The sequence below is a fragment of the Melozone crissalis genome, unplaced genomic scaffold, assembly GCF_028551555.1.
Source record: "Melozone crissalis strain CALT ecotype California unplaced genomic scaffold, PUWL_Pcris_2 ptg000042l_1, whole genome shotgun sequence".
Classification (NCBI taxonomy): Eukaryota; Metazoa; Chordata; class Aves; order Passeriformes; family Passerellidae; genus Melozone; species Melozone crissalis.
Genome location: NW_026535820.1, coordinates 30,292,414 through 30,364,502, shown reverse-complemented (window position 1 = coordinate 30,364,502; position 72,089 = coordinate 30,292,414). Strand labels below are relative to the sequence as shown.

General features: G+C 38.1%; 1 protein-coding gene across 1 annotated transcript; it reads right to left on the bottom strand.

The window, feature by feature from the left end:
• Nucleotides 1–58,049: 58,049 nt before the first annotated feature.
• Nucleotides 58,050–68,533, bottom strand: GALR1 (galanin receptor 1). Its single transcript, XM_054285163.1, has 3 exons — nucleotides 67,832–68,533; nucleotides 61,951–62,016; nucleotides 58,050–58,546 (listed from the first exon to the last, which is right to left on the bottom strand). Exons 1-3 carry the CDS (start codon nucleotides 68,531–68,533, stop codon nucleotides 58,229–58,231), a joined length of 1,086 nt encoding a protein of 361 aa, XP_054141138.1. The 3' UTR covers nucleotides 58,050–58,228.
• Nucleotides 68,534–72,089: the final 3,556 nt, after the last annotated feature.

The window sequence follows — 72,089 nt, the reverse complement described above, 5'->3', positions numbered from 1 at the left end:
CTCCTAGATAATATTAAACCTTTGTGTCCAAATCACATCAAAATTTAGTGCCTGTAGGCAGCTGTGAGTGGATTCTGGCATAGCAGCTCAGCCTGTAAGAGGGCTGAGTCAGAGAGAAGAGGGTCCTGGTGACACATCCAACAAGACAGAAGTTCACTGATGGCTGGAACATCAGCCATGCAGGAACATCCTGTCCAGCCAGACACCTTATGATCTTTCAGATTTTTAGAATTAGGTCATGTGAAGCTTTCTACTATTTTCAGATCTCCGTGCCTAAAATTCCTCTGTCACGATGTTTCGAATTGCAGCACATAATATTTTGTCTAAATAGCCCCTTGCTAAGTAAAGTTGTGAGATGTGGTCCAGTGCTTTTAGCAATCAGGTTTTATATTAAATTGCTCTTACATGAACTGTTTAGTGTTTGCCTGTACATTAACTCTTGTGGTGAATGGCCTGAGGCCACTAACAAGAGAGGGCATGTCTGTACCATCAGAGAGAGTGCATGGAGGGGCTGTTGGTTCAGAAGTCATTAACAGGGCACTGTTCAGAGCTGCAGACTGCACCTAGTTAAGAATATCCCTAAAATAGGGCATTATTTACATTTCTGAGAGAACAGAACCTCCTGAAGGGATTCTTTTAGGCCACAAAGGCAATCTAGAGCCCAATCATACAGTCACTGTTGTGCTAATTAAAAAAACCCAACCAAACCACTACCATTGATATAAATCTAAGTTATTTAAAGAAACAAATAATCACAAACTGAACTCCTAGCTTTGAGCTGCACATTTCCCAAAAGAATCCTCAGGTATTAGCAGATCTTCAGCTGGGATGGATTATCTTGGAGGCATGTATTTTTGGGTCAGGATTTTCCTTGCTTTCTGGGAAATGAGAAAGATACTCTTATACTTTTGTAGATAAACAATGCTGAAACAGTGATAATTCTTGCCACCTGTGAGGGAAGGAGTTGCAGAGGTGAAGTTTGAGCAAAGAGGCTTTGTTTCTTTGCAGCAAAATTAGATGAGAATGGAAAACCTTGCTGGTTTGTTAGGAGAGAGAAGTTAGAGCAAAACCAGCTTCAGTCCAAGCCCTGATTTAATATGGATGGGCTTTGGAAAGCTTTGGTCTGAATATTTGCTCATAGCATCTTCCTCATAACCATCTTCCTCATTTCTTCCTCACTATATATTTTTTTAACAAATAATAAAACTTGCAAGTGACAATACAGTATTTTCCCACTGATATCAGAAACATCTGCTCTGGAATCTCTGAAATCCCTGATGAGAATCCCACGTGCCAACAAGCAATATGAAAACCAGGAGGCAATTTCTAAGCCTAGTGACATTTTGCCTGATTGGCTGATCCCTGCATAAACCCATGCAAATGTAACATCACAGCTGGCCCGAATCCTTCTGACAAAACTATGAAAGGATCAATTAAATGAAAATCACAGGCAGTTGCCTCTCCAGACTGAGCAACTCTAAGCCAACCACTCTCAACATTCACTCTTTGACAAGCAATGAACACTGCCTGTGTGTAAAAATGAGATTGAACAAAGTGACACATTTTATTTTTTATAGCTGTGAATTACCTAACATAATCCTGCAAGTTAAAAAATCTTACAGAAATAGAAATAGGAATAGTTACAGCAAAATCAGTTCAGATAAGAAGTTACTATCCCAAACTTAAGTCCCTTCTCTTCATTTCCCACAAGACTGTTTGCAGTTTATAGGGTTGGGCTTTTTTTCCTTCAGAGGCATCCCTCTCCTCTTGGTTTTGACTTGGACAGAAGCCTCAAAATATTCTTCTAGGTGCAACCAATCCCTCAGAGTCTTCCCACTCTACAGGAGTTTTATACAGAATGGCAATGGGAAGAATCAAACTTGTAGACAAAAATAGAATCATAGAATCACAGAGTGGTTTGGGTTGGAAAAGGACATTTAAGGGTCATTAAGTCCAACCCCCCCACAATGGCAGAAATATCTTTGAGTAGATCAGGTTGCTCAGAGCCACATTACATGCGACCTTGAATGTTTCCAGTGAAATGCACACAAGGAAAGGGATTTTTACCTTTTCTTCACAGACCTTCGATCACAGTGTGTCAGAATGATTTCCTTCTGTGCAATGTCCGATCTTTGGCAAAACTAATAGTAGGCAGAATGATAAATGCTGCAAGAAATTTTATTGTCAAAATTTCATGTTGGAGAATTATGTAATGCATTTATACAAATATTCTGAGTACAGGTTATCAGAAAACCTACCCCATTCATCAGCATACACAGAATCCTGTGGGTATTTCTACAAATATATGTACACATGTGCATGTCCAGAGTGTGTCTGTTCAGTTTAGAGTGTCACATTAAGCTGCATTAAGAGCATGTGAATCTCTCCTGTTCTTTTCATCTTAACTTTATGGTCTGGATGTTTCACAGCTTTCTGGTTTGACTTGGCTCCAAAACATCAAACCATTCAGCGCTCCTGAATCTTAAATTTATGTTTCACACACACCTTCTTTCTGCCTTGGCAGGACCAATGGAGTCTGTAAATCAGAATCTGTATTGGAGACTGATTACAACTGAAGTTATTAAATCAAGATCATGACTTTATTACACCAGTAATGGTTTACAGCTGATTTATAGTTCATTATTATTGTTCCTGTTAGTAAAGCACTGTGAAGAAAAGAAGCATTAGATCAATGTGTATTTGCCAGAATATTGAGAAAATAAAAACTAATTTAAAAAATCATATGTAACCATATATAAAATTATAGTGAATAAATCCACATGCATTCAAGACATTTGTTATTTTGTGATTTCTTTTGCAGGGTTTGACTGGTTATCCCTTTATATTTCAATTAATGCCACTTTGAATAATAAAATACTCCAAACATAATCATATTTTTCTGCATTTCCAATTAGATAAATAAAGTCAGTGATGAAATGTTTCTCTGAAAAGCATAAAATCTATTCTGTAGGTGGTGCTTGGTAACAGCAAAGTAGTGTAATTTATGTTGCATGTTAAATTGCATGAAAGCACATCACATTCCATGTTATAAGGCAAATTTGGAGTTGGCTGGTGCCTGTTTCGTGACTCCATTTGATTGGAGTAGATGATCAGTTAACACTAAGAGCATTAAAAATTATTGATCTATTTTATTCTAATAAGGCATGACCAAATACACATAGTTTGAAGTCCAAATTTGCCTGCCTGATTTGTTTTTACGTTTCTAAAGATGCAGGACTGATGAGAGATAAATACAGCTCATCTGACCAGAAATCCTGTTTAGAAATCCCAGCTCTATGTTTCTCCTTGTATCTTAATTCCCCAAATGATTCTCAAGTGCATTCAAACTTCCAGTCTTTAATATCTTCACAGAATTTTCCCACATTTATTCTGTGAACTGTTTTCTCACCTCCCAATAAGTACATGTCACTGGAAAAGTCATTACCCTCAAGGGCACATCTTGGATCAAAGATAATTTTTTTTGTAAATGAATGAATGTAGGAATTCTCATCCTATCTCCGGGTGATGCCCCATTCTTTTCACCTACAGTGACTCCAGTACAATGTGAAAACATAGCTAGACCTTGCCTTCCTATGAAATTCCAGCTGAATCACTCAAATGATAAAGGCCTGTTATTTAAGGCAAAAAAAAAAAAAAAAGATAAATACATCCTAAAATGACCTAAAATGAGGCTTCTTATTTTTCAGAGAGTCTTCTTAGTGGAGAAAAATATATAAGAGGTGATAAAACTAAGTGGTATAACTTTGATTGTCACATCTTCTAGGCTACTCTGTTTCCTATGAAAGGCAATGTTCATTTTGCAACATCTGGTGTATTATTTTGGAAAAAAAATAATGATTGATGTAATAATAATATTTTAAAATATTATATAAGACATGCCATTGTAAAAATCAATATTTAACTTCAAAAAAGATTACCTCAGTTTAGCATAAATGATTACATTTCAAAAAATCAATAAGGATCAATTAGTTATTAGATTTAAAGATGCACACAGCTATGATGCTGGATTGAAATATAATGGTATTACAGTATTCATTTCACCTCTTTGTGAAAATAAAAAGCATCATAAATCAAATGCCATGTCTCAGTGAATTCATTTTTAGTGATGTCAGAGTGGGAAAAGATGGAAGTACTAAAGTGCAATAGAATGATTTACAGAAGGCCGATATGGATTAATTTTATCACTGCTTCCTTTAGTTCCTGCCTTTATGTGTTCCCTAGCCTGTGAAGCTGTGCTTCACAGCAAGCCTCATCTGCTCAGGTTAACAGAAATCAAGAGAATACAATCACCCCTTCTTCATTTTTCTGCTGGCACTCTGGTTTCAGATGCAGCATAAAGAGAAATTTGAATGTCTTCCAGTTGTGATCTTTCTTCTGGGGGAAATGAATGTCTAGGAAAATTTAAACTCCATTCTTTTAATCAGTGCTGGAGTTTTTGCTTTTCTCTTTTCTGTTGCCAGACTGTGGTTGGTGACACACCAGACCTCACCATCTTTTTTGAGCAGGATTAAAGCTAGGCAGAGCATTCATCTGAGCTGCTGCCACCCTTGTCCCATCCCTTATCTCTTGTGGGAGCAGATAAAGCAGCATGGCTCTTTCCTGTGACCTCGTGGGAGTCTGCCCCAGGAGCCCAGGCCTGGGAGGGGACTCTGGGTCATGATGGTGGCAGGGCAACACTGAGGGGTTATTGGCTCCATGGCTGGGTCCTCTCCCACACCTTGAGAGGGTCTCTGACAGCTCCTGCCCCACCACCGCTCCCAGCCGAGGCCAGCTGTGACAACGCACCTGCCACCACACTCAGCCAACACCTGCATGGAGAACAGCCCACAGGCTGAGACCACAGGCTGCCTTAGATTCGTGACAGATCTCTGCTAAAAGGCAAAATATTGGGAAATGTTTCTAAACCTCGTCTGGTTTGGACAATACTTTATTATATGATACATGAGCTTATAGGGACAGACATTATTAATTTTAAAGCTTGAAGGTGCAGGTGGATTTATAGCAAAGTTTTCTCAACTGCTCTAATAGATTGTACTGCTTCTATGAAATGGAGAATCTGCTTCAACACCTGGGAAACACCAGTAAGGCTTTGCCTGCTTTTAGGTACATAAACCACTCTAGGCACAAGGGGTACTGTGGGGAAATAGAAAATGCTTATAAAAGCATGACAGATACACAAATAACTTTTTGAGTGGATAAAAGAGAGTGATGAAAGAAGATCACTCAATTATTTCCTACCAATTCACAGTCCATCAGTGTCAGATTGGATCATCTCTTGATGACAATCCTCATAAGTGTTTTTCTTCTTTATTTTGAAGAACAATATTGAATGGTGTTAATTTCATTTTATACTAAGTTACTATTTAATCTTTTTGTTGTAATTGTCGTTAAATGCCCACAAATTTCTGCAGGCATTCATGGTCCACAATATACATACCAAAGTTCTCATAAACATAGTTGCTAGTTTGTATTTTTGTACACCTAACAATGAATGCACAAGAAAAGAAATTTAATGGTGAATATATAACACATGAAAGCAGGAAATAGAATGTTTTTTTTTTTTAACAATCTATCCCTTACAAGTTTTAGTAAGGAAATTAATTTTTATCTTGTGTTCAGCACAACATTTTCCCAGGAAAACTTATGAGTTGGTAGGGAGCATAATCAATGTATATAATCAATATCTTTGCCTTACAAGAAGTCAATATATTCTTTATTTACTATGACATAGTGAGAAGTAAGAGACATGTTAGTTTTAAAACATTAGAGAAAAAACTCAATGGGCAGCAAACATTCATTGATTCCAAAGGCAAGGACCGGCATGGAAATTAATTTTCTTCTTCCAAGTTTTCTTTTTCAGCTACAAGGAAAAAAAATTAATTATGTTGACATTTTTATTGCTTCTCTTAAAAAAAAAATCAAGAAATAGAAACAAATAATCAGCTCAAAAATCCTTCAGCTTGTTTTCTCTTATATATAACACCACTAGCTATATAAATCATCAGAGTGCTGTTGTGGCACTTATGTCCCAAGGTGTATATATATGCTAAATGTATATATATATGCTAAATGTAGTTGGAATACTTCTCAAATTTTCTTTGAGATGAATGGGGGAGGGAGAGATAAAAAGTCATCTAATTTTCTATGGCAGGACATGAATTTGCATAAAATTAATTTTGTGAGCTGGAACTTCATCATTCCTTTTTACTACTTAAGGCCACTGAAAAGAACTAACTTGCATACACAGATTTAATTGGGTTGGTTTCACTCTGCTTAAAAATTCAGAACTAAAAGTTCTGAAACTTTCCATTTATAGTTTGCAAAATTTCTCCACTGTATGCATGTAGAGAAAAAATTAAAGCAATGAACTAAGTGTTTAACACTAAGAGTGAATTTTGCAATGTAGTAACAGTACAGAAATGGTTAAAGAAGTAAAAAAACACCAGGGGGTACAGAAGGAAAAACTTACACTTCTGAATACAGAATTCCTTTTATCTAGATTAATATACCTTAATTTAGAGTACCCTTTATAGAGTGAAGAAAAGTATTTTAGACACTGAAATATCATTGGGTAAGTCTGGCCTGCGCAGAGAGAAGAGCCACATTCTGATGGAACTCTGAGCAATTGCCCTTTCCATGGATGTCACATTGTTACCAATACCAGACCATTTCAAAGGGAAAGAAAAAACTCATTATCTTTTCTGTCACTACACAAGCTCCTAGTGACTCCACAAGTTAAAAATAAAACATAATCTATTTAATAAATCATAATCTATTTAACCTCTGCTTGTGCATTCAAATTATGGTTTTGCTGTTAAACTGATAAAAAAATGTCATATTCTACTGAATTGGATGTAGGAGATGGTTGCTTAGATAGTTCTGCACAAAATTATTTTTATTGTATTTCACTGAAAGAGTTCTCTTGCCAAATGATCATTACTCATGATTCCAGACCTAAAAGCATTTCCAGACTACATGGGTTCAATCATGTTGTTAGGAGGGAAAAAACTTAGGGACCAGATTAGCATGAGCACAATGCTTGTCTCAGAACCTGCTATAACATAATCCTTTGTGATTGGAGCTAATAAAGTAGTTCTATAGCAAAGAGCTTGGCTTACACTTCCAGCAAGGCATAAAGAGCAATATGATGCCAGCTAAACATGAATACACATCCTTTGAAAAGAACCACCCTGCTCTAACACTCTCATGTAAGTTTCAAAAAGGTTGAATTTGAAGAAAAATCTTCATATTAAGCTCTTGGCTTTTAACCAAGGATCTTTGAAACAAAACATAGGAATCTCTACAACTGGACCCAAAGGGACTGTGTTGAAAGAAATGTGTGGAACTCTACGTCAAGTGGGTTGTGCACACATAGCCACAGAAATCTTGCTGAGGATATTTAAAAACTCAAAAAAGATAGCTTTTAAAAGATTTTGTGCACTGCTTAGAGCCAGATGCTGTCGTGGTTTAACCCCTGCCAGCAACTACAGACCACACAGCTCACTGCTCCACCAGTGGGATCAGGGAGAGAATCAGGGGAAGAGCTGGAAAAATACTCAAGGACCAATAAAATGACAATTTAACAGGAAAAGAAAAAGCCACACGTGCAGAATGAAACAAGGAATTAATTTGCTGCTTCAGGTAGGCAGGCAGGTATTCGGACACCTGCAGGAGAAGAAAATTAATTCTTCTCCAGCCAAAACCAGAACTGATGCTTGGCTTTGTCAACAGTATTTATTGTTGCTTAATTGTTTCCCTTATCATGTTTATAATTTCCTTGTCCTTCATCTCCTGGCCTTTGAAAACAGAGTTATGGGACATCAGCTTTGGTATCTGCATTCAGAAAAGGTCTCTGACAAGTCTTAACACCATCATTTTAGACATTTTAGTGAGAGAGGACCTAGCAACTAAATATTGTTGTCATTATAAGAAATTATAGTAATTACAGAAGTGCTCAAATATCTTGAAGAAAAGCATCAGAAAATTTAAATCTGAAAGAGAACTAGCCCTCTTCTGGGGAAAATGCCATTCAGTATTCCATAAAGCAATAAGTAGTCAGAAGCCCTCTAAAAATCCTCCTTTCTGCCTGCAACACCAATGGTATGATTGCCAAATTTTTAAGCATCGATTGAAAGGTAAAGGAGAAAAACATCCCTGCTGGAACAATGTACCACAAGAGGAAGGACAGAAATTAAGTGCAGTGCTGCTGGAACAAACCTGTGTTCTGTGTAAGCTGTCAGGATCATGCACAGGAAAGGGATCATCTGCTTTTGGCATGGCATCTGTCTGTACCTTTGACACGAGATTCTGGAGACTCAAACTCCTCTGGACATTGTCAGGTGGACAAGGAACAGCAAGGAAGAAGAACAATGCTCCAACAAATGAAATCACATACAAAGTAAGTCCTTTAAGAGAATGTGAGAAACGTAAACTGAAGCATTTTCTTTTCCATCAATGGGACAAGGCAAGGACAAAATTTGACAGACTTTTTTTTTTTTTCTGTCTCCACTGATTCCTGTTTTAGTCCATACTTTCAAACATTGCAGTTACAAATTAGATACTGGTTGTTACTGTGAGGGCATGTATCTCCCTCAAAGAATCTCCACTCTGGTTTAATCCAAGATAATTTATGTACTGTGGAAGACAGAAGTTTATTTAAATTTTACCATTTGGGGTTTCCAGAACATATTTAAATTTACTTCCAGATTTTATCTTTGGACAAGGAAAGTCAAACTTTCAAAACAACATTTATTCTGTAAAACAGTAAAAAAAAAAAAGAAGATGTGATCTTCCATATTTACATATGGAACTAGGAAAGTATTGAGTTAGGTAAAAGATGGTACTTAGAGGACTCTTCAGATATTGCCATTGGTTTGGTTTAAAAGAAATACTTCCCTCTGTTGAAGTTCACGTTTGCACACTCTTTAAAGGAGGATATCCTTTGCACAGATTTTGGTTGCTCTAGTCTAAAAGAGCATTTTATTCTTTATAATTGTGTAATATTTTCCAAATGTTCATGTTAGATATAATGTTTGGAAATTACATATTTCAGTAAGGTATTCACATAATTACAATATGCAATACTACAGCACCACTTGTCCTGCAAAATTATTGACAAATACTGTTTGCCACACCTAAATGTGTTTAACCCAAATACCAAGCTGATTATTTACACTGATTGCTTTCTGGGAAAAATCAGGTTGCTTCTTCCATCCTGTACCTGACTGAAAGCACAGGATTTATTTTTGATCCTGGGCTGCATCTGTGGGGACATTGCTAGCAGAGAGGTAGAAATCTGATTTTCCAATTCTACATAAAGCTTGTCAGGCCACATCTGTAGTACTGCATCCAGCCCTGGTCCCAAAATTCAAAACTGACCATGGACTGATGGGAGGGATCCAAAGGAGGGCCATGAAGATAAAACAAAAGGCTGTAGAACCTGCCCTGTGAGGAAAGATGGGAGGAGTTAAGTCTTTTAATCTGAGAAAAGATGTCTCACAGGGGATCTCAGAACTGTATTCCAGTATTTAAAGTGTCACTATAAAGAGGATGAAGATCCACATGGCAAAGTCAGGGAGCAACATGTAAAGTTGTGCCAGGAGTGGTTTCACCTTGACATAAGAAATAATGTTTTTATGGTGAGTAAAACCATTCACTGGAACAACCTCCTCTCCTCTTCATTGCTGAGGGTTTTCCAGATGCAGTGGGACAGGGTGCTAGATGATCTTCCAGAGGCTCCCATTCCTGTGCAAGTTTGGACCAGATCTCTTTCAATCTGTGCTGTCCTGTGACTGTATAACCATAACTTACACAGATTCATCTGATGAAATTGGTACAGGCTATGCTAGGAGACTTCCCCACATAGTAAATCATAAGAAAAGTCACAGCTGACAAGTTTCAGATCTTTTATAGGTAACAGAAAACAGAAAATTGGGAAAATTCCTGGAGTGAGTGGGATTTACACATTGGCTGCAGAATTGCAAAAACACCAGAGAGCAAAAACAGGATAAAATCCTTTAATCTTGCAAACAAACAGCTCGAGGACTTAATTAGCAAAACACCCTTGGTCATTTTGTTTTAGGCAGAAGTTTCATCCCACAAAATATGAACTCTGTTTTGACACAATATGAGTGCTTCAGGGGAGAAGAGTAGAGGTCTGAGTTGTTAGTTAAGCTGGGAAATCACAAATTCTCAGAAGAAAAAATTAAAATTAGTGTTGGCCTATACATACAGTACAAAAAAGAACTCTGAATGTGAAAGCCAGGAAAATAGACCAAACAAATATACTGGATGCAAGTGGTGAAGTCTGATTCCAGCTGGCTCCAAGGAGGCCAGTGCAGGAGCTGAGGGAAGCTGGTGCTGTCTCTGCAGATGAACTTCTCAAGTACTTCAATATTTGTCATCTTTCTTTCTCAGTACCCAAATCAGTAATTAAATTTATAGGCAAGGAATTAAGTTAAATTTCCCAAGTTCAGTCTGTTTTGACCCCAACAGTAGATAAAGTGAATTTTGTTTAAAGATCAGTTATTTGAATTATGTTGGCATGAAAAATAGAATAGATTTGAAACTCATTTTTGCCTTCAATGGGAATTTGTCCTTAAATATGAGCAGTCTAGGACTGTCAACTTTATTAATAATATCTTGCACTTTTGTAGAGCTTTTCATACTGAAATATCCCAAAATATTTTATAAATTACAGCCTACTGGTCATCCAGCTTTCTGCCATTTAGAGCATCTCCAGCAAAAAAGGATAATGAATAACTTTGGCTATGGAAATGACAACCATATTTCATTTAATACAATTTTTTGAACTTGTTTTGGAATCAAAAGCCCCACACTGTCTGCCTCCCAGGACTAAGAATTCATCACTGGAAAATTACCCCTAATACATTGCAAAAAAAAGAACATTTTGTGGGCTCCATCTAGAGCTGGTAGCAGCAGCTATTTAGCCTGTGCCTCATGAGTTTCTGCCATGAGGAAGGAGTTTGTGTGGCAGCTCAGGCTTGGACTCTGCGTAAGGAAAATCTCTGCCAGATGCTGCAATGCTGAGAAAGGACTGAGGAGTCGAGGAGCTCAAATAAGTTCCCCACCAGTGAGAAGCCACCTCAGATGATCCATGTGCGCTGTGAAGAACATGGAAGGCCAGGGAAGAACAGATTTCCATGTGGACAGCTGGGATAATTTCCCATGTAAACAAGACAACAAATTTATTTTTGCCTTGCAATAGATTAACACATCAATTTCTAATAGCTTTCTGAACAAATAGTTATATGAACACACAGCTTTTCTAACCTTTGACAGAATGTTTTCTTCATCCTCAAGGCAGCAGCAAGCCTTTTTCCCCTTTTTTTAACTTCAGGCCAATAGAAGAAAAAGAACAAGATTTGCTACTTCTGGGAGAAACATAGTTCAGCCTAACATATTTAGGATTAGATATACCTTTCTGAGGAAGTATCAGTATTTGCATTTTTGGTCTCCATTCAGAAGTGTATGACACAGTTTCTAGTCACACTCTGTCATGCAAGGCAGAGCTTTCCATGGTAACTGGTTAATATAAATAAGTACATAAAATTTATTGTCTTTCACTGAAGCCGCATATGAAAGAAAATGTTTCAAACTTTGCACTGTGTCCTTCAGCATTTTGGGAATGCTTATATATCTTATATAATTACCTGCAGAGAAAAATAATATTTAAAAAATTTCTAGTATGTCAGAATGAAGGGTAAACAGTTAACTCTTAATTAAGGAGTAAAAACCTTATAGTACACAAATTTCTTTTCCTGGTTGGTGTTTAAAAGATCTGGTTTTCTATATTGTTTAGCCTGTGTCAAACAAAACAATATATTCTGTTTCTTCTTCAAATTCTTGACAAGTAAAGACCTAAGAGTAAAACTTTTAGGCAATAGCACATGCAAATTTCAACCTTTGCCTATAGACAATGAAATAAAAGAGAGGATTGTAGACAGAACATATTTTTCCTTTTGTCACTCCCTGTCTATTTAAAAGTAGCAAAAAAAATGCAAAACCATTGCATGAATAATTCATATCAAAGCAGATTTTTTGTTCTCTTCATGCTCTGAATTGAAGCATAAATGCCCTGTGTCTGTGTACACCAGCTAAGTATCTACTTGCTTCCAGAATCTTCCCTGTCTACTTAAAATTTCAGAATCTAACGGTTAAAAACAGAGTGATGTACAGCTCTAAGCTAAAAGGTAATAATCATGTGAATAATAGAGAAGATATTTGGAGGAATAAAGGAAAAAACTTGTTCCCATTCTGTGCTTTGAACATGTAAGTGCAGTGAGATCTCCTAGTCATAACCACATGTAATTATTATCTCTTTCTCCTCTGCAGCAGTTCGTCCCCAGTTTTCAGGATATTTCTAAAAAAGTTATTTTTGTGAGCTTAGAATCATAAGCTGGGAATTTGCAGGAAAGGAATTCTTCCCACCCCTATTTGATTTCCCCAGAGCATTTGCTACAGATGACTGATAGAGCTTACTGATTTGGGCTACATTATTTTTCTCATATCTGCTGCTGATCTATCCTGATATTGGAATAAATTATTAGCTAGTGCATGGTACTGTAAATGCATTTCAAACACTTAATGCATTCCATCTACTGTTTTAAAATTATTTGTTTCCATTATCTGTTGATACACAATTGTAGGAGGTAGGGAAGTTCTTTCTTTGTCAAATACAACACTGAATATTTTCTTCTTTGATGATGTAATGGAATGAGGGAATAATGACTTTTGCTGAAGGAATAGTGAATAACATTCTTTTAGCCCTGTAGACATCCATATTAACCCCTCTTTTTTTTTTTTTTCTTTTTTTTTTTCAGTTCAGGTATTTTTACTACTGTTTCAGAGTATCCTGCTAGATTAATTGTAATTTTCACCACATAACCACAGCAGATCACAGCTACCATACTCCTATACACCTTTCTAACCACTTGGCTGGCTTTCCCTGCTCACTCTGCCAAAAGATCCTCACTCCACAGGAGCTGACGCTACTTCCACTGCTGTTAATTTTTAGTTGTTACACAGTGCCAGATTTTAAAATCTCACCGCAAACACAAATGGATTCAGAAGCTCTTTACACAGATAGCACCCAACAAAGGCCAGTGGTTATGCCTGGGATTTATTTATGCCAAGTTTCCTAGTCTTTTTCTAAGTCCCTTTTTTCTCTCTTGAGTTGGCTGGTGCTCTGCACCAGAACGAGAGCAGAGGACACAACTGACTCGCTCAACATGAGACAGCAGTGCTCACTCACATCCCAGAAAACCACCTGTGTCCTGGGCTGCATGGAAAGAAAGGTGACCAGAAGGTGGAGGGAGGGGATTCTGCTCCTCTGCTCTGCTCCTGTCAGACCCCACCTGGAACACTGGGCACAGTTCAGGTGCTTCCAGCATAGGAAGGACATGGAACTGTTGGAACAAGTCCAGAGGAGGGCCACAAAGTTGATAAGATGGTAAAGTCCCTACCCATGAAGAGAGGCTGAGAAAGTTGGGTCTGTTCAGCCTGGAGAGGAGAAGGTTGCCTGAATACCTCACAGCAGCCTTACAGTACCTGAAGGGGACCTGCAGGGAAGCTGGAGAGGGACTCTCCATCAGGAGCTGTAGTGATAGGGCAAGGAGTAATGAGTTCAAACTGAAAGAGGGGAAATTTAGATACATGAAACAAATTCTTTAGTGTGATGGTGGTGAGAGACTGCAGAGAAGTTGTGAATATCCCATTCCTGGCAGTGTTCAAGGCCAGGTTAGATGGGGCATTGGACAGCCCGGTCTGGTGGAAGGTGTCCCTGTCCATTGTAGGGAGTTGGACATAAAAGATTTTAAGGTTCCTTCCAACCCAAACCCTTCTATGATTCTAATTAAAGCAAAATTATTCTCAAAAAATGTATTTAATATAGAACAGCCTGCATCATTTAAAGGATGCCACTGAGAAGACAGTGGAAAAGTCCATGTAAGTACACAGAACTAACTCACCAGAGAAGATGAAGCAATAAGCCATTAAAGTTTTTTCAAAGGTTTACAGCTAGCAGTATGTGAGAGGGGTAATTGGAGCAGCTAAAGTTAGTTTAGTTACATTTATCTTCCAAATTCCATTAAATTAAATGAAAACAAGATAAGACCAGAGGGTCTTAGCAACAATTGACCGATCTTAAAATTTGTTTTGCAAAGTAATTTAGCTTGGAAAGAGCTCAGGAAAGAAAATCAACTCAAATGTTCAAAGTCTGCCAAAATCACAAATCTCTTACAGGGGAGAGTTATTGCCAGCCTTAAAAATAAGTGTTTCCATTCGCCAGTAATGATACAAAAGCTACAGAAGGCAAAATACTTCACAAATCCATTGCTACTTCTTCAATGTATTTAAAAATGTTTTTAGGTTCTTTGACACTAAAAGTGAAATCTGGCAGTTGTTTTAGGTTTTTACTTTTCACTCTTCCTGAAAGACAATATTTAGCATTCTGCAGGGTTTTTTACGTAATTCAAGATCTCTTTATTCACCTGAAGTGTTATATTAGAAAATCTCTCATATCATCACTAGTGAAATAGCAGTTGAATATTTCACAAGATAACTTTTGGTGCAATTTATCATATAACTAAATTAAAGAAGGCTGCAAAAAAGGACAGGTGGTGTACCTTATGTTTTCCTCAATTTACAAGATTGCGGATAAACCCTTATGGTACAGCAGCTGCTTACTGTCATACTTTTCTATTAGTAATCAGTTTATGTACCACAGTTTTGCTCACATCAGCTTCAGATAATACCTTCTAAATAGCTCAGCAGGTCAGATTTCAATCTTCTGTGATGTGATAATTCCATTAGATCATCATCCTTGCATTATTTCCTCTGTTCCTTTCGCTACTGACATATTTTGTTTATCCTACCAATCAATTCCTTTTTCAAGAGTCATCCTTCCACATGACTAAGCTTTTCCAGTTTTCAAATGTTTTCTCTGATGTATTCCCTAATGTTCCTACATTTATTTTCTGAAACATCCTATAAAACTCACCTTCATCCGAAGGGGATAATTAAACTGTTCTTTGTCTCCTGTGAATTATAACTCAGACAAACTATATTGTTCTCTTATCTTTCACTCTCCAGACATTTCTTTCAGCTTGATAATGAAGTTTGTATTGGGTTTGCATGGCAAGGATTTGGCAGAGGGGAGGCTGCCAGGGTGGCTTTTGTGAGAAGCTGCCAGAAGGTTCCCCATGTCCAAGAGAGCCAATGTCAGCCGGTTCCAAGCTGGACCCACTGCTGCCCACGGCTGAGCCCAGCAGTGGCACTGGTAGGGCCTGTGGGATTACGTAGCTAAAAAGAAGGAAGTCTACTGCACACCACAACTGCAGATGGAGAGAGGTGTGAGAATATGTGAGAGAAATGTCTCTACAGACACCAATGTCAGTGGAGAAGGTGGGGCAGGAGGTGCTGCAGGTGCTGGAGCAGAGATTCCCCTGCAGCCCATGTGCAGAGCATGGAGAGGCAGCTGTGCCCTTGCAACCCATGGATATCCTCAGTGGAGCAGAGATCCACCTGCAGCCCGGGGAGGAGACCCATGCCAGAGCAGGTGGATGTCCAGAGGGAAGGAGGCTGTGGTCCCATGGGTGGCCAACATTGGAACAGATTCCTGGCAGGACCTGTGGACCCATGGAGAGAGGAGCCCACACTGGAACAGGATTGCTCACTGGACCTCTGGACCCGTGGACAACCCATGCTGGAGCAGCCTGTTCCTGATGGACTGCACCCATGCACACCCGGGGCAGTGCATGGAGTGCTGTCTCCAACAGGAGGGACTCCACGCTGTAGCAGGGTTAGAATGTGAGGAGTCCTCCTTCTGGGAAGGAAGGGGGACAGAGATAACATATGCTGAACTGACCTACTCTGATTTCTTTTGCAATAAATTCAACTCATTTCCCCAAATCCAGTCTGGTTTTCAGTGACAGGAACTGGTGAGGGATCTCTCCCAGCTCTTGCCTCTAACCAGGAGCCCTTCATTATATTTTCCCTGTCCAGCTGAAGAAGGGAGTGATAGAACAGCTTTGGTGGTCACCTGACCCCCAGCCAACATCAACCCACTGGACACTTTCCCTTCTGCTTTCTGACATGTCTTTCATGTCAACAAACATCTTTATTTAGGAGTTAATTGGACTTCAGGTATTTGACTTTTTGCTGTAAAATCCCTGTCTGTAATTATCTTTCTATCTTTTCTCTTATAGCTATATTACAGATATGTTTGTACCCTAAGTCTCTACTGGTGATTTTTCCTGCAGTAAGCTTGATGACATTATGTATAGTTGACATTTATTCCAGTATCTTCTCCTTTCCTTGCAACTGCATTCAAGCATCTCCTCTTTGAATGTCTGCCATCAGTGATCTTTTCATTGCCCTGATTAAAGACAAATATTTCATCAGATACCCTCTGTGGCCTGCTTGATAACATCTCAGGCTCACGCAAATGAGCAATGCGCTTCCTGTTTGGCTGCAGAAGCTCTGGCCACATAAAGCAAAGGCAGTTCTCTTTATAGAAAGCTTCATTTGCAGGTTTAATTATCTCCCTGAGGTAATGCTAGTCCCCTCTGCTTTGCCTTTGACATGTTCTCTCACCAGGGTCAGCAGGAAGGACCTTGGATCCAGAACGTCAGGTGAAGAAACAAAGGATCAGCCACCCACACGAAGTTTTTGATCTCCTCTCTTCTAAAACATATTTGTCCCTAAACAATGGTGTTTTGTTCCCATTTTACTTCATTTTTACAGGGTACTTTTATCTGGTCTGCTTTAATGAGACCTCCCTCTGTTTTTGCCTGTAGCAGTTCCCACAGTGCAGTTGAAATTTTCTTTACATTTTATTTATTTAATACTTTTATCATAGCCTTTGAACATGATTTGCTTATATGATACAATGTAACTTGAATTTAATGAACTGTAAATAAATTTTGTTTAATATTTGACATGGTTTTTTCAAGATCTAATAAAGCCTTTTCATTTGACAGGAGACAAGGAAAGTGAGACTGATATTTGCAGCCTCTCTTCTTAGATGTAATTCACAGGTGTAACAGTAAAAAGAAGTAAATTAGAGATGCAAAAGGAGAAAAATGCTGATGGCATGAACAAGAACTCTACTTGTTTCAGACTTTGCAGTAGATACGGAATCAAAAAAAGTGCATCTGTTTTTCTAAAATCTTGCCTGTTTTCATAAATTATTTACCATTGCTAGTGTATTGAATTACATGCCCAAATTGGCCTTCCCTGTCTGTGTACAGAACCTCCCCAGGCAGACAAGCAGCATGCCCAGACTCCAGAGGGAGGAACATATGAGCCCTGGGTGAGTTATGTAGGATTGAGGAGATGCACAGTGTCTCACTGCCCAACACAGGAAAGATATTTTCTGCACAGTATACTGCAGGAAGACAAAACCAAACATATTTAATGACTGTCTCTCAGCACTCTGAAGAAGGATTTATTAAGCCTGAGACAGTTCTCAGCTTTGTGATTTTTTGGGACAGTGCTGAAATGGAGCAATGGAGAATGTGCTTTCTCAAAGCCATAACTGATTTTGGAAGTAGTTTATGTGATTTGATAACTCTTGCTCCTTCAGGAATGTTTTCCTTGGATGACATAGGATAGAACAGCTTGTTTCAAAGAGAAAAAATAGTCAATTACTAAGCCAGAGAAATACCACATTGAAATTCAGTAAATCTCTCAAATGTTTAATAAGGAATTTTACAGAAGCATTACATCACTTAGAATGAGAAGAAAGGAAAGTGGGACTTTTTGGTTATTAAGTGTGCAGGCACAATGGTCTAATATTAAATGCTGGGATTGTGAGGGGCTTCATTTACAACTGAGCATCCTACTTTCAGTTCCAGCTGCTCAATATTATGACCAAATACTGATATAACGAAATATGAAGAATAATTCAGTTCACCGTATTACTCAAATGAAGTATCTCTGGCAGTCAATAATAAGTATAAAAATACCCCCAAACTAATGCTAATAAAAATCCCATTAAATTTGTTTATTACAGAGAAGACAGATATTATAATTTGTTTTATTCCTTCTACATAGCTTTTTACTTCATGCTTTATAGAGATAAGACATCATGACAATATTAAATATGAAGCATATGCCATATAGGTACTTCAGTTTATCCAATAACCCATAAACATTGTTTGGTTTTCCATGGTTACTCAGGGGATGCTAGCACTTTCCTTCAACACCATTGGTTTCCAAGAATACAACAAATCCTTAAAAAACACAGCAGTTTCAAATCCAGATTGCAAGGGTGTAGTCTTCCTTTCAGAAATTGCATGTAGTAAATCTCATTTGATGCAGCATTTGAATCCAGAATGTATCCTCAGCAGCATTCTTCTTTGGATTAACCAAGCTACTAAGATTGAAATAAGTGAAAATAGTAGAATCACTTACTCATAGAATGGTTTGGGTTGAAGGGACCTTAGAAATCATCCAGTTCCAACCTCTCTGCCATGAGCATGGACAAATTTCAATTAGAGGCTTCTCAAAGCCCCATCCAGCCTAGCCCTGAACAGTTGCAGGGGTGGGGCACCCACAGCTTCTCTGGGCTACTTGTTTCAGTGCCTGACCATCATCAACATAAAAAAATAAAATTCTCCCTAATATCTAATCTAAACCCATCCTCTTTCAGGTTAAAGCTATTCCCCCTCCTCCTATCGCTGCATGTTCTGGTGAAAAGTCCCTCTCCAGATCTCTCACCCCTTTAGATGTTGGCAGGCCTCTATAACTGGACTGTGCTCTGAAATAGAAACCTTTAAGGATCTGTATCAGATTATATGCAAAAAATATACACCAATTACTTCTGATTTTTCACTTCAATGTATTAAAAAATAAAATCCTGTCTTTTCATTAGAACAAATGATGCCTAAAATCTAATTTTTAAACTAATTTAGAAGTGAAATAAGAGACTAGCTTTACTTTTTACACACATGTAATGCAATAGAACTTGCCAAACAAACAGCTTGCTGAAATATTTTCATATTATGTAAAGGCGGAACAATTTCTGCAATGTGCTATAACACATAATACAGATCTAGTACCTAAAATATCTATTTTTTAAAAGACAAAGGAAAATATGGTTAGAGACTACACACTTAATGAGCAGGAACATAAATGCCATTGTTGCCCAAAACAACCGATCACATTTCCCAGGCATAATAAAACTTGGGTTACCTCCCATGAAAGAAAATCTTTTCTTTTAATGAAATGTCACACTTTTGCCTTCATAAAGAGTTCTAGAAATACTGAATATCAAGTATCTAATGCAAAATCCTGAGCTGCTTTTGTTCTGGCTGGAGTTTTTTTGGACTGTGCTTGTCAGTGGATATCTCTTTATCGCCTTTATAAGACAGCTTATTTAAATCTCAGTTCACATTTTCAGTTCATTAGTCAGTTTAAAATGCCAGTAGCCAGCTGATTAAAGAACTGCATGAAAAGATTTGCAAATTTCTAGTCACAATACTTCATCTAGGACTGAATTTATTTTCAGTTGAAATATAGGCATTAGCAATATTCCATTAACTGTAGTTGGGGACTGGCTTCTTAAGCTACCAGTGCAGCCTTTAGCCTAAGGCATTAAAACATCTGGAATTCATTAGACAATTGCAATATTTATGCTGGACTTGGTCCCCAGCAGAGCATGAGCCAAGAAGAAAATGTTCTGGTAACCCTATGGTGTTAATATAGAGGATAGAGGTAAATCTTTGCTGTCTCTAAGGCTGCCCAGGACCTGAAAAACAAATCTGCATGTTTAACTGTGTTAGGACTACACTAAGCTGCTGTAAAGATTTTGTTGTGATCCATTATTCAAGAGCTGCCTGGAACCAGCTTTGTAGAGGAGCTGCTCTCCATTTCATGTCACATGCTTTGATGCACAGAAAATAGCTGTATAAATAACACAGCAAGTATCACATAGTGCAAAAATTCTGCAACATGGTGGAAAATTGTACAAAACAGGAAAATTCTTCACAGTTCATGGTGTGATATTTAAAAAATCTGGCTTTTTAAAGGCTTTTTCTATTTTTCATGTTGTGATATTTAAGAGATTGGACTTAAGCCTTTTCTGAGCTATTTCTCTGAAACTTCACCCCCCCCCGTGCTCTCTATCAGCTATCAGTTTGTGTGAGTTTGCTGCTCTCAGGCTTTGTACCTTCTTCCCAATGGATGGTCTGGAAACAAAGAGCCAACACTGCTATAAATACACAGACACAAATCAGCTCACAAACCCTGGCCCGAACGTGGCTCAGAGCCACGTGAATATTAAGGCCATAACACATACATTTCCTGGCCATCTGCTTTTGGCAACCATGTGGGACAAGATACTGTATCAGCCAAACTTTTGTTTGGACTGCACTTACGTAAGAAATATTTGAAATTCTGTTTTAATAAGAAGATCTGCAACACAACAAAAGGGCAAGAATGAGTTTGACATGAATGATTCTGCTGAAGATGATTTTGTACTGTGAGATACAAAAACACCTGAAACTCTGCAACTCTGCCTGGTTAATTGCAAATAGCTTGTGCACAGTTTTTTGGGTTTTTATCCTTTTTTTTTTCTTTCCTGAGCCCTCCATCACTCCCTATAACTATAAACAGTACAAAATTTTGTCAGAGTGAAGCAACTCTTGCTCTTAGATTAGGCACCCTTCTTCCCTCCTGGCCTCAACAAGCAGCTCAGGCACAAAGAAAAAATATATTTAAACACAGCTCTTCATTATTGCTGGCTATTTGAAGGGCCAGCATGATATGACAGCATCTTAAAATATTGCCGTAAAGGAGCTATTCTCAGCATGCCCAGAAAGCTTCTCAGCAGTAACACTGGGCCTAGGAACATCAGCATGAACTCTCATGAAGGCTAAGCCAGAAGATTTACCACTTGATTTATTCAGTTATGTTCCCAAAGAACTGAAAGCTTGTAAAATCCCAAGATATATATTGCTTTTTATGGAAAACTATCAAACATACCAGCAGAAGTGAGGGTATCTGGGGTGGTTGTTGGCTTGGTTTTTTGTGGGTTTTTTTGGTTTGGTTTTTTTGGGGGGGGGGAAGTTTTTTTAAATTTTGAAGTGGTTTTATGTTTTCTTAGACTAATAAGGCAAGTGCTGATGAAAAAAAAAAAAAGAAGTGGGCTTAACCTCTCTTGTAGCTTGTCACTTTGCCCTACTGTATCCAATTTTTTTGTTGTTTTTTAAATGTGCTGTTTTTTCACACAGTGGACCACACAGAGTATTAGCAGGAAGAGTACTCCCTCGACTGCATGTCTTTACAGGAAGAATCTGATGTTCCATTCAAATATTTCCCCTTACAACCCCCCACCCCTTAAAGTGATTTGGAATATTTAAGTGTTAAGTCGATTGGACTGAACCCTGTGGAAAAAACACAGTTTCCTTTTTTAATTTCAGCATGTAACAAACATTAACTCCATAAAAAACTTCTTAAAAATAAATTAGATATGCCAATAATGACCCTATTTTCCTCAGTTTAGGAATGTTGACATTCAGAATTTCAATTTGTTGTAAGATTAAGTACCAATCTTCCTGAAACTGGAAAATCACACTTGCTTCAACAGAATTCAGGAAAAGGTGTAAGTTCACAACCTGGAGACAGTGTCCTTTCTCTATTTCTTCCCAAAGTGAAGAAATGTCAAAAATGAGAATTCTTGCTTTAGTGTTATCCATATAAAAAGTATCTATTGGCAGTGGGCAAACTCAGGATCCATTTAAAGTCATGGTAAGGGGTTGAGTTCTTATCTCCATCTAAACAAAGCTCAACAGGTTTTTTTTAAAAGGTTTCTCTTTGCCTCTTAATAAAACTATGCTGCAAGGATCTGACTTTTTTCCATTGTTATGATTTCAGTACACTTCCAATGATTAAATATTTGAGCAAATGTTTGTCATGTCTCAATCCAGTAATGTTCGCAAAGTGCTGCTGCTCCAATAGATGGACAAACAACAATTTAATTGCAAAAATTGCCACAATGACATGTCAAACATATATTTCATGGAAAGCAAACAATTAAAACCTCAGCTTTAGTCATCAAAGCCATGTTGTTTGTTTAGTCCATTAACATTAGTCCAATTTTATAATGAACAGCAGAATAAAATGGGTATCATTACAGCAGTAAAAAACACCAGGGTCTTACCTACATAATAGCACTGCCTTAGCCTTGGTCAGCAAAAAATGTCCCTGCACACAGAGCCCAAGGTGGGGACACTGCCAGGACAACACAATTTTTGCTCCTAAAGCCGCCTGAGTACTTGTGCAGTACTTTTTTTTACATGATAAAGATAAGAATTCATATCCTACACGTCTGAAAGCTACAAGCTTTCAGGATAAGGGTACTTAATTCTTGGATTACCACTCATGCAATGTTCAACAGTTTTTAAAATATTTAATACCATTTTTGGCTTTTTCTTTCAATAATTTAATGCTTATTTAAGGTATTCTACTACTTTGAGCCTTGAGTTGTGATTATTGCCGTAAAGGAGATTATTGCTCACTGGGAGAGAGGATTTCCTATAGTCATATCAGAGGGATAACAAATTTTGCTGGACACTGCTTGATGGGTTTCTCTCTTCAAGACACAAGCTTTTGAATAGCCAAAACCCTCCTACTTTTTTTTTCTTTGGTTTCCCCAAGCAGAGGGATATCACATTTTTTGAGATGCATGAGCATTACATTAAGTAAAAATAGTATTCTTGCCTCAACACAAACTTGAAATTATTTTTCCATTGCTGTAGGCACACTGAAGTAGATTGCAACTTGGAATTACTGGGACTATAGAGAAAAATAATATATTTTATTAGATTTTGTTATCGACTGCTTATGTGTTACTTTCTCTGCCAAATATGCCCTGAACAATTCCAACTATAAATAGATTATTTGAAATGTTGTTTTGAAATTTTGTAGAGAAGATTGTATTACTGCTTTGTTAAGCAAACCTGCATTGCTGGATATTTTACATACCTTCTCCTGATGTTTATAACAAGAGAAGCTGTCCAAGAATAGATTATTTCATTGTATTATACAGAGTTGAACATAAGAAGTGGAGAACATATTTACTCATCAAAATACCTTCGTAATTTGCAAGTTAATTATTTTGGAGTAATGGCTTTTGTCATAGCCTACTTTGAAAGAAATCACTTGCTTCGTAGTTACTTTCTTGCTCTGCATGTTTCTTAATTTTTTCCTCCCAGAACAGTTTCACACCCGACTTTGCATAACACAGTAAAGCAAAAAATAAAAATGACAACCTTTTAGACTTTTATTATCGCCCATCAACCCTGCATATATAAGTATGTGCACATGGTTAGAAAATATTGAACAATCCAAAATATCTCAAAGAATTTGTATGCTGCATTTTCCTTTCCTTTCCAATAAAAATTATCATAATAATACATAATACCAATGGCTGGGTGTGATACAGTGATTTCATTTGTCAATAATTTACCAGTGGCCACTAATGATTGAAAAGTGTTAATTTTGCTGTCTCATATACTGGGAGAGACAAACACTGATCCATTTCAGCATTCCATTAGTGGCTAGATTTTGTGGTTAAATGCAAAGAATTCCTCTTTGCCTGTGGCTGTGGCCATGGTCAGAAACACTATGGCAATTTTCTGTGCTCAAAGCTGTTACATAACAAAAGTCACTATTATGGAACATAACTACCTGCTTGAGGGGTAAAATAAACTCTGCCTTTCTCATCCTTAATTTCTCAATAAGTATGCAATTCATCTGTCTAAAAAGAAGCCCCAGTCTACTCTCCTTTAAGTGTCCACACTCATCTGGATTGGGTAAGACTGGATGGTGAACTTTAAAAATTTATTTGTGCTGATGGCAAACACAGTAAATTAACCACAAATACTGTATTTACCTACAAAAATGATTAATATTCTGTATATTGCAAGGGACATTTGCTGAATTCATTTTGGCAGTATGCATTGATTGCCCTGTAGGAAAAGCAAGAACTTTCCAGTGCCCATTAAGCTAACATTGGTAGTCTAATGCTATTAAGTCAAATAAATTACATACAGTTGTCCAGGAAGGCAGAGGGAGGGAGTGCTGAATTTAATAAAGCCTCCCAATAGTTTACTGCTGTGTGCTGTGTGGCATTTTTGCATGAATGCATCTGGTGTTAAAGAAATCTAGTACTGTAGTACCATTTCAGAGACAGATCCCTTTATGCTCGAGGCTCTGATAATATTGAATACCCATTCAGTGGACAAAGAATTTCAGAATCAATGTGGAATCCTAGTTTTCCTCTTTATCTCCTATCTCCATTTACACATACATTTCTATGACCGGCCACACCATCAATATTACTTTTCTAAGTGTTAATGTACTTCTGGTTAGGCACAGTATTTGTTTGTGACAGCAGCCAAGAAGTATAGGTATTTACATGTATTCAAGAAACACTGTAGAGAAAATTTTACAGTGTGTAACTGGAAGAGGACCATGGATGATTCAAAATTACACATTGCAGCACATTTAGTCATTTTCTTTGGCTGAAGTTTAGTTGCCTCAAATCTTACCAAGTGCCTTCCAAACTGTTGTTATATCATATCTTGAATGTGAAAAACAAAATTCTGATGCTTTACTGGGGCAGAATGAAAAGTGTGAAGATAAATGTTTGCATAGATTGAAAAAGACCATGGAAAGATTAACTGTATTGAACCCCACATGCAAGGAGATTGTTTCTAGATGAACAGTCACAAATTTATGATTCAAGGTAATAACAAAGGTCTTTTGGAGGTTCTACTTCTGCTGTTATCTATACCCAGTTCACCCTGTAATTTAAAAAAATCAATGTTTCTTCATCTGCCAGACCCAGACAACAATATTAGGATCATTATTGGTCATTTGCTGAATATGGAAAAGAAAAACAAATTTCATTAATCCACTTTTTTCTGAACCACTGACCAAAGAGTTTCAATGTCAATAGACGGAAACATGCAATGCTACTTTTTAAGAGACATTAACAGGGGAAATCCATAATGAACTAATAAAGGAAGTATTCAGCAAGGCTAATAATTCAAAATATGCTTTCAGTAACTATAGGAGAAGTTTAGAATTTCCCCATATTTAACCCAGCAACAGAGAGAAAATATTTCAGTAGAAAGACCTTTTCATAATTAAATCAATAAGGACAAAATGTTTATTGTAATCAGACTTCATTTTAAGAGAGGTTTATTTCCTTCTGTGGGTAATCACTTAAGAAATGTGATGGCAAATCAGACACAAACAAAAATTTAGAAGGTAAGACAAAGTGAAGGACAGTTTCTGGACACTTTCTGGTGAATTAATCATATCATGTCTAAACCTGCTTTTAAAACACTGCTCCATTCTAGGTCAAATGCCAGATCTCCTGGTGGTGTTTAACCAGCCACCTATACCTCCTCTGGTAGAAGCCACCTAAAACTACATTAAATCTCACACTAAGTCCTGCTGCAACTTTCTCCATGACAACCACCATCACCTTGCTTGTTTATCATATGTGTAGAGCTTGTGTGACTTAACATTTCATGACATTTTCCTAGTGAATGGTAACCAGATTGTCAGTTAGAAACCTCATTTGTTTTTTATGTGGCTTCTGAAGAAAACCACCACCTTAAAATCTTAAGTATTATCTTGCATTCTAGGTATTTTTAAATTTTGAGGTGAATTTTAAATAATAATGAATCTAATAAATCAAATGTATTCATTAATCAGGCAAATAATCAGTTTCACAGTCTTACTCCCAGAAACTGAGAGAGAAAAGCAGGTTTCACTAGGCTTCTTTTATTTGCTCTCCCATAAAGAGTCCAGGACTTTGCTGACATTTTATAAATATCTGGCAGAATTAGATGCAGTAGCACAAAGTACACAAAACAATGAGCAGACTTCCAGTGATGTGGAAGATAAACACGATTTGCAAAGTCAATTATTTAGGTGATCCTGAGGCTTCAACTTATCTCTGCTGCAGTCTTTGATGCATATAGTAGTAAAATTTAACTTACTATTCCAAAAGGTTTCTAATAGCTATTTTCATAGTAATTTTTCAAAAATAATTCTATGTATCACATTGGCACTTGAATGCTCCCCAGATTAGCTTTGCTGATGTAAAAGTACTGAAAACACTCCCTTATATTGGCACAGAGGTGCAAAAATATTTCAGTGACGTGTCTTCAGGAAAGAGTTTGGGCGCAACACTTCATTGAAATATCTCAGCTCGAGCAAATAAAAATGGAGAAATCAAAATGGTGTTAATTTGACAAAAATTTAGACTATATTTAAGCCAATGTAGACAGACTCCCCAGGCTTTTACATGGATTTTATTCTGTTCCACTCAAGCAGGAATAACATTGAAGTGGGAAAGATTTTACCGTTTGTATTCAAAAGAAAGCTCTCTTTGAAGTGAGTGAATTCAATGTCATTGATATAGCCTGTGGTCTTCAGGTCTGAAATTTTAATCTATGCATAAAATAGTTTAGGAAAACTACTCTGCAGGGTATTTAAAACTGATTTTCAAAAAACTGTGGTTGAATGCAAGATTTCTTTTACCAAACAGTCGAAGCATGAAAGATACATGAACAGTATGATGCCAATATTATAAGCAAGTATAAGCAGGAATTTTTCCTAAGGTAAAAGTTTATCAGTCAATTTGTCAAAAGATAAAGTTTTGAAAATGCTTCAGAAACTTTTAGAGCAGATTGTGCTGTAATGGTGACATCTGAAACACATACATTCCTTATACTTTGCAAATATTTAAGTAGTTCCCACATGTTCCTACCAGATTATTAAATTTCTTCTATCTATTGAAATGAATCGGGGTGGACTACGAAAAAAAAGTCTTTCTTAGAAAATTGTGTGAGTACCTACCACTTTGTCATTTCAATTTATTGGGGAAACAATGTGAATGGTGCTTTTGTAGCAATAACAGCAAAGAAAGTTGAATTGCTTTGCACAGGACTGGTACTTGCAGGACTTTAGGTTTCTATGTAAATTAGGAGAAGGAAAATTTAAACAACAACTTAGACTGTTTTTCAGAACAAAAGCTAATTTACTATTTCAGCCTGAAGAAATTATTTTTAGTAAATACTTAACAGCATTGTCTAGAAAACACAAAATCAAATTAAAAACAAAACAATTTGAAATTAATAAACTGTCTCGAATAGTGTGATATTTTTGGAGAGTGAAATAAATGCATAAATCTGAGTAGCCTCTTTCTGAAATATGCAATTATTCTAAAAGAGTTGCATTTTTTTCATGTTTGAAAATTTTAATCTCATTGATTCAATTACTATTTAACAAGTATAACATCAGTGACATTAAAACTTTTCACTTCTATTGGATACAAATAGATTTGGTCCAGATTCTTCTTGTCCTTAGCTTGTAGTACTTTTCCCCATGTCCAATGGAAGATGAAATATATCAGAAAAAAAAGAAGTCTTTGTCCCAGTTGAATCCAATTTCCATCAATTACTTGAAATTTCACTATAGAATGAAATGCTATAGAAAGGATAGTAATTAATAAATAGATTTTCTACTGTTGCTTTATGCATACTGACATGGTCCTACAAATAATGGAGCTACAGCTAAGAAGAATTTGTCTATAGCTAAAACCTTTTAAATTAAGAAGGCTCTTTTTAAGAAAAACATACTCAGCATGTTAGATTCAAAAGAGCTCTGTCAGGGCTGGTTTCAGGACATTATAGATAAAACAATAAAGCAATTGTTCTGCCAAGGGCTAACCCATCAAAGTTTGGAATACATCAGAGGCAGAGTGGTGCACCTCCTGTTCTGAAAAGTCTTTGATGTGCTAGAAATTTGTCTTTACTAAGTATGAAAGATTAATCATACCAAGGCAAACTTATCTCCACTTGATGTGAATTGCAGATAGCTTTCAGTAAATTTTCAATTATTTGAACATTCATGTTGAAGGTAATGAAATAATAATGAAATAAAAATCTGCCTAAATCTTGAAATTATGAAAGTTTAAATGATCTTAATATTGCTATGTACAAAGTGTCCTTAGAAATAACACTATAAATATACGGTTTTGTAAGATTTGTAAAAAATCCAGAAATTGTTCAATGGAAAATTGAATAAAGTACTTGTTTTATAAAGGATTCCCTTCTGTAAAAATTTTTTACAGTTGCAGTAGTTACTTGTGGCCAGATTCTACTTCCAGTGTTTAGAATGACTACTACAAATCTTAAGTGGGAAAAAATTTTGGCATCATGAAGTAGGTTTCTTCTTTTACACAGAATGGAACCCACAGAAGAATATAATGTTTTAAAAAGAAGTAGATGTGAAAGGAAATTTTGTCTAAGGCCTTAAAAATCAGATGGAAAGAACAATACTATCTCAGTAATTTGAAAGATTTGTGTTTTGTACGAAGCATAGTGAATCAAAGTAGGAAGTAAGGTGAAAAAGTGTATAGAAAACTGTAATTAATTCAATTTTAACAGAATGTGGAAAATCAAACTAATGTGAAGACAAAAGATTAAAATAGAATAGTAGAGAAAGTGGGATAAGATAATCAGGTAGTACAATAAAGTGCTTTAATGCATTTTCATGTTGCAAAGGTTACATTCAAATTAGTTTCCCAAAATACTTGATAAGGGAATATATATTCATGAATGAGTTATTCACACTGTAAACTGAACATAATACATCTAATTAATAACTTTGATTTTTAATACTTTGAAATTTAAATTTTCAAATGCTTTCATATTTATGATGTCAGAGCATAATCTATATGCATGTAAGCACCGTGCTTGCTGACAAGAATACCCTTTTTATCAGCACAGAGAACATCCTCCTACTAAGTCACTCCAATAATCCAGCTTTTAACATTGTTCATGAAACTCAGAACACAAATTAGTCTTAGTTGTGCCCACAATTAAATTTTGTTAAGAACAAGATTAGCTAATCAGTTAATTAAAACAATGTTTTGCAGATTTATAATTATATTAATACTGGGACTGCAGAGCTTATATACTTACAAAAATAGAATTTAAGGTAGCCACTAGTTCTTGAGGTATTGATCCTTGTGATAATGTTCACCTAGGCTAAGATGTAATTCAGTGTATTCAGTGTCCAAAATCCATAACTGCACTTGCACTTGAAAGATGATCCAGAATAAAAAAAGGGTGTTAGCTTGGCTCTGAAGAAAAACAAAATGTTAGAAGCTCAGTTTTTCAGCTTGTGTAGGAAGTTTCATTAGAAACTCCATTTGCCTACCTACAGCAAACTCAAATAAATGCACAAGTTCAAACAGAAATGTTAAGAAAAACTAATAGAAAACCAAACTTTGAAATAAAATCCCATTAAAAAACACCTCTGGCTGGATGAATGGAAATATTTGAAAGTAAATGTCATGTTTCCAATGAGGTTTTTGTGTTCTTGTCATTCAAACAGTATTGCAAAGGTCAGTTTATTGAAATGTCATGCCTGAAAAATCTACAAGCATTCTTTCTCCCTACACTTTAGAGAAGCTATTTTCAGTGACCATCATCACATTGTCTTAAGCAGTACAATGAATCAAACTAAGTGGAAATACGTTTTGTGCTATTGTAAAATACAAGAAATATGAAATAAGTAGTTACAGCTGACACAAAATTCAAGCCCTTTGAGTGAATTTATCAAAAGAGGTTAATGCTTATAGACAGACAGAGTGCTCATCAAATACATTCTCCTTTTAAAGAGAAATGTATCAATAAGTAAAGCCAAGATTACAAAGGCAGTGCTTAAATCTTAATCCAGAACTTGAATTCATGTGTAGAGGGCGTGATCTCAATTCTGTTCCTCTTTCAGAGCAAGGTTCAGCAACCTTGCTCCTTCTGTACCTACTTTAACTGTACAGTAGAAAAGAAGGGCTAACAGGCATCCCGGACAGTAAAATGCTCTTAATGATAAAAATTCACTTTTAATATCTCCAGGAGATGTAGCTCAGATTAAAAAAGAAAGAAAATCTTAAAGATTATGCAGAAATCCTTTGTTTGCTGAACAGTAATTTTCAGCCTGAGAGAAAAAATCAAGTAATCGCAGCAGCCCCAACAAATAGAAGAGTGAATATTCACTGAGCATTGTCTTATTTGTGTGATGCTGTATCCTGGACATTGAACTGGAGAATGGGTGTTGAAATGTGGTACTTGCTGCAAGACACTTATTGGTGCAGAGCAAGGCTTTCATAAACCTCCACCAAACCTTGTAGTTTCTGATGGATGCCAGGCAGCTCCCCTGCAGGAGCACCAAGGAATGGGTCAGTGCCTGACACACGTGCTCCCAAAGAGGCTGACTGAATAACTCTAATGGAAGCTGAATGCTTGCTGCCTGCAACAGCAGTGTTAAAGGAGAGGAGGAAATTACCTCAAATATTATAATACCTTGCCTTACTTAGGAGCAAGGGGCCATTTGTATCACTTCTGATGATAGATACCTGCCTTCTACAGGAGTCATTTCGACAGACTCTGGAGAGAGTCACAGCTATTCATCTTCAGCAATGCCACCTGTCCCAATTCTGTATTTTTTTCCTCTGTGAAACTACCTTTTGTGTAGAAGGAGGCAAGGGCAAATATTTCAGTGTAACCATGCTTTTTAAAAAGTAGTTATAGACATAAGCACTCCTTGTTGCTAAATAAACCATTAGTTTATTAGTCTTCTGAGAAAGCCGGAGTATATCTCAGTTCTCTGAAATGAGTTCAGCATACAAGTTAAGTATATGTATTCAGTCCTTGGCAGAAAAGGTCACCTCTTCAGAGGCTTTTATGCCTGTCACAAGGTTTCAATTTTTGGGATCATCTAGTGCTCCCACAGCAGAAGTTCAGTCTCTGCCAAATGGCACATACAACACAATGGAAGGAGATTCTCTAAAAGCCAAGAAAGAGCAAAGCATGTCTTTCATGAGTTCCAGATCTGAAGTCCACTTTCTGTTTTGCAGTGATTCACTCCTATGTTAGCAGGTTTTTTTATTACATTTCAAAATGTAGTTTCCTTCATTATCTCAAGGTCCACAAGCTTCCCAAGGATACATTTTCAGCAGTCCTAGGGTGCAGTGTACCCTGCCTGCCTTCACATGTATCACCTTCCTGGATGACTAGAAGAACAGGGGGTGACATTCTTTCTGCATAGCTACATCTGACTTTGATCCAGGAATCTCTTTTACATTACTGCTGGAGCAAGAAAGAACTTCTTAAGGCAAATGTTGAAATAGGTAGGAAAGGAAAGGATGTTAATCACAAACTTGTAGATTTGTTGTTACCAGAAAGAATATTCCAACATTCAATCATATAGACATTACTGTATCAATAAAAATAAAATATATCGAGAGATACAGATATAATATAGATGTAAAAATACAAATTGTGACATTTATATAGACAACATTTCTAGGGAGAGTTAGGAAAGCCAGGGTTTAGTTGAGGGGTTAGGGCATGGGTGGGACTTGATGATCTTTAAGGTCTCTTCCAACCTAATCATTTTGTGAATTCTGAAGAAAGTATCTGAACAAAACCTAAAAAATATTTAGATGTTTATGACTGAGAATGATCTTTGGTCTTGATCAACTTCAAAAAAAGAAACTGATAAAAAATATGTATCAGGTTCTAGAAAGTCAGAAGTGTTAGACAGATGGAATTTTTTACAAAACAGAGGTGGCTGGTAGAAGTGTTTCTGTGGTTTATTGGTAGGGGAATTGCTTTTCTTCTGCACTGCAGGGAATCATGCCTATGTTTACAGAGCAGAAGGGAATTGCTTGACATGTACTGCACATTCTCCAGTGGTGTTGATGAGCATGCTGAGCTGGAAATGTAACAAATTCTTCCTTTTGGAACTAATTATAGCAACTTCTTCAACTCCACCCTTATTCTTCTTCTGTCCTTGTTCCCTTTCTTCCTCTAACACTTCCAGTTCATCTCTGTAAAAAGTAACTGAAAGAATCCAGGACCAGCTATTTCAGAAGAAATTGTGGTACCATGCCAAAAAAATGAGCTTTTTTATGCCAACATAGGGGAATCAGAAATTAATTGTGCCAATATAAGAAAATCCCAGCACTTCTGCTGTGGTAGAAATGTGATGTCTCAGGAGCAGCATCAGGAAACAACCCCTATAACGCACTGCTGCGTGCACTTTGATAGCAGCCTCACAGCTTCTCTCCACTGATCTACTGCTGCTGCTGTTGTTGTTTGGTTTTTTATTATCATTATTATTTTATCATTGAGTACTTCCTGGTTTTTATTCAAGTAGAAGAATACATGTGCAGCTCTAAACATTGAATAAGGCCAAAGCTCTAAACATTGAATTCAAATGCAAAAATGAATGGCAAAAGAGTATTCTACCTCTTAAAAAGGGTGAGTTTTACTGTAATTTACATCCAAAGCTAGAAGGAATCAGATATATCTGTTCATTACTCACCTGTACATTCATAGCCCCTTCAAATAATCACATAAGTTTGTACATGATGAAACCCATTCTTACAGATGGTGAGGGTTAATTTCCAAGTTGAAAGCCAATGGAAAAAACCCTATAATCTGCCTTATAGCTACTCTGAGCAGAGGAAGAGTTTGAATTACTTCATTCACTTAGTTTTGAATATATATCCATGTTTTATTGAAACAAAATGGAAGGGAAGGGAAGGGGGAGGGGAAGGGGAAGGGGAAGGGGAAGGGGAAGGGGAAGTGCCACGAGATCAGTTCTGAAATTCATTGAAGAGACTTTGAATATTCAAATAATCCTCAGGTTATGGAGATGCCAAACAGAAGGGTCTCAAAATTGTCCCTTGTTTAATTTTGTAACCTCCTATTAAAGATCAATGACAACATACACACAAAATCAAACAAATGCTAATTAAGCAGTAACACCTTCTGTGAAGTAAAGCAGTACATTCTTTCTTTTCAGGCTTTATGTAACCACCCTAAGAAATAAAATGCAATGCCAGTATGAGCAGCAATACTGAAACTCTGATAAAATACCTTATTGTCTAACTTATAAGGAAATGTATTTCAGCTGAGGAAATACATCCATAAATACCCAAGGTAATAGTATCCTTTGGTCATTTGTGTGGCAAAGATCAGTTTCATAAAAGCAAGCATTCCATTGAATTAATAGCTGTCATTTCCTTTTCAAAATCTGATTAAAAAAAAAAAAAAAGAAGAAAAAAAATGTGGCTGTCCATCCTTTGAAATACTGCTTTTGAATACATCCTGAAAAATGCTAATGTTTCTGGGTGAAAAACAAATGCTGAAAAATCGGACTTTCTCCACAGTGAAATTTCCCAAAGAGACAGAGGCAGACAAATCACCGAGACAAGCAGAGAGACTGTTCCCAAAGGCAGAAGATAAGAGATTGATGAACACCTGACAACCTGCAGTGGGGGGAACACATGACTGCTTTGGAATACTTTTGGTTTTACCTTAACATCCACTACATGCACTACTACAGATCTCCCTGTTTTTAGTGCTTCTGTGTAGGTCAGATGGAAGAATCCCATCCAGACTCCTCTTGAAATGAGCAGCACAAAGGGGTAAGGAAAAGGGAGGTTGCCTCAGAGTTACTTGGAAAACCACACCTTTGTCTTCTGACAGCTGCAATCTGGTCGTCCTGTGACTGCCCGAGGGGATGATGATGTATGCAAAGTTTGACAGACTAACAGCTGATGGATTTAACACCTACCACGAAGGTTTCTTCTTTTATTCCCATTTGCAATCTCAGCATGATCAGTCTCCAAAGCAATCTAGTTAGGCCATCAGCTTTTCAAAGTAACAAACTTCCATTACTTTACCATGACCAAGACTCAAATAAAACTTCCTGATGGTAGTAATACATATCAACTAAATTATCTGTCTCAGAGTCTGAAAAAGTTTTAATTGTACTAATCACACACAACCTAACTCTCCGAAGTAGATTCATTACTGAATGTATATTCTGCATTTAATAACTGAATGAAAAAAGAGTTACAAATAATTCAATTTAGCGGTTATTTCCCATCAAAAGCTAATAGAAGTTCAGCAGTTATTGGATAGACAGTGCAGTGCAGATAGGCAGTAAGGTGGGGAAGAGAGAAGGCTATGCAGCCTATGTGAAACACACAGTAGCTGTACCTTGGCAGGAGATGTAAAATAATTCATATCTAATAGAGCTGTCTTGGTCCATCTGGCGCGGGCACCAGTGTACTCAGAAAAGCTCAAGGGAGACACTTTTTAAAGAATGACATAAATTATTACTTTGCAGCACTCCTATCAGCATTCTTAACCAAGTGCTCACTTCCAGGTCAGCTTGTTCAAAGGCAAAAAAATCTCAGAGTAATTATCTGCCTGTCTTCGGCTCTGCATCTTCCTGTCATTCATACAGCCAAAGTTTCTCTGAGACCACTTCTGTGGTACAAAGAAGAGTGACAGATTACCAGATCCTTATGTCTGGCAACCCTACTATCCATGTATTTCCTGATTAATAAGCAGCTGATCTCACAAAAGGATTCAGCATAAAACCCACTTGTGATCTCTATGGTCTCTCAGTACAAAGACAGCTTGTCACAACATGAGAGAAGAAGTCTGAATTCTTCAGTGCCATGGAAACGGAAGTATTATTAAATGTACATTTTTTTAAAAATTTTTTTTTACTTCAGCTGGAACTACACTTGATACAGTCTTTTAGTAGAAAACTGATAAACTGTCCCTGTGATTTCAGTGGTGGTGAAGTGGAGTGGGTTAAAAAAAAATAGGGTTTTTTTTTCTTTTGGAACAGAGCAGAAATCAGAAGAAACAGGGCATATGACTCAGGAAAAGAGATAGGCCAGAAAGATCACAAGCTGACACTTTGGGGGGGGTTTCAATAACAGTAACATTTTTATGATTCAGGAGTTTATAGAAAAGGCAGTGATACAGCGGAACATGCTATGAACCATCCACAACCTTTTCCTCGAAAGTCATTGTCTTTTCCTTTTCACAGCACAGTACATTCACACAGCTCCTGCTTCACAGACCTCTGAAGCAAGAACAGGGCAGCTTCCTCCCATCAACACTCCTCAGCACTCACTGAGAACAGCTTCTGGGATTGTGTCTTTGGCAGAAATGAAACTAAGGGCTTTCTCCTTTATTTGTCATCTCCAGTCATGCACGGTATTATTTCAAGTTGGAGAAAGCCTGCAGCACACAGCTCTGTGACACGGGACCACCCCCTCTGCTTTTGAGTGCCTTTTGAACTTTACCAAGTGTGCACTGCTACAGCACACTGAGCTTTGTACTTACCCCGCTGTCTAGGAGAATCAGACAGCAATGCACCCCTGGTTTATTGTCCCTGTTTCTGGCAACCTGCAATTTGGAGGTCTCCAGAGGGCCAAAGGTTGGACTGAAGATTCAGTAGCCTTTGCAATCCACTGAATTTGCTGAAGGAAAAGTCATTGTGCACTACAAAGTGTTTGGAAATCCCATCAAACTCTTGAGTCCCCAAACTGAAAACAGGACAAAGATGCAAAGCTATCAGGAGGCACTACCACATAACCTGCCCTGATGGTTGTATTATTTGTTAAGCCTTCACTTTTCACAGTGTTGAAAATGGGATACCAGGCTAAAGTTGCCTTTGGTGTCACAAAGGAGAGTCAGTTTTCCATCCCAACCTAGTTGCTGGTGCTACCGGGGCATTTGTTTGTTAGGCCAGCCCAAGGAGCAAACACTCCTCCAAACCAAGTACATTTGTACTGATCAAGGTCCTGCTAAGGAAATCTTTCAACTATTCTGACAGGCAACAGTTTGATGGTTGCTGTGGTTAATCAAAAAGCTTACAGGTGTTCAGGTAGGGCTCAGAAAATTTTTTTAACTTCTCTCCAGCTCCCACAGTTGCTACTAATTCAGCTGCTTTTCACAGTGCACTTAAGGGGAAAAACTATGCAATCAGGAATTCAACTCATTGTTTGCTTTTAGAGTCTCAGATTCTTCACATATAAAACTTACCATTGTCTAGATCTTTGGCTTTATTTAATCAATAGTGGAAATCTAAGTAGTTACATTTCTAAAAAGTAGGTTTTTTCCTTAGCTGTGAAGTAGGAAAGAACTGACAGTATATATTCTTCTTCCCTCTTCGATTTCCTAGGTTTTCATTACCATGGATGTCAGACAAATTGATAAACTCAATACCTTTTCCACTCCCTCTGCTATCACAAAGGCAACATTTATCTCTGTGGACAACATCTTCTTCAAATGCATCTTATATAACTATTTTATAGGAAGACAGGAAGCTGACAGGCTCAAATTTATCTCTGCACAACACCATCCATTTATTGCTGTTCAGGAACTCTAGATCTATTTGTATGTTCATAGTAATAGGCAATACATACTACTACAGAAGTATTTTCCCCCCTTTCAGGAAACATTGAGCCTACAAACAATGTTTACTAGGTCTTCAGTATTTTCTTTAGCCTCACTGAGTTAATGGAAACATTCAGTGGTCAGTGGTAAAGATAAAAAGCATTCTTGTACCTGTACTAGAACAATTAATTTAAATTCCCAGCTTTATACTTTATGCCTACATAGGACAGCACATTCTTCAGCCTTGTTCAAGCCATATAAACAGTCCAGATGTTTATGCTGCCTCTGTTTTATAGGACTATCTCATTTGAAATTAGTTTTGATGTAATTACAGAGCTTTGCAATTTATATTGTAGATTGTTCTGTCACTATGCAACAGACTGTTCAAACACAGACCTAAATTTTAATAAATATGTTATGAGTAAGCATTTGGTAACATTAAATTTACAGCATTAAACTTCAGATTTATGTTTTTATTGCATTCTGCAGGAGCAAGTTAAAATTGCTGCCTGTACACATATAATTACTAGGGGAACTTGGCAAGATTATGTTATCCTTGCCGCTGTCTTATATGAGTTGCAGTTATTTGTGAGTTGCTGACATTTTATTGTCTCATACCAGTAAAACAGCAATGACATCTATAATTTTCATAGCCAAGCTTAATCATAAGTACATCTGTCAAGATCTCAAAATACACTAAAGGCTCTTCTGCTTCATGGATGTCTTTTCTTAGTTTTTCCTTCCCATTCTCCCCTTCCCCAAGTGACATTTAAAGATCCATTTTCCTTCCCCCAGATCTATATCTGAAAAGCAATCAACTGGTCCTCCAAGCATCTGACACATGCTTTTTTGTACTAGCTGCTAATTTTGAAGATTCTCCAGTTTACAATTTCTTTGACACTGACTCTAGATTTGTGCTCCTGAATACATTTATGTGATTTATTTATCCCCAGTTGTTTCTGAAATCCCAATAAAGGCAGAGCCTGATCATTACAATATACTTGCCATGAGTGTTTGTTAACTGCTTTGAGTATCCCTTTGCTTCTTGCACCACTTCTGCAATTACTGTGGCACTTCACCCATCCTTGAATGCTTAATAATCTTTAATATGCCTTCAGTGAGCTGAAATAAAGACTGATGGATTAAAAAAGATATCACCTATATGTATAAAACACATTAAGAATGTACATGTGTCTTTCCATTTAGTACATCTCTAATATGTTCCCAGATGACTGCAGTGTGATATAATTAAGTTAAGCATGAGATTGTAAAATATCTAACTACCCAAACACAGTGTCAGTCACAAGAAAATATTCCAGTTGTAAATATTACAGTGGATGAGAAAAAACCTCCTTTCAGATGATGCAAACAAAAAGAGTGTGAGAGTGACCTGGGGAAGGGAAAAGAGGAACAGAGTCCCTGAGTTAGTGACTGAGTGACTGCCTGAGTGAAAAATCTGAACTGTGAAAAAGATTTCAGGCTAAAAGCCTGCAGTCTATAAGTAGGTAAAAAGGCACTGCATGTCTCCTTTCTAGCAGAAAGAGGCAGACTCAAGCTGCCCAGAGCAGTGTGATGGTATTAACCTGTTTCCTCTCTGAAAATCAGACAATCACAACAACCTCAGAATCCAGCAGTGGGATGATAATATCTTAACTTCGGGCAGCAGAGGATGGAAACCAATAAAATACACAAAATATGCATGAAAAGGCAGATAAATTCAGATGGTTATTTAAATCTGTAAACAGCAAAAACCACAAATATTCTTTTGCAATCTGAAATTTCTATATTAAGCTCCCTAAAAAATCCCCTACAATTTTGAATTATATAGCTCCAGAGAAAGGCCCAGGTTGGAAAGGACATCTTAATATCATGTAGTCCAACCCTCCTGCCACGATCAGAGACACCTCCCACTAGCTCAGGTTTCCTGAACTTCCATTGAATGTGACTTTGAACAGGGGCAGGACCTTGTGCTCATCCCTGTCGAAAATCATAGGATTATATAAAATTATGCTTCGAACAACCTAAGGATCATGCTAAACTTCTAGTAAAATATCAACTAACGACATAAAGGCATGAATTCATTATGCAAATTTAAATAAGTGACATATTGTTCTAGTTTGAAAGCAAAACCAGTGTGAGACTCTGTCAGAAATACAATTTATTAGGAAAAGGGTAAAGGAAACCAAAATACATGTAATAATACAAAAGAAAAACCATTGACAGAGTCAGAGTACAATCTGACACCCTGTTGGTCAGGATGTTGGTAGCAGTTCAGTTGGATTGGTGGCTGCAGTCCTCCTGGAGTGGCAGATGTGGTTCTGTTGGAGCAGGGATCCTGAAGAAAGGGTGTAGTCTTCCTCTGAAGATCCAATGGAAAAGACAGCTGTTCTTCTGGGAACAAGTGAAAGACTCACTGCTCTGTCCCCAAACCCCAGATTATATCCAGGTGGGGATGCTTAGCTCCTCCCCCCCAGGCAGACCATCTCCCAATGGGCTGTTATCATTCTGTGAGTCCTGGGGTGGGTCCATTAAACAGAAATGGCTCCTGGAGGGAGTTATCTCTGAATCATGTGGAAAGGCATTGATGGGCCAATTAACAGGAGATAAGGAAAAAAAAACCAATGCCCCTCCTGGTTTCAACAGCTCTTGAGGATGGGAATAGAATATGTCTTTATATATTGTAACCTAGGACACATATTAAAACATTTTCTTTACAGAGTTGATACCATTCTGTTGTAGCGTGTTCTGTTAGTTTGTTTGATTGCTCCCCTATTTTCTGTATTGTTCCCCCCATCTTCTGTAATGGTTCTGCCCTCACCAGTTCTTCCTGCCATGGTATTGTCTGCCATTTGGTTACCTTGGTTATTCCCGCCACAGTTTATGTCAATCCTCTCTGTTATATAATTTCCCCTCCCCTGTGTTTCCTTATATGTGAATTTGTTCTCCTCCCTGGGCCCAGTCAATCACTCCCCACTCCTCCTAGTTTGCCAGAATCTTCTGTGCTCAGGGAGACTTGATTGGCTGTGGCTCCGGGGCCTCTCCTTTACATTGTTTCTATTGGGTTTTCTCTCATGCCCGTTATCCTAAGTTCCCTCCCCTACCTTCCCCTGTTGGTCCTTTGTAAACCCCTCCCTGAGATCCCTCCTCCCCTTTATAACCCTGTTGCACCTTTTGTTCTGGGCACTCGCTGGCAGACACGTTAGATTCAACGCCTGGGTGTTTGTCACTCCCTTGTTCTACAATAAATCTGACAAGTCCCCACTGAGTGTCTGGACTCTTTACTCTCGTCGGCCAGCAGCGATTCTGTCCGCTGTGAGCACAGCCCGAAGCCTTCTGATGCCGAGGGGTGCTCACACATTTGCAGTTGGGTGTTGGCCGCCCTTCTGCCAGCCGGACACCTGACTTTAAGGCCACACCTCGCTGCACCATTTTTTAATATTTATAAAAGGTTGAACGTGTATAGAAGCTAAAAGTCACATTAGGTCATATTAATAGTTTTAAGTTCTTCATTAGTAATATAAAACTACCTAATATATAACACATCAAGAAAAATATGAATTATCAGTAGTATAAATTTTAACATAAATTGATTTATTGAATTAGATGCAATTAATACATGTTTAGGATTTTTAAATCTAGTCGTAGTTGCTACTCAAAAATATTGTAATACTTTATTATAAAGTTTTCTTTCAGCAGTCTAAACAGAGACAGGCTGTAGTTCAGAGTTTCTTTAAAACTTTAGTGTTGATCATCTATCATGAAGAAATGCCTTTAAATTGGCCAGGAATTTTAGCTTATTTTAATTTAACTGCAAACCACTTAATAAATCATCATTTCCCTTTTAACTTTCAATAAGCTCTAAAACCAGTTAAATTTCAGTGTAAATGCATATATTTTCTTTATTTCATTGTATGTATATTGCTCAAAATTAAGACTGACTGGCAAGAGGTGGAGTGGTGAAATGGCCCAGTGGTGCGTCTTTGGAAGTATGGGCAAGTAAAATCCTATTTGAGTGCCAGATTTTGTAATATGCTCTAGAAGGTGTCTGAAGTTGGGAGACTACTTAGTACATGAATTGTACCTACATTTTTGTTTGGTTTTAAAATCTTGATTGTAAGAGGATCTGAACAGGATTTGGGAGTAATATAAAATTATTTTATCAAATTTTCCATGGTAAATGGAAAGATGTTTAAACAGTTGTGGTGCACTCTAAGAAAAGATATGGCAGCCAGCAAATTGCATTCTCACCATATATCAACCAGCTATCCCTGGCAAGTCTCTGCAATAACTCCAAGTTGTGCAATCCATCTTTACACTTGCCCACATTTTCAGTATTTTTCATGTTTCAGACTTGCCCCTTTGAAGATAATATTAAAAACATTGTTTACCACAGGCTGTTCCAGGTTTGTCAAAATTAGCACTTCCACTAACCAAATAATTCAATAGCTAGGCTACTTTGTTTTTCTAAGGTCAAATAAAAAGCAGGCAGAAAGAGGAGTTGAATTAAGGCCTTTTCCAACAGAATATGAAATAATGGAAAGATACTACATGCCCATCAGGAAATATATCTGCATGAAGCACTTTCTATCAGCTGTGATTAGCTTCAAATATCCACAAAAGCAGCACACTAGTTATTGGATTTGCAGTACACTTGATGCCAGCACTTTCTTCCCATCTGATCTAGGGTGTGTGCAAGGTGTGAGCACAATCTGTCAGAGAAACATGACAAACCAAACTCTGCACTGAGCTCATCGCTATATTGACAGCTTGCCCCCAGGTAAGAAGAACAGTTTGATTAGACCCTTTCATCCTTTTGCAGAGGTATATAAATGCAAAAGAAAGGCCAGAAGTGCTCTTGCTGAAGGCTAAGGAATGCTTGGTCTGAATACAGAGAAATGTCAGTAGGGAAATGGATTTAGAAATGGATGGAAATTGCTCTTTCCATGGCACAGAGGAGAGAGTAATGAGATGGCATAGAACTGATTGGTGCTGCAGAGGAATGCCACTGAGATGGACAATTTTCCTTTAGAATTTTAAGGTCTGAGGATATAAGGAAAGCAGCCTCTTGGGTTAAATAAGGGATAAACATACTTTCTGCCTAATGCAGACAAGGAACATAAGAAAAATCATGAACTAGGGAGATTTAGTGTTAATCATTATTGCCTTTACTAGTGGACCTTTCTAAGATATCTCTGAAATCTAATGACAAGCTGTAATTTCACAACTGCCTTACAATGACAAAATCAGGCACAGCTGTCAAAAAAACCCCAGTCTATCTCCTGTCTCCAAGTGCTCACCCTCTGCCTCTGTCATCCCATATTTCTACTGGCACAAGTTGCATTCAGGGAGCTATGTCCTGAAGCTCACAGAGAATCTGATGAAGGATATGCTGGTTTAGGGTGCCCGTGAAACTCTCCTTACAGTTTTGGCTGGGAGAAAACCTGGAAAGCAAATGCTAAAATGAAATGTATATGTGCCTGCAGTAAGTTCCTGCCCTTTCCATGAGAAACCTGTAGCTGAGGAGGATGAAGTTTTATGAGTGGTTTAATTTGGGAGATCCATCAAAATAAAATGATAGTTCACCTCTGAGGTCAAAATGTATCCAACTATAATTAGCATTGGCTTTTTAACCTCTACACAATAGGAAATATTCTATTTAATCAAAACCATATTATCTAACAATGCTGTATCTAATAACAAATGCACGATTTCAGTAATTATGAAAATGCTGGTATCTTCCTTCTTCCTATAAATGAGTGTAAATTGATACTAACAGTTCAGTAGTAAATAAAGCTGCTCATTTGCTTTCAGGAACCTGTCATTCTCACACAATAGAATAATGAAGAACGTTTGGTTGTAATAGCATCCTGGCAAGGAAAGAGAGAAAACAAGAAGCTCTGTCAAAACAAAAAAAGTTTCAAATACCAAAACTTCAATATCAACAGCTTGGGAATGTACCAAATTCTCATGTTATTTCACTAAGTTGATTTAAAAACTTGACATATCTAGCTATAGCTTTCTGTATTTATTTTTAAAATTACATCTGTAATGGTGCTTTTTTTCTTTTTCTACATGTTAACTGTCATGTTGCGAGGTAGTTGCTGTAATCCTGGAGACAGACATGCAAACAGGCAATGCAAAAAAAGCATGGTATGCAAGCCACTTATTTAATTGAGGATGTAACAATTTGTCCCTTCATAGGCTGCCCACACAGCTTTTGAAATCACTAGGATTAGCATTAACATTAATTAATTATAATTATAATAATTAATAAAATAACACAAGCTTAGGTCATCACAGGCATTACTTATGTAATTTATGAAAGATTTACCTCTCACATAATTTAGATTTTTTTAAATTGCCATGTCCATCAACTACTACAGCAAAACTTCAATAGTTTTAGTGTGCAAACCATAAGAGCTTTAGCCACTGTTTTGCTTTATTTTCCATATTAGTTAAGTTACCATTGTCATCAGTAAAATTCGCAAAGAATTTTATTGGTGTGAGTTTTTCTGCTTTGAAGAGGCAATATTTCCGGTTTTTGCTTTCTATTAAGGCACTCCCTGGATGTGTGACCCTTATCTTTTACCCCTGGGCACCACTCAACCACTCAGAACCACTGTTTGGCCACTGTTAGATGTGAATATACTACTGCAAATATGTTGGAGTATGCAATATGGAGTTGGTGTCAGCTTGTATTTTTGTGTGTCATTTACATAGCTTGCAGAATGCTATCCAGCACAAACCTTTCTGGCAACGAGTTAACAGTCAGCTTTTTCTGAAGCAGAGATGAAAAATGTGTTCATGACATATCAGTGATTTGTACTCTGAGGCTGTGGACTTTCTGATTTTGGGACTATGAGCCTAGGGACAGATTTGGTCATTGGAACTCACAGCTATCTCATCAGCTGGCCTTATTTTTTTTTTTTTTTGGTTACATGCAACATTCCAAACAGCTCATTCCAACTGCAACCAAAGTCCCAAGACAAAATATATATATGGAGATCAATAGAAACTCAAGTCACTGCTGTTAAACAATCACATTTGAAAATGTGTTTTCACGTGATGTGTAAGTCATCATTGCAGATAAATATAACACATTATGAAACCCAAATTCTTATTATTATCTGCATCAGAGTAGAAAAAGTAGATACTTAGCAATCTATTGGCTCTTTAGAGCTCTAGCTCTATTAATAATGTTATTATTTTCCACCCAGATTGATAAAATATGAATGATTCATAAAACTCTCACCTTAACTTTATTTAACACTTATTGCTTCCTATGCTCCTGCTAGGAAACAAACAAAAATCTTGGAAAGATGATTAGGCAAATACTTTCTTCAAAACCATGCCCTTAGGCTGATCTAGTGGATAATTGTCGCAGACATCTTTTTCACTAAAAATCCTTTCTTTAGGATTTTCCCTTCTGGGAAGCTGAGGTCCCAGAAAAAGAATGTAAACAATGGTTATCTGCTGCTGTGGAATGCAACTGGTGGATTTTTGATTGGGCCATCTCGAATGTTTATAATTAATGGCCAATCAAGCACCGAGCTATCTCGGACAGAGTCCGAGAGAGCTGGCTTTGTTATCATTCTTTTCTTTTCTATTCTTAGCTTAGCCTTCTGAGGAAATCTTTTCCTCCTATTTCTTTTTAGTATAGTTATAATGTAATATATATATATAATAAAATAATAAATCAAGGCTTCTGATAATGGAGTCAACATTCTCGTCTCTTGCCTCATCCAAGAACCCCTGTGAACACGGTCACAGATAATTATTAGTCTGGTACATTGTGCAAAACCAGGCATAATTTTACAGTGTCCCTATATTTATGTGCTACGTGGAAAATACTTACTTGTATGATATAGCATATTTTATTTGCCCATTACATGCTGTGAAATATTTTTGTCTTGTGCATTCAAATCCCTAAAAAATATTACTCAGCTCCTAGTAAACAATGAATATTTGGAAATTTTACATGGAATAAATGCACAATAATATCTGTCTGAATACACTGGATTTACCTGCTCTGTTACCAGTGTATGAGGTTTTTATGGCATTCCTCCAGTTTTCCAGTCAGCTCTGTGTCATTAGCACAAGTTAATTTCAGGCTCCATCTTCTGGTTAAAGCGTTGATGAGTTTGTGACTGAAAAAGCTGATTATTTACCTCAAGTTCCCAAGAGCATCCACAGCCCTGCCTCTCCTGCCCAAGCCTGGGGCTGCCCTCACCCGCCCATGGCCCAGGACCCCATCCCACCCCCAGGGCTGTCAGGCCCTGCCCCAGGGATGCTGCACCAATCTCCACCTCCCCATAGCCTGATCCTGCCTGGCCATGGACCCTGAGCTAGGATCAGCCAGACTCAGCTTGGCCCTGTCCCTACAGTCCTGCCTGGCCATGCCTGAGGGCCAGAGCTGCTGCTCAGGAGGGGTCTGCTCCTGGCAGGTGACACCAAACAGGTTTCCTTGGGTCTCCCACACTTCTATCATGGTTCTGCTAACCCAAGGACCTTTGAGAAGCAGCAATTGCCTCCATGGGAGAAGTAAGGGGCCTTCACATGTGACCCAGGGAATGGCTTCAGCAGAAGTCTTGTTTAAAGGAAAAAGTGAAAAAAGAGAGACATTTTGAGGTACATCTGACCCCAGCATTGTTTGGGACTGCTCTAATATTAATTTTTCATTATTAAGAAGATATTTTTTCACTTGTCTTCTCTGATTTTAGAGCTACTACAATTTGGGTCATAGGAGCCTTTGCATGCTTGCATTTGGCAGAGGAAAGGGAAGAGTTAATTAAAATTAAACATATGCTGTTTGGAAAAGCAAAAGATAAAAGTCAATTAGATTCAGGAAAGAATGGGTCTATTTAATTTAACTACTAAGGGTTTCACAGAAATTATCAGAAAATAAATTTTTGGCCTACAGGATTGTTAGAAAGCCATGGATATGTTTTCCTCACTTAGCTGATTATTTTCACCACAGAGATACTGTATTCTTCAAGCATTCTTCTCTCTACCCTAACCTAATCAATCCTGATCTCATTTTGTGTTTTCCCTTTACAAGTCCCCAGAATATTTCCCTCTAAAACATATTTTTAGTCATCTGACCCTGTAACTTCGTTGCTAAGCTCATAAACATTAGCAGCTAGCCTAGCAAGCCAGTAAATAACTTTGCATTTGTTGAAAATACCAAATGATTTGCTGATGTATGAAATAACAGTTGTACTGCTAATCCTTTCCATTATTTCTTACCCAACATTCTTGAGTTTGATGGACCTGATTTAAGAAGTGTATGGGGAGAACACGTTGTTTCCCTCTGTAAGGACAGCATTAAGGACTGTGGAATCCTCCTTGGATTTCAGGAGCACCACTCCAGTAAAATTAACAAAATGTATTAGGCACACTGTTTGGGATGTGCTGTGAGCTAAACTTGTACAGAAAGTACAAGTTTAGAAGAAAAAATCAAGGTATGTCAAAAGTAATGGGACTGGCCTGCATCAGGTAATTGTGATCAGTCACTCACAAAATCAGTCCCCCAAAGCTCCTGCATCAGAAGACACCATTCCAGCACCAGGCAGGACCTCAGTGACAGCTGGTATTGTCAGAGCTCCATCCCCAGGAGCCTGGGATGAAGGTGAGACACTCCTCATGAGTCTCTCAGAGGACAGCAGCCCCATGTCTCAGTTACAAGTGTTGGATGATGTCAGGGAATGTCATATCCAAGGGCGGGCAGGTCTGGTCCAGTGGTGCTGGTCCATTACATTTCTTACCCCACCATTTTCTTGCTGTTATGAATCCTACTGAAAGCAATCAAGAATGGTTTTAATCCTACTGAAAACAATCCCAGAATGGTTTGGGATGGAAGGGAGCTTTAGAGGTTTTCTAGGTGGGACATCCCTGCAATGAGCATCTTCAACTTGATCAGGTTGCAGTAAAAACCTGCCCAGCCCAACCTTGAATTTTTCTAGGAACACCCATCATTAGAAAGAATACTGTTTTTAACATCAATAAAAGGAGATTTTGACAACCAATAAAGAGTTAAAATACAAAACAATAACAAAAGAAAAACCTCTGAAGAAATCTATATCAAAATAAGCTCTCAGAATGCAGCAGGCACCTACTTTCAGTGATTTAATGAAAGCAGACATGCAACTGCAGTCACAGAGCTCTTAGAGACAAAACCTTGTAATACAATTAACTTCACGAAAAACCTCATTAGAAGCAGTGAGGCTTAGGCATGACCAAGCACAGTAAACAGATGCACAGAGCTCCATCATGTTTTAGACACCTAGTCCAGCCTGCCTGCTCCTGCTTTAATGGAACAGAGTATCTCAGAGCTCCTAATGGGATGATAATGCTTGCACAATGAGATGTTCTGGCAACATCTGTTTGATGTCTCTGTGGAAACTCTATTTGCCTTTGGCTGGTCACTTAAATTTGGGTAAACCGATATTTTCTCTTGCTTACACAGTGCTAGACCACAGAGCTCATGGCCACTTCAACAGAATTTAGGAGCAGATTCAAGAAATTTTGGCTATTGCTAATAACGCTACTTCTAATACAAAATAATTATATCGGACCTGTGAATGACTAGTTCTGTAGAATTGTGATTTTGATTTTTTAAATAAATGATGATTCACACAGGGAAAGCAAAGTAAGAAAGTAAGAAGAAGATACAAAGTAAATCTGAAGCAATACTAAGATGAAATACAGAAAACAGGAAGATGAGAACATATGTGCTCTACTTTCTGCAGCTAGACCAAAAGTCTGATTAATATGTGTTGGCTGCCACTCTAAGGGACTTTTTTATAATTTCTTAACTGAATGGCTTATGGCAACATCAAAGGGTGGGTTTTTGTGAAGAATCCTTTTGTCTGGATTTTTGGAATTCACTATTTTATGTGCAGTGTACATTAAACAATGATATAGAATGTTTATGAATCATCTAGATATTTCTGAATTGTTCCACAAACCAGTGGCATATAAAAAAAGAGATTTTTATTTTAATTTTTCTTTTTTCAGCAGTAGGGGTTCCGTGGAGTTTCCAGGGATGAACTTACGCCCTTGATTTTGTATTGTTTAAGAAATAGCAAATGGGGTCAAGTCACCCTGATAGACATTGCAGCTTTCCTGACATAAAGGTCAGATTTCATGACATTAAAGGCTTATCAGGAGATTTTCTTCTTCCTTAGAGAATATTTCATTTTCTATCTTCACAAGAACACTGTCCTGTAGCATGGAAAAAGGCTGCAGAAACACCAATTTGAACACTATTTTGTAGTGAGAGAAAGTCAGATCTGATTTCCACCAAAATAATTAGAAAGACTCTGTAACTTCCTGGGAAGTTAAACCAGATTAAAAAATAAAAACAAAACCAATTACATATCATAACAGAACTATGGCTGGTGGGAAGGCTAACTGACCTGCTAAATGATGTAGTGATCCATCCCCAAAAATTGCATGCTGGAGACCTTTCCAAACGCCCAATGGCAGCTGGCATCCCCCGTCTCCCAATTATTTCTTTCAAGATCTTTTACTGTTATGGTTTTATGGTTAAAATTCATGGTTTTATCTTTTGCTTTCCTTCAGTGAAGTCCAGCAGATTAATTTAGCAGTCACTTTGTTTTTGCTCAGGTGGAGTACATGGAGAGTTGCAGTACAAGGAGAATGATAACAGAACGGACTTTGGGCTACAGGAACAGTTTCCATTGTTTCTCCTAATGGATGCACAAAGGATGTCCTTGACTCCATCTACATAAAAATGGAGCAGTAATATATCAGTTTCACCCTTATTTGCACTTCCCTAACTTACCCTTTTGCCTCTTAAAATAATGTGCAATCCAGTTCTTGGCTTTAGAAATACAGTCTTACAAATATTCTTCCTCTTCTTTCTCTCTCAAGCACTAATTGTCGGAAGGATAAAAGTGATTTAAAACCAGTATATTTTTCAGTAACAGTGAGGGGTTTTTACAGAAAAGAAATGCAGGACATGAACAGGCATTCAGTGCCATGAGCTTTAATTTGATTAGTACACACACTTTTTTAGAAATTTGAGTCACCAAGCAGATAACATGATCTGTTTCAATCATTTTAGTTAGACAGAATGAAATACAGCTAATAACATTCATACATAGGAAAAGGATTCCAATCACAAGGTCTAAAGTAAATTTTATAAACAAATTAAAGTGCACAACATATTTCCTCCTATAATCATTTCTTTTTTATCAGTCATGAAGCAGCCATTTTATTACCAAGTTCTTTTGCACTGATGGAAGAGATTTCAAATTACAAGAAATGAGTATTCACCAATGAAAAGTAAGAAAACTCTCCAAATAATATATTTAGGAGTGGGAAATATGACAAGACACAAAGTAGGAAAAACTGTTTACTTCCATTTGTACTCAACTAAACCATTGATAATAGTCTGCCTTATAGAAAGAGGAAAAAACTCTTGCCCATGTAAATTAACTAAATCGACTGGAAAAATAATTTAAATATAAGGTTCTAGTTCAATTAACACTATAGAAAGTTTCTGGATGTGGCAAAATTAGCAAAACACCAGAACCTCTGCATTTTAATGAGGTGTCTGTGATTCAAAAGATCCTAAATATTCACCTATCATTTCATCCATAGCAAAATGATCATGAGCCCTTTTTATGAACAGTATTTTAAGCCTTGCTCATGGTGCAGTTCTGCATTACTTTTACACAGTTTTTCCAGCATGGGATCATAATATAAGTATTCTTTGCAATCATGTTTCACACATGATTATCAGCTGTAATACTGCAGTGAAAATTAAGTCCATATTTGAACATCCTTGCTGTATCTCATTTTGCCCTGAGAATGACTTCAGCTGCCACTAGGTTATTTCTCTGGATATTTAGTAGTGATTCATACATAAATTGTGCCTTTTGGCCAGGTGTCTGCAGAACTAGAGGTAAAATAAACCCTTTTATTATCACAGGAGTTAAAAAGAATATTTAAATCTTCATCCATATGAATGCAAGCAAATCTGAAAACACATCTCAGGGTAACACTGTAGAGCAACCAGGGGCAACATAATAGAAATATGATCCTGCAAGGTTTATTACAGGCATGCAAAGATAAATACATGAAAAAAAATTACACATCTCAGGGTAACATTGTAGAGCAACCAGGGGCAACATAATAGAAATATGATCCTGCAAGGTTTATTACAGGCATGCAAAGATAAATGCATGAAAAAAAATTACATTACTCAAGTCCAGAGTGTTCTGTGTTCCTGATAGTAACACACTGCCTACAAACTACTAAGCATTGCCTAGGTAGATGTTGAAAGTTGGGACCATAAATAATTCCATTCGCACACATGACTGTCTTCAACATTTATTCCCTCTCCTCCTCCCCTTTCTTCTCCTCCACTGGTGTTAATAATTAGATACCAGTTTTCAATTAGTGTATCAGGCCATCCTTAAATCAGGATATCCTTAAATCCATAGCAATTCATTTTGTCTTCACAGATACAGAGCTGTGGGAGTAGCTTATTTGTATAACTAGAACAAGATTAATTTCACTTAAGGTGGCAAATGGCAGAAGATAAGAAGAAGGAAGCAAAGGAGTTTCCTGTGGCCACTGTGATATTGCACTACCACAGATGTCAGGGTTGAAAGTGCAGAAGTTTTCTTCAACCTGTACAAATCTGCCCAAAATGTTGATGGGTCTATCAGAAACACCATGGCAGATTATATTTGTTCAGTGAACTATCAATTTTTATAATGTTTCATATAAACAAGGGGGAATTGAAGACTTTACTGTCAGAGGCTTTAGCTTGCAAAGATTTTACAATACTTTCACAACAGGTTGGTAAAAGACCTTGACATCAATTTATGGAGGGAAATGCAGGTGTTTGTACTGGGCTGACAACCGTCAGCTCATAGTTCCCATGGAAACAATAAATTGCTATGCATGAGTAATGGGGAGTGATTACATTTAGAGTAATTATGGCAAAAAGTAATTAAGCAAGATGAGAAGAACATACAGCATCATTTGCCTTTTTCCTCTACCAATGGCAATCCACATGCCAGTTTTCAATCACATTTCTTAATCACCATAAGACCTTTCCAGGCTTTGTCCCACTTGCGGAGTCATTCTTTACGCATCTTTAGATGATCACTAATTGACTGAATAAAAGCTGAGTTTTGTTGTGTTTTTGTCCTTCATATCTGCATAGCTCTCATACTGTTAATTACAGAAATATGAGTGCAAACTGACTAAGGCCAGAAGAGCCTTTGTGATCATAAGGTCTACATAAGATGCATTTTCTTCCTCACAGCAATGCCGTCACGTAGTCTGTATTTTGAAACTGAAATACACAAAATCTTTCAAGAAATAGCCAGATGTGATTTGAAGCAAGATGAATATATTACACTTGCTCATTAAGCATTCTGAGGTTATTTGTACCCGTGGCTTACTGTTAAGCCTTTCTCTTAATTAAGATTCAACTGCTATAGCCTAATTTCACTGTATGTGACCTTGTGAACTCACTCACTGGTTTCAGAGATGCAGAGCATCAGGTGTTTCTCTCTATACAGTGCAATGTGAAGTGACCAGGGCACTTCTTAACAAAAGCCCCCTGCACTGAGTTTACGTCACTTGGCAACAGCCAGGTGACGTAAATTTTTTAAAGTTTTTCTAAGCCTTCTGATGTTTACAGAATGATTTGTTATTCTTGTAAGGAACTTTCTCACACACTTTATGTAAATAACTTATTGTTTTGCATTCTTTTATGGAGGAGGAGAAATTTGATGGACTGTTGGTTTGTCCAGTGTCATTGGAGAGGTGGCACTGCCACCCTCCAATCCACTGTCACTTTTGAAAATCTATAAATATTGGAGTCAGAAAGTAAATGCTCTTTTTTTTTTGCCTTGAGAGAGCTGCGTGTCCATGTTGTGTTATTTCGTGTCCTATAGTGACACTTGGCTTTGGTAACGGGGCAGCCACAGGGGTGGCTGAAGGGGAAGGTGCCAGAAGGTGTCTGTGTGACAGAGCCAGTGCCAGCTCCATGGTGGTCCCAATGCTGGCCAAGGCTGAGCACACCGGTGACAGAGGGTGTCACACTGGCCACACTACTCTGGCACAGCACAGCCAAGGGGTCATGGGGTATGGAAACTGCAGTGGGAGAAGGAAGTGAGGACATGTGAGAGAAACAGCCCTGCAGACACCAAGGTCAGAGCAGAGTAAGGGGGAGCGGGTGCTCCAGGAGCTGGAGCAGAAATTCCCCTGCAGCCTGTGGTGCAGCCCATGGAGAGGCAGCTGTGCCCCTGCAGCCCGTGGAAATCCATGGTGGAGCAGAGATCCACCTGCAGCCCCAGAGGACCCCAAGCTGCAGCAGGTGGGGTCCTGAAGGAGGCTGGGAACCCAAGGGAAGCCCATGCTGGAGCAGGCACCTGGCAGGACCTGTGGCCTTGTGGAGAGAGGAGCCCACACTGTTGCAGGTTTGCTGGCAGGACTTGTGATCCCATGCTGGAGCAGCTTGTTCCTGAGGGACTGCACCCCATGGGAGTGACTCACACTGGAGCAGTTTGTGAAGGACTGCAGCCCGTGGGAAGGACTCATATTGGAGAGGATCATGGAGGACTGCCACTGGTGGGAGGGATTCCACAGTGGAATAAGAGAAGAGTGTGAGGAGTCTTCCCCTGAGGAGGAAGGAGGGGCAGAGTGTGATTAACTGGCTGCCGCCCCCATTCCCAGTGCTGGTCAGGGGGAAGAGGTAAAGAAAATAGGAGTAAGGTTGAGCTCAGGATGAAGGGAAGGGTGGGGAGAGGATATTTTTGAAAATTTGGGTTATTTCTCATTATCCTATTCTGATTTGATTGGTAATGAATTAAACTAATTTCCCCAAGCTGAATCTCTTTTGCCATGACAGTAAATGATGAGGGCTCTCTCCCTATCCTTACCTTGATCAATGAGACTTTCCTTATGTTTTCTCTACTGTATCTAGTTAGGAGGGCGTGCTGAACTGCCAGCAGAGTTCAGCTGGGGTATTTTGGTATTTTTAAGAAGTTCTAGGAAATGTCTTTGTGAAAGCCCCTCCCTTGCAGTGGTGCTTCCCGTGGCTCAAGTCCAGTGCCAATATCCTCTGAATTCAGGATTCCAGGGGCTATGCAGGTCATTTCAGTTACACAGAGTTGACGGTCATGTTTAGCTTACTGGCAATATCAGACTCATCATTTTCCAGTACAATAATAAGTTCTTAAAGTTTGCCTCATGTTCTTAATTCTCAAATGTACAACTTTTCATTTTACTCTTTTAAAGCTATCTGTTTGCTTGTGCTAAATTGTGAAATTCAGTGTAAAGGAACTGTCCCACCATCACCTCTACCGAAAATGTCACAACTACAAGACATTAGCAGTAATTTTTGTATTTTCTTTCAAAATCTTAATATTAAACTTCAACAAGTTAATAAATTCCTGACAGGTGTTGCTAGAAATGTCTATGTATCTCAGATGATATATTACTAGAGGTTTCATTTTTCTCAGCAAATTTTAGATGTGGCTAGATGTTTATAGAGGAATGGAATGACCATGCAATGGAAACTGTACAAAGTTTTCCAAGAAGAGAATGCTGCCATTAGGGAAATACTTCTATAAAATGAGAACTCAGTCTTCATCCAGTAAATGTATCTGGCCAAGGTGCGCCAAGATTTCTACAAATGTCATACACAAAGGGTTCTTGAGTACTACACAGTAAAATTGATTAAGTGTACATAATTTTAAATCCATGCTGTAGCATTTACTTTTGGCTTAAAAGGTTTTCGTTAGGTATAAAACTGATTATATTTTGGTTTCATGCTTAACCATGTATTTTTACTGTATTGAAATAGCCTTTGATCAATGTTAAAGCAAGTATACAGACAAATATGAACATACTTGACTGCTTTCTTCTTCCAAAAGTGAGCCACATACAGGCTTTCATAAAATAGTTTTGGACTTCACGTCATTGAAGAACTCATAGTTTTTTTCTCATATTCAAATATATGAATCTGACTCTATTTATCTGTCTCTTAAACTATACATAAATTACAGAGATTTAAACAACACTTGATTAAGAAATATCAATATATTCCATAAATATCAATAGACTTCTTACCAGCCGGGATGGAGGACCATGCCTCCTCCATGTAGGTACTTGAAAATCAGAGTAATTGCTATATCAGCTAAATTTTCAACACCTAGTGACATCTAGCCATCATACTCTATTCAGTTTTATGTTTACACTGTTTTTTCTGGAAGTTTTCCTGAAGATGCTTCTTGTTTTAATTATTATGTAAACATTTTTTAAGGAAAGCGGTTTGTACCTCATATAACAGAGCCAAGAAGAGATGGTACAGACCTATTGGAACTATCCCTTGAAAATTCATGCAAAGTACAATTTATCTCAGAACAAATGCACACTACTTTACATGCACTACACATTGAAACAAACACAATTTTTAAATTTTTTAGTCTTTGACATTTGCCCATGTACTGAAAACAACACTAACACAAGCTCTGTAAAATACAAGCTGTTCTTTTCTCTGCTGCTCTTTTCTCTGCTGCTCTTTTCTCTGCTGTCCTTGTTTCTCAAAATACCACAAATATCATTAGGTTCAATGTGTCACATCACACTGTGAAGCAACCTTGAAGATAACGTAATAAAATAATGTATTCACAGAATAAATTTCTTTCACTGCAACATTAAATGTATAAAGCTTAATGTTTACCTCTTGGAGATAGTGACATTATTTTTTGAAAATGGAGATCTAATCAGTTATGAAAATAATAAAATTAAGGCTTGAAGGAAGAGATGCATGCACACAAAGTAAAAGGCAATACAAAGCTCAAAGGACCATAACTTAGAAATTGTTAACTACAAAATTTAAGTTTGCTCCTTATACAGTCATAATATTTTTTACATATATTTTCAGCCAGTTTGGGCATATCTATGGAATTTATTACAGCATAAAATTTTGTTACTGACCATAGACATTCAAAATTTTTGAAGAAATTGTACATTTTCTGATACAAGAATTTAAGGGAATTATGAATGATTACATTACTACATATGTTTAGCACATACTTGTGACTGAGAACAGTGTAGCTTAATTACTCAGAAGCAGCAATTAAGTGTCAGCTTCACTTGCAGCTAATAAGATTCCTTTCTTCAAAATAAGGTAAGTGGACAACACAATTACCTGTGAAGTCGTACAGCTGAGCATAAAAGTTACATAAGTTCCTTCATTTTACTGTATGTTTGCACATATTCAAGAGTATGTTGGCCAAGTGCCATTTAATTGGTTTTTTTTTTTTGCTAAAGGAAATCTTTGGCTAAAGGACGGATCCTAAATCTGATTTAAATATAACAGTGCAGAGTGTGCATCTGGGTCCACACATATCTTGGAACTCTATTTTGGATTTTATTAGAGGAAGAAAAGAACTGCTGTAATCTTTTGTATAATACCTCAAACACACTACTCACAATCTGGCAGGGCAAACTGGGCACTAAGAGCCCTGGTAGAATAATTTCTTTAGCTCTTTTAAGGAGATTTCTGTATCTTTTTAATTCAAAAGTGATGCAAAGCAGAAAATGTAATGTATAAAATACAAACTTTGTTAGAAACCTGCTACAGTGCCTTAGTATGAGAGGAATCTGAGAAAAAAATCCTGTTACCCATTTTGTTTTGTACAGCATAGCATTTTCAAATTCACACAATGGATGGAATTAAGCGGGATTATTTCCTCAGGCCTAGCCAGAGAAATAGGTGTTTTTTTCCTTTCCTTTACTTCATGTACATTAAAATCAACCTTTCTGATTAGAAAAAGATGTAAAATAGCATACTAAGCCAGTCAATGAGGTGAAACTTTTGCTTTGCTTTCCACGAGAAACCGCAATCCCTGCCAACAAGCTCAGAACCTGGAAGCAAACAATCAGTTGCAGGGGCTCTTGGCATACATTCCCTGATTTTCTACCCAAATTGGCCATTTCTGTGGCAGGACACCTTGCTGACCAAGGGTACAGGGTTGGACACAGTTCAGACCACACATTAACGTTGCTGCTGTATTTGGAACCTCCGTGTCATAGCCGAGTGTGACAAAGTCACACTAGAGACACAGACCAACAAAGGCATCTTACAGGAAGGAAACTGAGCCTTAGAGTGTCAGCTGCTTCTTAAGGTTTGTCTGAAAAGTCAGGTAGAAGTTTTACTAGCATTCACCAGGAACAAGGTGGGACCTTTCTAAATAGTTGTTACAGAAATCCCTTCCCTCCCACTTCCTCATCCTAAAACTTTCAGACAGATGTAGCTCCATTACTATCAAGCCCCAAGGTTTAAAATTATGTACAATTAAGGAAAAAAAAATCTTCTCCAGGTGAAACAGTAAAATCAGCTTGTCATTATAATTTTTTAATGCAATTATATGTTTACATTTCAATTTTTATTCAAAATCATATAATAGCAATTTTTAAAAATTAAAAATATGATTTTTAAAATTGTGGAATTTCCTAAAATGTTGTAATTTCAGCTGAAGTTTGAAAATGTTTTAATAATTTGAGTGCTTGAGGTGATGAGTATCTCTCAAGGGAACTTCTTTCTAGGCTGTCTCCAAACCTCAGTCCCAGCCCAGGAAATGGTTTCCTGCAAAGATAAACCCTTCTTTACCAATTGAGAGGTTTTTAAAATATATATTTGTATATACTTATAATTTTGTTCCTAGAAATATCATCAAATAATCTCTTCACATGAAAGAATGGACACAAACACCATGCATGCAATAGCATGTCTTTGATATTATTTTACTGATTCCAAGCAGACAATACTGACACATAAACATAGCTATTTTTATATGAGCTAACTCTCCACAGTTGAAGTTCCACCACTCTGAATTTTTTTTTTAAAGCAAGTCTGTAGAGAAAAAAGAATCTGAAAGAGCATCTGGCCAACACCACTTGGCATCTTTAAAGACCAGGAGAAGGTTTCAGGACTCTCTCAGCAATTTTACACACAATACCAAACCTGGGGGAGTGGTGGGCATTCTGGAGAGCAGGCACACCCTTCAAAGGCCCTTGGTAAGCTGGAAACGTGGAAGAAACAGCTATCAAATGCATGAAGATCCAGAAAGCCAAAAGCCAAGTCCTGACACTTGCACTGGGACTCAATGCAAATCTGCAGAAAAGGATTTGAAGGCTTGTAATCAAATATAAGTCAGCAGTGTACCCTTGCAGCCATAAATGATGATAACATTGGGCTGTATTAGCAATGGCCAGCCAATGGGTCAAGAGAAGCAATTACCCTGCTCAGTGCTTGTGAGGCCACATCTGGAACACACTGCTCATTTTTGAACACCTCAGGTCATGAGAGGGATGGAGATGCTGGAGGAAGGGCAGTGGAAGGCCACTGACCCAGCCAGGGACCTGAGGAGAGGCTCAGGGCAGCACATGGTTCCAGAAGAGAAGGCAGAGGGGAAATTCAATGGCCATCCTAAAATTACACATTAGTCAGTTAGAGAAAAGACTTCAGGACATGGTGAAAGGGAAGAAAGCAGTGGTCACAAGACACCTCAAGGGAAATCCCAGCTGTGGATAAGGAAAAATATTTTAGTGAGGGTGATTAGGCACTAGCACAGGTTGCTCCAAATATATTGAATTGCCATCCTTAGAAATTTTCAGATTTTGCCTAGTCAAGGAAGTGACACAACTGAGGGTGTCCCTGACTTGAGGGATATCCCTGTCCAGGAGTTCCTTTAATGGTAAAATCATGTCTTACTCCAGCTAAAGGAATGTTTTTAAAGGAGTGTTTTTCCATTATTTCTGTAGAAATTTACCACCTAAAGACATTATAAGTAAAGTTATAAAATTGTGGAAATGACTCATTTTATCTAAGAATTTGCAGAATTGTACCATTTACCTTTTGTACTTTGCAGTAATTTAAATGCAACCTTCTTTATATTTCCAGTTTAAAATGACATGATATTAAGCTCCACCTACAACTTTTAAGGGAATGTTACCTTTAAATCCTTAAGCATTGTCTAGAGCTTCTTTATGAAACATAATAATTTAAAACATATGTATACATTGCACTTTTAAAACTGCATATCCATCTCAAAGCCTATGAAATTAAGAAAACACACTTATACATGCACATGCAGCAAATGAAGAGAAGCTTCCCTCAGTTAGACACAAATCCTCATTTTGGTACAATTACACACAGGCCATTAAAAATCCCTATATAGTGCTCACAAAAGTTCTGTGCATACAGTAAGGCAGCCAAATGAAGTTGAAAACCAATCCATCCTTGCTCAGTAAGACATATTAAAACCAGCTAAACAGATAGAAATAGCATTTCCTCTCTAAAGCAATTGCCTCAAGGTGTTCACAACTTATTCCAACTCCAAATCAGAGCCCAGGTTTACTTTAAAAATAAAAAGCATTGTTGAAACAATCAGAAGAGAGAACAAAAGCTTTCCTCTTTGAAATCACAGTAGTCCAGTATTTATTATCTGCAGGACAGGAAATGTATCCATTTTTCACTTTCATGGAGTAAGATGTCACAGGTTACCACATCAACATCTTCTTCTTGTACCTTTGTATGATTACTGAGTAAGAATACAGACATGTCATCTCAACATTTTTTTTTCTCAAATATCTATGAAAGTCCAAGAGCTTTATTTGACAAAGCTATCTAAGATGCAAAGGATCAGCCCAGGTTGTTTTCATATGAGTTTCACAAACTTTGGTTACAAATGAAACTTCAGTACATTAAATACCAATTAGCATTATCAAGATAAACCCAGGATAAAGCTCATTGTGCTTTTTCTTTTTCTTGGTGTTTGGTTTACATAAGGGAAGAGCCAACATACAGGGCTTCTCAACATTCACACATGGGTACAATTGGTAGAGGGTGGTGTATCTATCCGACTTTTATTTTCCTTAGCATCATTCAGAAGTGACTCATTACCAATCTGGCATTTGAAGACTTGTTTGTAGGCCTTCCTAAAATTTTCAGACAGAAATGCATATATGATTGGGTTCACAGAAGAATTGCTGTAAGCCAGGCAGTGTGCAGTTACCCTGAAGAGAAAGGAGGCTTGAGTCAGTGGGAAAACTCCAAATTCAGCCCAGAGATGGATCACGTGATGAGGCAGCCAGGAGATGCCAAAAACCACTACCACCACCAACACAGTCTGTGCTGTCTGAGACAAGGAAAGGAAAACACATATGTCTGATGAGCACTCAAGAAATCAGCTTTAAACCTACTTCAAAACTCCTGTTAGGATGAAAAAAACCAAAAACCACAACAAAAAAGTACACTGAGAGGGAATACACTGCAATATTTGTTACTGATTTCACCCCATTACTTATATGGGCTTTATTTTGCATAATGAATGGCTGCAAGGAGAACCCCAGCCTTGGAAAATGTTATAGTAAACAGCAAATGCACAACTTTCCTCAAAGGTGAAGAGTGATGTTCCTAACTCCCTACACAAAAGCTTAACCTTTTCTGAAGTGCACCTAAGCCTACTGTAAAATAATGACAACAGGGGTCTGTGGGAAATCTCATCCAGATCTGATGAATTTTAGTACCGTGCACAATAATTTCTGATTAAAATTTCAAGGGAGATCTATTATGCATGGAGGCAGCTGGTGGAAAAGCTTAGAGCTTGCTCAAGTGCTTACTAAAGCAAGCTTTTTGGAAGTGACTCCTTTAAACACAGAATTTCCACAGAATCATGCAAAACATTCTGGGATACAACTAGTGGGGAAAAAAAACGTAAGGGCTTGAAATTTCTGTTGATTGCACATTATCAAAACCAAGCTGGAAGTTAAAGTTCACCACCCAACACTAAATTTAAAAATGGAACATAAAATATCCTCAGTGCTGCTTCCACACTCCACTTCTACTGTCTATGAGAGGACCATCAATTTCACTAGATCCATTCTAGGCTCCAGAATCAGTCAGGAGGGACCCTGCTGGTGTGCAGGTGGTCTGTCAGGGCACAATGGAATTTGACTGTCAATATTTTCTTTAGCTTTCACTTACTTCAGAAACAGCAGTTAGTGCTTTGCAGTGGCCTAAGTAATCAATATATAGTCCTCTACCAAGTACCTCTTTCAACTAAATAAGTCTCCAAATAAAAGTCTAATAATAATTCCAAAGCATATTATGTCACGAGCCATTATAATTTCAATATTAGCACTTTATAATATAATTTTTCTGATAACTTCTTTACATCCAAAACTAACCCAGGGGTCACAGAGTGATAAATATTGCAGCATAGAAAATATGTAGATTTTTTGCTAGTTTATTGAACTTGGTCTATACTTCTTGAACTGATCAACACTCAGTAATAATTAAGACTGACCTAACTAATCAGAACATGAGTTAGCTTAGAAAAACTTATGGGAAAAACATTTTGATTTCTGTAGCAACAGGCCAAAATAACTTATGACAGATGCTGTTGTTGGTCAGTATAATCTCACAATAGAAACCAAAGGACATTAAATCTGCAGTTAATATAACATGGTTAGTCTAAAGCAAGCATCTTTTTTCATAAGACATTCCTCCACTTAGCCCTATGGAGTTTAAATCAGTTGCCACTTGAACAGCCACAAAGATATTTTCTTTTCAGGTCTTATCAGGAGGTTGTGTTCTAACAAGACTGCATAAATTAAGAGCAGTTTATTCTCTCATTGATGTGTTCAATGGGTTAATATTCCAAGTGAAAATAAATTTTCAGGATACCACACGTGCAATTACTTCAAAAGAGGCATCTACTTCAGTTTGCTCAAAATTCTGAAAAAAATTAACCAGGAAAATCACTGACATTCAATAGGCTGTAGATGCACCTGAAAGCAGAGGGTGACAATGTGTCTCTTGTAACTGTTACTAAAGGTATTTCAGAGCTGCAGAAAAAGCAATTTTGTGTTAGGAAATCTCACAACATCTGCTTTATCCCAATGTTCCTCCTTAGCCTAACTTCAGAGCTCACTTTTCCAAAATCATCCCTTTGTCTTGCAAGCAAGGTATCACTAAAGAGCAGCTCTTTTTTACTTACTGGGAGCTTGCTCAGGGTTTCTCATTAGCAAATAAAACCCACCTGAAATATATGACATTAATATTGATGCTTTGTGACCAAAACCCATGAAAAATAGAATTTAGGCAAATTAATATTTTTCATTATTTTTTTCCACACATGCAGAAAATTTATTTTAAGATTCTGCTACTAGAATGTTCATAAAGGTTTGAATAACGCTAAAAATGTATCATTACACCTGAAATGCATTCTTCACGAGACAGTAGAAGGAAAAGAAGAAAGACATGGTAGCCAGAGAGAGCACTAACAGACTCATGAGGACAGAGTCACTTTGAAAAACATGAGTTATGCCTTAGATTTAGAAACTCATCTTCTAAGGCAAAAAACCCATATGGATTGCTTTTTGGATTTTTTTTTTCCTCTTTGGCTACTGAGCCCTGATACATTGAAGAAGTCTTGATGATATCTGTAATGCTTTATCCTGAAGCTATGAAAGTTAATTCCTAGTGAGATCTACAATTTTTGAGTGTTAATGGTTAGAGGAAATGCAGAGATATTTCCAGTTTGAGAACAATTTAGATGAGAGATGGCAATGTATAAAATGTCTTGAAAACTATACCTTTGGCCCTGACAACATTAAATGCAAAAGTATATATGTTAAGTATTTTACTGAGTCGGGGCCATAATGTTTTTAATTCTAGGAATCAAAATCTATTGATTAGGATATTTTTCAAAAAAATGGGAATGCATAAATGAGAGAGTAGTTATTCCCTGTTGAGTCCATGTATATCTCATTTACATTGCAGGCACTCTCCATGCCCATATGAAAATAGTGATCAGATCAAATGAAGAGCTATAGCTTAAGGGGCTTTTCCTCCACATCCATAAAATGAGAAGTTAGTCAAATGATCACTGTGGTCAAATCTGCTCAAAAATCACAACCACATTATAACTGACAAATTCTCTGTTTAAAGGCATCTTTCAAATATTGTTCTAAATCATGAAGCTTATATTCTTCTTTAAAGACCTTTCATGATTCTATTTGTATCCAGTACATAACTCATGTCTTGAATGTAAGAGAAGAAAACATTGTGAGGAAAATCAATAGAAGAATTGGTGAATCACTAAAAGTTTCTTATTAGACTCCTATTGGGAAGCACAATAAATTTAATTTTAAAGGTCCCTCATGCAACCTAGGAATTATTCAGTAAAACAGTACAAAATCAGATAATTAAAAATAGAAAATTAAAAATCTCATAATTTGCAAGTCAGGGGAAAATATCAGTGAGGAAAAAAAGTAAAAAATTTAACACAAAAGACAGGTTGTCTCCCTGTGCCTAAGTTTCAGATGCGCTGAAGTTTCAAATATGAGGATCTCAGGTAATGGCTGGATGCAATGTGATGGAAAACCTGGATCAGAAGAGATTCTGATCTGTTAAGTTCAGAGGGACACTGAACATTTAATTAAATACTTCATTCTAATTTCTTCTCTCTGTATCAAATTAGCTTAGCCATAAAACTAAAATACACACAAATGAGTATTTGCAGTGAATGCAACATACCTTTTTCTTGGATGCTTCTGATTTCTTTGACATGTTTTTTAACTTCTTATGCAGATGATTAAGAACCTGAAAAGATTAATTTGCATCTCTTTATCATATTTCCCCAATTTCTATTCAAACAAAGTTCAAACCTGTGCATCTTAGAGTACTCTTGTGCTCTCCACTACTTCATTCAGTGATTCACTAACAGACATCACTGAACCAGCTTACACATTTCAAACACGCACAGTAGGAAAATGAAAATAATTACATATGTGAGTCCATGTGAACCAACAAAACCAACGCAGACCACAACTGAATTCTTACTAAAATATTCAGATGTATTACATAACAAATACATATCACAAATTAACAAGGAAATGGATGGAAATCTATCTTGTACATAGGATTAGCAATCTCTCTTCTTCCATAAAAAGTCAAAAGACTTGGTTTAGAATGACCTTTAGTGTGTGTAACATAGAAAAGTGTATGTTTTGAGTCAGAGCTTTTCTGAGTCACCTGTATAATTTGTTTCCTTCAGATGAATGCTTGATTAGTATAATCAAGATCCTGGCACTATTTGATCTTTGAAAGAAGCTTAGGTTTTCAAGAATAATTTATACTAAAATGAGAGATGACACATGAGGCATGACACATGAGGCATGACTTTTCACAACACTGTGATGATACTCACCATGCATCTTTCAGAACCCAGTTTTAAAAATACATCACTAAAAGGCTCATCGTCCAAGAGCAGAGTCCAAATTTTAACATAATTATTTTGCACATAAGGTTTTGGATAGAGGATGCAGAGATCTTGGGTTGGGGAAAAGGGCCCAAATTCAGATTCTTTCATATAATCTGGTGACATTTTCTCTGTGTTCTTGGGGTTGCACAGCTAACCACTATTAAGACAGACATCAGTCAAGATGATCTAGAGACTTTGGCATTTGAGTTTTATAGACACACATATTGATTTAAAAGAAGTAAGATGGTATTTATGAATATCCAGAGCTCATCAGCAGACTTAATTTTTTAGGTATCTACTCTTAGATACCAGAGAAACACCAACAACAATTAAAAAAAAGAAATTACTAATAACCATTTAATATTGTAAGTGCAACTCATTTGTGCCTGTCTGTGTACTACCCTGAGACTCACCCTGCATGCATTTCCTACTTGGAAACACTATCCAGGCCACTTCAGGGGGCTAACCTGAGCTAAGAAAAAGCAGTAGAAAAATAAATGGGCTTTCCCTTGGAGAGTCCCATTTTGACTTCATTTCTTTCTTCTTCAGTATGAAGCAGGCCCAAAGGAAAGAACAGAATCCCAGAAGAGGACAGAAGCAGAACAGGGAGATGACTGACTGGCTCACAGACTTTTTATTCACCTCCAATCACCCTGTAGAGACCAGCTGAATTGCTGAGTCCATCAGTGAAAAACATAAAACATAAAAAAGGCATGGGAGAAATGCAATTAAGTTCATGTCCCATCACTGCTGCTTCATCTCTCATACCCCTTTCACATAATTTACAGTGATGGGCTGTTTCTACTGGACCTTTGCAAATTCCATCACGTGCCTCCCAGGGATTCTCCTTCACACCCCAAAACTAAAGTGAGATAAAATCTTTGCAGAAATCAGAACTGCAAAACAGTTTTTAAAGTTAAAAACATTTTTTTTCTTCTGTTCTGAAACTTTTAGCACAAAGTTTTACATTGTATCTCCCTCCAGTTCAAAGAAAGATGCAGGAGACAAAAGAGGTAAATTGGACATTTGAGGGGGTTGGGAGGTGATGGAGAAGGGTTTTGTTGTCAATTTAGATTATAACCTTCAAATGAACCTTATCAGCTTCCCCTCTTTCGGATTACATACACATTTCATAAAATAAGTATTTGCAGTGAAAACATATTGGCATAGTATTGTACCAGATGGCATGAAATGTAGCAGCAAGACAAATAGGCAAGATGCAATTACTTATCAACAGCAGTGGAACAGCTCTCAAAGACCTACAGAGACTGCTTTTTCCCCATTGTTTCAGAAACTACATTCAAGATGGCTTGAGAGCCCTGACTGAGGACTTTGACCAAATCAAGTTGAGAAAGAGATTTTTTTCAACACAGGAGTGAAGAAAATAACTTCAACTACCTGTGCCTATTCACACAAGTCTACCAAACATTATGAAAGTTTGAAGTCTACAGTGTTAAAAGCCATGTTTGCTGTCTGGCATTTCACTGACCACACCCTCATTATCAGCCACTGAAAATCATGCAGAAGGAAAGCCTGCACAAGGTCACTGTCAAGTAAGAATGAACTTCTTGTTTTACAGATAATGTAAGCATTACATTCTGAACCACCTTTGTAGAATGAACCTGATTGAAATTCAAGTGCTATTGCCTGCAATCCATGTTTTAAATTCACTACTTCTATTGTCATCCTATTCTTTATCCTCTTTCAATTAAGACTGTGTTACTAACGTGTCATAGCTTTTATTTTTCTCTTTCAGTGAAGTTTAATAAACTTTTCCCCTTGCTGCTCAGCAAAATTTAGGATTTAATATCCAAAGCCAGATAAGCTTGTGTTTTATATTGAGGCTGTTACTTTTTATAGCTTAGTTTTAACCAAGTCTGTAAATCATACATGATATGAATTCAGAATGTTCAGAATGATAGATAACAATGGAAACATTCTTAAGGCAAGACATATTTGTTTTAAAGAAAGCTTTTAACATTATGCATCTATAAAAGGAAATGTTTGCTAATAACTACAGGTGTCCAACCTAAAGGTTTGATTGAAAGAGGCCTGACTTACAAGGAGTGAATCCTTGAAAAATGGAGGTACCCAAAATTAGTTGTAAGATTGCACAACCCTGGCAGATGTCAACTGTTAGAAGCTGCCTGGGAATCATTTATCCCTTTACCCTTTAAGGACACATTAGTGAGCAAATGTTGTAGCACTGTTACGAACACATACAAAAAGTCAGCATTACAAAAATACAGCAAGTAAAAAGATAAGCAATAAAAGAGTCAGAACACAAGGTAAGTACACAGTGCTGAGACCCAGCTGATCACTACATAACCACTGCTCCTCCCTCTGACGTAGTGACCTTCTTTCAAGAGTACTTCTCTGAGGAAACAGAGAACATAGAATTAGCAACATCTCTTCTTCCATAAAAAGTCAAAGACTTGGTTTAGAATGACCTTTAGTGTGTGTAACATAAGAAAAGTGCATGTTTTCTATTGATTTGTGACTTTTTACGGTGTTCCCAAAAAGATGTGTCTTCCCTGTACATCGCTAAGACCTCTTCCTTTTATGGCTTGTCTGGTGTTTAACAGCTGAATGCAAGAAGACTCCTTAAAAGAGAGAGGATAATGGAGACTCTCCACCTTCTTCCTTGTCTGCTATTCTCCAAAAACTAGGGAAGTACCCTTCATTCTGATATTTTCACTCCTCTATCAAAAATTTGCATTGAAACTGAACTACTTGTGGAAGAGAGAAAAGAGGTAGCTGTACACACAAGACAGAGCATGATCTCATAAATCTCTGCCTGAGGAGCATGTATCACCATGAGATATTTTGGGAGGACACTGCTTCCAAATACCTGGCACAACTTCAGCACTTCTGTACATTGTAATAGCATTGTTATCCATAGAAAAAATAAAAATCTCTGCTAATACTAAATAAATGTGAAATGAGAAAGAAAAAGAACTTGGCTCCCTATTAGAGTGTCTAAAAAATGAGACTTTCAAATCTGAAAGTTCAATTGCAATTTGTTTATGAAAGAGGCAGAACTGCCTTAAAGGAGTCTGGAAAAGGCAATCTATTCAAATAGAGAAATAAGTGTCATTTGTCTTAATTTACAGCAGCAGAAGATTGCGTTATCTCGCTGATCCACAGTTCATGAAAACCAGTGAAGTCCATAAGAAACTAATGCAGAGATTAATGTCTCCTAATGTCTACAGACTGAGGGAGTTGGGGTTGCTCAGCCTGAGAAGGCTCTCCCTGTCCCACAATACTGCAGTTGGAGGTTTGTCAGTGGCTCCTAGAGAGGGCAGGAGTGAGTCTTGAGCTGCAGGGTACAAATACCTTCGATAGCTCTGTACAAATCACGGCACTTTTCAGCCTGTAAACTGATGGGAATACCAAGTATCTCCTAGCTATCTTCTAAAATTCACCCGTTCGGGTCAGCTCCTCCAGCCTGACACCAAGGCAAGCAGGATCACACACACAGGCTCAAAACACATCACAAAGCCAGAGTGAGACCCTAGCCTGGCAATAGTTTAAGCACACAATTTTATTGCAATTTCAAGTGGCCTTGATTTTATTAACTTGTTCTTGGGCATATTTTTCACATAGACTTGCTTTTGTTGGCTTGGAGGGGTTTTTGTTGGTTTTTTTTTTAGCTACCTATTAATACTAATATTGAGAGATTTACTTCTGTAGAGGTGCTTTGTAATGACAGAGTGTGTTGTATTTACTATTCTGGTTAAGCATATTTGCTTTTTTCATGCCTACACTGTACAGGACTATGCTAATTTTGAAAGATTTCTTTTTAATCTTCTCTCATATAATTAGACTTCAAAGGCCAGTACTTTATGCTGAAACAGAAGATGCTTTGGCTCTGAAAAAGAGAAGAATTAGTACCTGAAAGCCCCCTGTTCACACATTCTATAGTGTTCTCCCTGCAATGTGCAATACTTTCCTCAAACTGACAGTCTATCACTACAGCTCAGTCATATTCACCACAGTAGATGAAATAGCAGTGTATTCATTCAGGGAAAGCAGGATTTGGTTTATGTATGAAAACTTGTGTTTCTGCTTCATTTGCCAGGTTGCATTTTTTCCACTATGAACAGCCATTTAGAAATGTTGTCCTTTGCGTTCTGCATGCCTTGGTTTCATCAGAGTTGGACAACGTTTCAGCCTCAATTTGCACATCATAATTAAGCTGATGTAATATATGTGAAACTGAGCAGAACATAAAATTACTTGTTCAAATTAAATACTTCAGGTACATCTATTGAACTTGCCAGTTGAAGAACTGAATTAAGCAGTCGGTATTTGCAAGAGCAGTCCTATCCTCTCAAATGTAAATCACTGCCTAAGGAGAAATCCTGCAACTGAAGGCAGCTGGCACAGAAACAGCAAGATACCAGCAGGTAGCAACTGGTGCTCCAGATCCTGTTCAGCAGCAAGGAGAGGATCGTATACTGAAGGCTGCAATTATTACTCCAGAAAAATGTGACAATTTGCTTAAGGAGAAGTGTCCTTAAATACTCATATTCAGGCACCCTTAACTATTGCTTTTTCCTACCTGGGTTCTCCTGCCCTGCTCCCTGGAACGACCTGCTTTTGCCAAAGTCAGAGGTAACTCTCTCACAACTTCAACTGAGGCAGGACATGGCACCACAGGGACCAGGCAGCACAAAGCACATTTTACTCAGATAATTTTTTTCACTTTGAAGTGCACTGCACATTTTAAAGAACCACAATGCTTCATCTGAAGCATGAACAACTTGTTGCTTTGTTGTACTTTATTGAGTAAAACTCCTCACGCAGCACTGCAAGAAATTAAGAGTTATGGTGACAGAGAAAGCAGCAGAGCACGGGGGCTTCTTAGCATTCTGTAGCAAGCAAATCTGTCCCAGTGATTGCCGGAACACCCCTCCCCACTCACTCCATGCAATCCCTGTTTTGACCTCTCTGTGATATTGAACATACGTTATCAGCCCTCAGACATCCCTCAGCTATAAAACCTGCCCTTTCCCTTTGTGGCACAATCTCACCCCTGCTCCTTTTTCTCCCAACATTGACAAGTCCCTCCACATGCCCAGAAATGTTCCTATGGCTCATGGACACCTTTTCCACCACTGTGTCCCTCCCATCCTTTTACACTTGCCCCACCTTGGCATAGCAGAAGGAGATGAGCAGCAGCGGGAGCAGATACCCGAAGACGAACGTGCAGATCACGTAGACCTTCTTGTGGCGTGGGTTGGGCCAGAACTCCCAGCAGAAGGTCTGGTTGCTGGTCTCGCGGTGGAAGATGCGCTGGTGGTGAGCCACGGGCGAGGCCATGGCGAAGGAGAGCGCCCAGATGAGCCCCACGCCCAGCATCGCGTTCCGGGGCACACGCAAGGCTGAGGAGCGTCGGGAGTGCACGATGGCCACGTACCGGTCCACAGACATGGCCGAGAGCGTGAAGATGCTCACCAGCATGGAGATGGTGAAGAAGTAGTGGATGAACTTGCAGATGAAGGCTCCCAGCACCCAGGTGGGGAGCACGTAGACCGTGGACTGGAAGGGGATGCAGAAGAGCAGGTAGGCCAGGTCGGCGATGCTCAGGTTGAGGATGAAGATGTTGGTGGTGCTTCGGCGCTTGCCTGGCTTGCTCCTTGCCAGCACCGTGATCACCAGCGTGTTGCCCAGCACCCCCAGGGTAAAGATTAAACCGAAGACGATCAAGGTGATGAAGTTCTCGATGCCGATGCCGAAAAGGGGCTTCCCCTCCGCCTCCGGCAGCCCGGACAGGTTGAACTCCCCGCGGGGCGTCTCTGCCGCGGCTCGGGACAGGTTGAGGGGCGCCGCCGCGGGCTCTCCGGGCTCCATCCTTCCCTTGCGCGCCGGGCAAACTTCCCGGCACCGGGGACCGCGGCGATCCCGGGGCGGCCGCCCCACCAGCGCCGGCGGCGGGCAGGGAAGGACGGAGGCGTCGCCGCGCTGGGCGCAGCCTGCGCTGCCGGGAGCGGAGCCGGCGCGGCCGCCCCGCCGCCCTCCGCAGCCGCGCTCCGCCCGCCCCGGCACCGGCACCGGGCCCGCCCCGCCCGCGGAGCCTCCGCGCCTCTGCGCTGCTCCGGGAGACTGAGCTCCCCGGGAACGCGTTTTCTCAGGAAGGGGAGGTGGGGTTTTCTTGCCCTCTTTATTTCCCCCCGCCTTTTCTTCCCACCCTTCAGCCTGTAGGTGTTCCCCCACCCAGGGCGGCAGCCGGAATCCCGGTCTTCTCCCCGGAAAACTTCTCTCCGCTCGGCGCCGCCGCGGCCAGGGAGGCTCGGGAGCCGTGTCTCCCAGCAGGGCTAGGCGGCGCTCGGCTGGTCCGCCCGGGCATCAGTGAACTCGCTTGGACAGACAGAAACGATGAAGCGCCCGTGTGAACCCACCTCAACAGGTAGCCGGCAGCAGGAGTTTCTCCAGACTAAGCGCCGCCTGTGCTCGCTCCTCTCACCTCCTTCACAGGTTTCCTCCATCAGTCACTGAGTATCTCAAATGACAAAAGGCGGCAGACATTGTCACGCCTTCCTATTAAAAACCCAAAACAACAAACCAAAAACCACACACACACATAAAGCAAAATAATTGGAGTAGGAACTCTAGCCGCTTTTCGCTGCCAAATCGCGGCGTTCAGGATCTCCGCCGCGGCAGGAGCGCAGCCGTGCTGGGCGCCCGCGGGCTCTCGGAGCCGGGCAGCCGCGGGCAGCGCTACGCGGGAGCTCCTGGAAAGGCAGTCCCTGCAGAACGGGGTTAAACATGGAACTTCCTCCAGCACACGGGTGCGAGTTCATGAGAATATTGTCACCGGCACCTTGTGAATGAAAGGGATTTGCCTGGGCTTTTATATCAATTTGTTTCCAAATTACCAGTCAGTGAGCTACAGCTGGCAGCAGCAGTGACCAACAGAACTGCCCAGATGTGCTGCTAGAGGCAGCGAGCTTTTGTTCGCATATTTTTCGATGTGCAGTTTGACAGGGGTTTTTTTCTCCCTTTCTTTTTGCTACTTGTATTGAAGCATCCCAGCAGCTGCCCATCAGCTGAATGCAAAGCCATCGGCTTCTGCAGATCTAGATTTTAATTAAACTAATGTATGGTCTGCTCCATTACGTCTGACGGAACACATCATGGGAGAGCACAATTCAGTTTATATAGGTCTAAGAATCTTCTATTTGGATTGAGCTGGTTTCTACATCTGTTGTAACTAATCTAAGTATTTATAAATATATCAAGCAAAAATAAGCTTGTAGGGATTCCTCAAAGACTTGGATTTGGAATTTTTTGTAATGCGCATTCTTTACAATTTTGTTGATGCAAATCTACTAGTGTCTACTTCTGCAAAGGGTGTGAGAAAGAACACTGTTAAACATTTCTAGGATACATCAGATATCACACGCTTTTTGGAAAGTCTCTGAATATATTGTGAAAATGAACAGAAGTCTGTAGATTTTCCTAGTGTTGCTGATGCCTGTGTTTGCCTATAAATTCCTTCATGTGGTGAAGGAGATACAAGAAATGCTTTGAATACGACTGATGGTTTGCTTTTGAATCATGTCATGTTGCCAGACACCACTCATTTTCCAGGATGTCTGGAGTGCAGCCCTGGTTTTGATGAAGTTAATGCAATCCTGCATTTGATATGCTGCTGGTCCTCATCACTCACACTTCTGTTTTCTCGCAAAATAATATGTTTTGTACAGAATAGCCTGGAAGGTTAGAACAAAGGATATTACACTTAGCAGAAAAGTAAGCAGGAAAAGTGGGTATAGAAACAAAATCAATTTTAGCGGGAATCAAACTGAAAATCACATTAGTGATTTGGATGGGAGAGTTGACTATTGGTTTCCTTTGGATATTTAATTGAGAGTTCTGTGGTTCAAGCTTTGATTTTCTGCTATGAATATAAAGTTCCTATACAGTTCCTATAAGGCTACCCTGAGCATTAGGGGGGAATAACCTCAAGAATACAGCTGTGTTGTAGCTTTTCTCTCAGGCCTCCTGGCATCAGCTTTTACATGAATGAATGAAGGTTCCCACACTGAAAACACTCATGATGGCTGTTAAGATTGTCATAACCAAACAGGTATTGACATGTTAAACCACTGTTCTTCTTGTCTACACTGAGCAAAATTTTCATGCAAAAGAAAATTGAGATGGAAAAGCTGTTATGAATTCAGTACAAATAAATATATAGTTAAATACAGGAACTAGTTGAAAAACTAGGAGAAAAAAAGTAGTAAAAATATTGCATTGCACTTTAAGAAAATAAATTTCATGTCTTTGCAAAAGAGATCTCTTCAGCATGTGCCTCACACATTTCCTTGAATCTAGTGTTATTTAATTTATTTTATTGTTTTCCTGAACACTATTTGATGTGAAAAGATATACTTAAACTAAAATAGCCTAGGAACTTCAGAAAGAGCAAGAAACTGCATGCAGTGTTCTTCTGTCTGTGGCTAGAATCCACAATCATCTTTATCACAAAACTCGCCTCCAAAAATTTGTTTGGCTCCAAAATTTTTCATTGCAATCAATGGAGAAAATACTAGAAATATCTAAAAGGGATGGGAACCTACGAAGCCTGCTAAGTCTAGGCTTTCATATTTACTCCTCAGTGGGTTAATCCAGAAGATATTACCGTAAAAACATACAAGGATGTCCTTCTTTTTGCTCACTCCAATGGCTGGTTATGTTATTTTTATGTTGTTCCAATAATAAAAATATTTGACTTACACTGGCAAAATTTTATCTCAGGAATGAGGATTCCAATGCATTGATTTAAAAACTTAATTACTACTAAGCTCTTTGTTCCTATTTAATGCATGCATATAGGTATAATAAACATATAGTGAATATAATGTCAGTAAAATGCATTTATATTTTAAAATGAGCATTTTATTAGCACCTCAGAAACGATTAAAAAATGCACTTTTTAGTTACTGTCCCACTTTTGATTACATTGAATAACTGAGGCACAAAAACCAGCATCTGATTATACAAATACATACATAGATGTCTGTATGCATTTTATCATTCCACAAGAATAAAATAATAATATACACAACTTCTTCAGAGAAGAGTTTTAGTAAAATCCTGTATAAATTCTACTGGGGCCATTTGGGAGTGTTTTCAGGCTTTTTTCCATAGTGAAGTTGAAGCTGGAGTTGAGATTCAAGGCTCTCAACTGCACAATGGTGTCAGTAAAGAAAAACCATTTAAAGTGTATTTATACTAAAGCATATGAGTAACCCTGACTTTTAGAAATTTTTGACAGCTCAGTCCTTAGCTCATTGTTCACTTTTCTTTGCTGCAAAAAAGATTTTCCAGATTTGGTCATGTTTTGTTTATAAAACACAAGACCGAAAACAGGTCTATTTTGAAGACTGACTCTTTTAATTTA

Coding starts and splice junctions, on each gene's coding strand:
- GALR1 (XM_054285163.1), bottom strand. CDS start 68,533: ATGGAGCCCGGAGAGCCCGCGGCGGCGCCCCTCAACCTGTCCCGAGCC. Junction 62,017..67,831: donor TCTCCTTCTGCTATGCCAAG/GTGGGGCAAGTG, acceptor TAATCTTTTCAG/GTTCTTAATCATCTGCATAA. Junction 58,547..61,950: donor CAGAAGCATCCAAGAAAAAG/GTATGTTGCATT, acceptor TCCTTGTCTCAG/ACAGCACAGACTGTGTTGGT.